Source organism: Tauraco erythrolophus, chromosome 9, assembly GCF_009769465.1.
Source record: "Tauraco erythrolophus isolate bTauEry1 chromosome 9, bTauEry1.pri, whole genome shotgun sequence".
Taxonomy (NCBI): Eukaryota; Metazoa; Chordata; class Aves; order Musophagiformes; family Musophagidae; genus Tauraco; species Tauraco erythrolophus.
Window position 1 is genome coordinate 34,558,788 of NC_141473.1, and position 54,103 is coordinate 34,612,890.

At 39.5% G+C, this 54,103-nt stretch overlaps 1 protein-coding gene across 1 annotated transcript; it reads right to left on the reverse strand.

Annotated features, from left to right (window-relative positions):
- Positions 1 to 6,039: 6,039 nt before the first annotated feature.
- On the reverse strand, positions 6,040 to 39,006 carry RTKN2 (rhotekin 2). The gene is made up of 12 exons (XM_086616733.1): positions 38,965 to 39,006; positions 34,720 to 34,919; positions 32,118 to 32,176; positions 27,635 to 27,688; positions 26,591 to 26,708; positions 24,763 to 24,963; positions 19,978 to 20,072; positions 18,339 to 18,445; positions 17,185 to 17,316; positions 10,182 to 10,347; positions 8,107 to 8,214; positions 6,040 to 6,593 (listed from the first exon to the last, which is right to left on the reverse strand). The coding sequence occupies exons 1-12, from the start codon at positions 39,004 to 39,006 to the stop codon at positions 6,040 to 6,042; spliced, it is 1,836 nt and encodes a 611-aa protein (XP_086472859.1).
- Positions 39,007 to 54,103: the final 15,097 nt, after the last annotated feature.

The window sequence follows — 54,103 nt, forward strand, 5'->3', positions numbered from 1 at the left end:
GTGAATATATAATACATATATGGAAAGATTACAATATAGCCATTTGGGTAACAGTTATATGAAGAGATCATCATATCTTACTTTACTATGATCCCTTAAAGCAAACTGCAGCAACTTAAGCTGCAGCACGATTTTCATTAAATCACTCGGCTGCATCAGCTTGCTTTGCAATTATTGATCACGCTTTGGTTTCTTCATGGACTCTTAAATAAGAGTCAAATATTCTAAAATTAAAATATCTAACAATTCCTTCTATGTTTATTACAGTTCTTTTATGATAATTGGGCCAAAAGAACACTTTACTTGAGTGGCACAGTTAGATTTAAATTACCAGCGCTACACCGAGCTCCAGCCTGTGAGGCAAACAGGAGTTCACCTTCGGCACAAGGCTGCCAATGAAAGAAAAAAAGTTAATGGATGGCAGTAGTGTTAGTGGCTTATCTACGAAGTCACCTTACAAAGCAGGCAGAATGATGTAAATCTGCTTCACGACATGTTTTCTTGCAAGAATGAGAGAAGAAACGAAACATTTAGGCACATTTGGGGTAACAAGGTGCATCTCATAACATTTCTAACTTCACATACTCACACAGAGATCTGGATACATTGGACAACTAGTTGAGCAATCAATGCTAGCTGCCAAACGGTTTTTTCTCCCTTCCTCCAGTTCAGAAAACTGAGGCCAATACTGTTTGCTACTGTCAGCACAAGCCTAGAGGGATAAATTCAGCAGGCCCAGCAGAAAGGTACCTGTAAGTTCTCTGATTTTACAGCAGCCATCACCCTTGGTTTATCAACTGGAATAAAGCTTAATGTAGTTCTAGATTGAAGAAAATTACACCAAAACTCTTACTCTAGAAACGTTTTTAATTTCACTTGCATATTTTAACAAAAATACCGTATGTTAGCAGCAAAAAAAGATTTCTGTCCTAGCATTTCACAACACATTAGTGTCCCATTCTGCATTTTTCTATCAAGGCAATCTACATTAATTACAAATCAACTCTGAACGCTAGGACAGTGTTTCCAAATATGTACAAACCATCGTAAAACAACTATTAATATAATTACCATAGAAAAAAATAAAATCATAATACTAGTAAAAATGTAAACATTTTAAGCTAATGTCTTAAAAATCACTAAAGGTACCATCTACCATTCCATGCCCAAGTGAACAGCTGAAGACATCAGGTATAACAGAAAAAGTTACTAAATTAAGTCTTTGTTCAGTCAATATTTCGAAAGCTGTTCATGTTTTGTGAAATTTATGTTCAAGTTTGGACTGGCAATTGCTTTCAAGTTGTACTTCCTAAAAGAAGAGTTCAGGTTGACTATTGTCTCCGCCAGACTTCAAGGCGGCAATCCCACTACTTAATTCTGCTTTTAAGAAGCAATTAATTCATTCCAGCAGCGAACAAGCAGGTACAATTTTCAGAGCAGGCCCGACAAATTCCTCAGAAAAGTACCTAATGATGTATGTAGTTCAGCAGCAGCAGATGCCACCAATGTCTTCGCTGTGCTGCACTGGGTAGTTTGAGCCGTTCATTCTGGGTGCGGCGTCTGAACAAATACCATTTTTCTCGGGACTCCACTGCCAGGCAGCAGCACACCGACGTGCCTGCACGAATGGGAACGTGGGGCAATGGGATGCAAGGGCTGGGAGAAGCCACAGGCTGCCTGCTGTCTTCCAAGCCTCGTCCCAGCAGAAGGCTGGCTAATGTCACCTGGGCCTTCGTGAAATATTTCCTATTTCGGCATTGTCTATAGATGCTAATCAAATGACTTTTGGTGTTTGATCACTGATGTTTTGAGTCATGCAATTAAAGCACCCTCATGATTGAATGCAACAGATGAGATGGCTTAATGGGTACCTTCTCTTTCAGTTCCCAGAAGCAGCAGTTAAATGGTTTCCACCATGTTCCATAAGGAACAGGCTGCCTTCTACCTCTCTGCCTCTAGACTCCCTCTCACCTCCACTTTGAAGGACAAAAGTTAACAGCTCCCCAGCCCCACACACTACCAATAGATGGGCTTCACCAACCACCTTGGGCCACATCCTTAAAACTGCACAGCCTGGAAAGTGAACCAGAGAAAAGTCTAAAACGCCGCTGTACCACACCGGGACATAGCTGGCTTCCTCCTATCAGAGCGCTTGGGTACAAGCAATTTACTGGTCTTAATTCCTGTTTTGAATATTCATCCTCATTATAGTCAGGAAAACTTGAGAAAAAAAAAACAAAGGAAGAGTTCCAATTTCTGAACAAGCCTACGCAATGATAAGGGATCAGTATCAGTAATAAAGTATTACAATTTGTCACTATATGGAAAAGCCAAAACCCATCAATTTTCCTCACACATATATATCTCCTAATTATACTCCTAAAATTGTGTTCTGTTTTTATTACTAATATTTATGTTCTGTTGCATAGACAAAAGCTGAGCACAAATGTATTTCCTACAACTGACTTTACTGTATAGCAAAGACCAACATTTGCTGGTAGCCTGCAGTTTTTATCAGTTATATCAACCTGCTTAACAGAAGATGCTGAGGCAACAATAAACGGCAATACAGAAGGAAAGAAAAGAGACCAAGTTAATTACAATAAATACTAAAACCTGAAGTCAACTGATGCTTCATAATAGGGATGATATGGTGGTTGTTTAAAATAACAGAAACTACATTTGGTAGCAGAAGCCTTTCAAGCCACAGGAGCCTAAATGTGCAATTAGTTTAACAAGTCTCAACACTGCCATGACGTTTCACAGGACCGTAAGAACAACATTGTTCTGAAGCAGGATGATCAGGGTAATTATTGGCCTAGTTTGCTTCGTGTTCATCAAGGCAAGAGAGTGAACCAGCTGATGTGAGTCTCATTTAAAGCTAGAAATGAAATGTCAATCAACACAGCTTCATGGAGAATAGGTCTTGAACAACAGGTTGCATTTTACTCTCTGAGTTACCCAACATAATAAGCTTGGCTTGCAGATACACCTGCACTGAGGTTTTATCCTTAAGAACTCTAAGTCCCCTAGAGAAAACCGGATGAAGATGTCATTTTCTTTAACATATCACAACTAGATCAAATCAATATAGAATGTTATGTTGAAGACAGAAAACTGATTTCAAAATGCAGTATTAATAGGGAATCAGCAAGAAGGATAGTTGTTTTCCATTGTATTCATTTTTTTAAAGGCTCTGGGAAAAAAGGGACTCAAATTCAATGGCCTATCTGTTTGCTTTCCCCCACCCCCCACCCATGTCACCGATGTAATAAAAACTTATCACCTCTCTCTACAAACCTTGCCTTGCATTCAATTTTAAAAATCAATGATCTGGAAGAAACTGTAAAAATCACTTGCAATAAATTTGCAAAGGACATGCAGACTGCTGGAGTAGTAAAGAATGAGGACAGGTCACTTACACAGAGCAATCTTGATCACTTCATGAGCAGTATTTTAATGCTGGTAAAACACACTGTATATTTCTAAGAAAAAATAAGGTAGGATAATAAGAGGTTGATGTACCGCATTCTTGAAAAAGACTCTGAAGAGGACTTGAGCCATAAAAGTCAGCATCCAAGGCAATGCTTCCACAAAAAAAGGATAATACAATTTTTGAGGAAAGAGAGGAGGGAGATATTAATCAGAGTAAGAGGACACATTATGTCTCTATATAGTCCTGATGGATCACTATTGACATGTGGCATCTAATTCACATGTCACACTTGAAAATATTTCAATACATGAGAAGTACAGGGAAGAATGCGAAGATTAATTAGTCTTGGATAACATTCATTGCCATAAGAAAGTTAAGGAATTCAGTACATCTCATCAGAGAAAAGGTTAAAAAGGACATAATCATGATTTAGAACTACACACAAGCAATTAGAAAAGCTGATACTACAGAGATCAATATAAGCAATCAAAGACATAAAAAGACCAAAATAACTTAAGGTGGAGCTAGAAATGCAAATAGAAAATCAAGTGAAAAATGTACCTGGGGTAATTAACTATTGCAACAGGTGGTATGAGTGAGTTCTCATCATTTGAAGACTTCGAATTAATATTAAATGCCTCCCTAAAATATGTATGTTGCAGTTCAAAACAAAGCCACTGAATTTAATAGAGAAACTGCTCGTTGAAATTCAATGGCCTGTTGAATTTAAAAATAAATCCTCATTATGGTGCCTTCTTGCCTTATATATTCATGAGATTTATTTTGAACTATAACAACTAAATGGAATAGGGCTACCAAGAAAAAAGTATTCTTTTTTCCTAGAGCACAGTAACATTTAAGGCTAGATTTAAAGCTAAATAAACTGCAGCTGCATTTTGGAAAATATGGGTTTTTTCCCCCCTATTTTTCCTATTTCTTGTTCAGAGGTGCACAGTCCACTTAGTTGACTGTGTAGAATTTACATAATCATGTAGTTATTCTGCAGTTTTTCTCTTCCTATTTATAAACCATTCACAAACCAGCCACTTCAGTAACAGCAGGACTTATTGTGAGAATGATTATGGTTGTTTCAGAGGGAACATGGAATGTGATTAAAAGAAGAATGAACAAGGACATTCTAGAAACGAAGGGCTCTAATCCTGCAAAGGGATTTGTAAGTGAAACCTGCCTCTCAAGCCCCATCCCAAATAGCCCATGAACTACTGAGGGAATTCAGCAGATACCTTTACAGTTGTGCAGCCAAGAGCTTAGCAGAAGACAAAAAAATAGCTAAAACAAACAAATCAGCCATGCACACAATATCTTCTGAAGAAACGGTAAAGCTCCCAAAGCTATCCGCACTTTAGGAAAAATAAATAAATTAATGAACTGTATGTATACAGTTGCTGATATTACTCTCTCTCAACACAGGTCTGAATACCAAGGCTCTAGAGGGAGATCTGCAAGCAGACCTTTGCTCTTGGGTAAGTTCCAGCATCTGAGATAAATGCATCAACCAAGGAAAGGGCTGCATCTTTAAGCTGTGGAGTCAGGAGAATAGAATCTTTTCCATATGCAATAGATGTTTTGCAGGTGCAACAGGAACCCTAATAACCCACGCTTCTTACAAAAATGTTGAACAGTTTGGTGGAAGAATATCAAAGTTCAATGTTTTCACCTGAAGTACTTATTCTCTGTTATTTCTGAAAGAATGACTGGTGACAAAAACCCTCCGTGTTTACCAGTAACACTGCCATGTTTACAAACCAGCTATCTACCAGGAACAGCTGAGAGGCTCCACAAAGGCAAAGCTATGCTACAGAGCCCCATTCATCAGAAAAAACAACCATAAAAATGAAATCCTGAACAGGTGTTCATATGCAGTACTGCTTTTAAATGTTCATGTTAGTCCAAACTAAGCAGAAGTGATGGATCACATTCTTGCTCGTGTACAGATAATCCTGGTCCATTCGATCAGCGCATGCACCAGCAAGAACACAGGAGATCCCGCACTAAATTGATAGAACTGCTTCAGGAACTCATATGGAGTTACAGAGCCCTTCAGAAGAGCACAATAACTTTTCATAGTACATTAACTTATAAGCAGTGGTTCCCAAACAGTGAGGGAGAGATAAGAATATTTTAGGTGAAGACAAGCATGGAGCCCAAGAAAATTAGCTTTGCAAGATCTATGCTGAATATGTGTGAAATTCCCACTCGACCTAGTCTGAGGAGTTGCGGATGGGCTGAGAGACTGGTAGAAGGCAATGGTAACATCCCTGCTGCAGGGACCACTGAGTTACCCTGAACACTGCCGGTTTTTCAAGGGGAAAGTACCAAACCACTCTTTTCAGAAGTAGCACCATTATTTCAGATAGAGAGAACCTCTCCCTGTTACTAGCACAATTATTTAGATGTTAGGGATATTAAGTACAGCTGAGACTGCAACTAGTAGTAATACCCTAGTTAAAAGAAAAAAAACTTCAGCCTCAATACTCACAAGCTAGATGCTAAAAATCTATTTTTACTCCAGACTTACTTAGCCTTAGTATAAGGCTAAGAAACTTAAAATTCCAGGGACTCTTCTGAGCTAATTATGGTGTCTATGGCTGCAACCATGATCTAGGGTCTAGCATTTCTGTAATGCATTTCCGCCTAGGGGTTGGTACTGGTTTGGTTTCCGACTCAGACTTGGTAACCAATGAAATGGGATTCTCATGGTCAGCTAAACTATTTTTTATACAAGGGCCAATTCTGCGAGGAGCAGCAATGGGAGTCTGCAACTGCTGCACTATCGTAGACAACTTGGAATCAAAGGAAGAACTACTAGCAGATGTGTGGTCAGGCTTCTCCCAGTTTTCCTTGCCCAAATGCTCTGTGTTCACCTGTGCTTTTGCACTGTATGGTGACTTATCGGACGGTGGAGGTGGAGCTCTTCTTTTCTTTCCTCTGCCATCATTAGGACTCACAGTATCTCTTTTTGAGCATGAATGCATGTTTTTCTGAACAACCATCTCATGAGATCCATCGAAGAGTGAAGCCCATAAGGAAGATGCAGACTCTTTTTGCTGGCCAAGCAGGAACTCGCCATCACTTTCTTCAATTTTTCTTTGTATGATATCAGCTAAGCCCTCATGTTTCACTGGAGAATCAATGCCTGTAATTTTAAGGGACAGCAATTAACTCAGATTAAAACGTTACCAATTATTTTACTGCTACCTATTTCGTTATTACTATTCAGAATACAAAACTGTTAACTATGACTCATGAAGCCTGGACTACTGCTAAGAGTATTACTGGATGAAATGGCAAAGATTACATATGCTTTCCAAGAGAGAACTGAGGTGACAGGAGGGAACTGTTTTCATGACAGCTGCCATTGAGGCAACAGGATAGGCATCGGTATTTCCTTCCAAGTAAACACAGAAAAAATACTGTACTACTAGGAAACCTATATATAGTAGATATTAAACATATTTTGTTGTATAGTGCTTTGAAAATTTAGTTTCACAGAAGGTCCGCGAAAAAGTCTCTGACTAAGTATTCTGTGCTTCCAGCCTGCAGACAATGGGACACCTTTGCATACATCATTTTTCTTTATGTGCTTTAAGACTGTCTTGCCCCATTTCTTATCTCTGATATTGAGTTTTCTATGTATACTGCAGTAATACTAGCCTCTAAAACAGCAGCAATATCTTTTCTATTGCAGGCCACACGTTAATGATTTTCAACACATTTTTAAACACAGGGGTTTACCTATTAATACTATAAATAAGCGGGAAAAAAATGGTATATTAAGAGTGAAACAGGGTTCGTGTTCTGCTCCTCACTGATGTACTTGAGTACCAGTAGAATTATGCTACAGCATTACCTTCATAAAACTTCTATAGTTGATTTACTGCCTTTCCGCTCTGCATTCATAGCTTAGATAGGACTCTCTTCAGTGCTCTGATGCACGGTAACTCAATGACCCACATGGCATTTTGAGCATCTTCACAGTTCCAATCTCAAGAAGCAAGCAGTCGGGCATTTATAGTTGCACAGTGTTTCTCAGCCAATATTGCACTGGATCCATTAAAACAAAGTGACCTACTTTTTCTAGTCTGTAAATATTATTTCTGTAATGGAACTATTAAAATAATTCTGCAGCATACCATTTTGCTCTGTAAAAACAGCAGTCTCAAATACATGCTAGATGATTTTCCAAGCATATTTTTTCAACATCATCACCAAAGACTAAACAATTAGGTAAGTTATGTTAGGTAAGCCTTCAAATATCTTTAAGAACAGCAAATTAATTTCATGCAACTAGTTAAAGACATTATTGGTTTGTAGACCAGACTGTTTTTTACCTTTTCATTTCCTGAGCTTTATACTACTCTTAAAATGAATGTTTATTTCTAGTGACAGCTTTTTGAATGTGTTCAGGGCTCCCTAGTTACAGTCCAGATTGCAGATTTTTTGGTTCAAGATATAAAAATGTATTCATTATTTGTGCTATTACAAATTCAGATTTAATATTAACTCCTTGGTATGCAATTATGTTGCTATTTCATTGTCTGAACTGCCGTTGAAAAACTCAGTGTTTCAACATCAACACCAGAAGCCATCTGAATACAGACAATGTTGTTTCTGTTACCCTGCAACTTGAAAAGACAAATCCCACTTACTCATATCATGGTAGACGGAGGTCGCTTCTTTTGTCAAGAACAAAGGTGGTTTCCGTGGTGACATAATCTCAATTTTCATAAGTTCTTCACAACAATGTTTCCACTGGCCTGAGAGAGAAAACAGAACAATGATTGGAACTTAAACACACCAGCTTGAAAAAAATCGAAGTTATTAGATTGTGTTAGGAAACTATCTCCAAAGCAATGCTAAACAGTAAGCATTTACTTTTGTTTAGCAGGAACGCTCAAGATGAATTTGCATTTTCAACTCTGTATTCCTTCTAACTCTTAGCACAAAGGTCGTAATATACTACATTTAATTTAAGCACCCCAGCAGTACTGTTATACTATGAAGGCTAAATATCATAATTTGTCTTCAAATTCCCAAATACAGTATAAATTAATCAGAAAAAAAAATCCTAAAAAAAAAAAAAAAATTAAGGTTAGGGAAGCTTCAGGAAGTTATCAGGGACAACCTCCAACATACTGTAAGCTGGATGTTATACAACTATGTTACAATGTTACAGTAAAGGAATGTTCTGTCTTTAATAGAGGATAACTTGCCTGTTATCCCTTAGCAGACAAGGAAACCTTTTTCTATTAATAGATTTTGACCTTAAGGAAAACAAGACACAGTAAAATTACTTTGTTCTTACCAATCATTCCAAGTTTTCTGGGCACATTAATTTTAAGCGAATTTTAGAACCGGGGAAGAAAAAAGGCATTTAAATGCCAAGTGACCCATTTTTTCTGAACCTGAGGAACGTGTCTCAAAAAAATCCATGGGTATTCTATTATAATGAATAAGAAGCAGTTCTTTTACCCCACTCTATGGCTAATTTAAAGAGGATGCCCTAGTTTTTGCTTGGTGTGTTTCTCTAATTGATGGAGCCTTTTCTCGTTGTAAATCAGAGTTAGAAAGGACTAGAAATATGCACTACAATACTTAGTTTCCACAACCTCAATTAACTGATTTTATTGGTGTGGTCCCTGTCTAAAGACTGATATTTCATTAACTGACCTGGTTCTGTTTTCTGACCTGGTAAAAATGACTGTCAGGAACCAACTATACCTTGTCAATGACAGCACAATAACTGACAGCAGTTCTCTACTCTTAATAAACCTGTGAGTCAAACTACTAAAGTAGAGGAAAGAGACAAAGACAAATCAATCTATATAGTTCTTACAATAAACATTTGGTGTTAAACAAGCAACACAGTGTACCACTACAATACCGTTTCACACTCTTACACCAATAAATGAGTTTCTTCTCTCATGTAAGAACAGTGTTGTTCCAGAGGTTAGCCAAAGGATTAGGGTATCCATTTATCATCTCATTTATATCATCTGTGACAAAGCCTCGGGTACAGCTTTTACCAGGTTCAAGTAAGCAGCGTGTATTTGCATGACTGGATTGGAGTGGGGCAAAGTGAGCATACTCCCCTGTGACAAGGGGTACCAAAACTTTAGAATTACCAACAGAACCAAGTAATCACTATTGCAACAAATTGCAATTTAATTCATCCGCAATACTGCTGAGCAAGGCAATCCCATATACACGTGCCTGCTTGCAAGGGTTGGCTGAATCTGCATCCTAGCCAAGGCACCACATGAATCCAGCATCCTCACCACTTTCCACTAAGGCTTCCACTCCCAAAGGTTTCTTACTTGCAGAATCTCACAAAACCAACACACCACTGGTAGGGTGCCCAGGCAGGGGTGGACTCTTCCTGCTACAGCGAAGGAAGAGATGGTGAGAATTTAGCAGTCCTTAAAAAAAAAAGTTATCTAGAATACTGCTAAAAAAGACCAAATTTTTTCAAGATTGATGGACATATTCTGCTTCTCGTTTCCTGCAAAAACCCACACTGAACACGTAGACTTTGGTTTAGTCAAATATTTGCGTTCCAACGGCTTAGACCACCACCCAATATTATCTCAAAGAACGTTTTTCTTCTCATCGTTGCAAACAAAGGCTTATGAGGCAATTCCAGCTCAAATTGTTCAAAGATCCCTTTGATGTTACATAACACCCCACTCGGAGGGCACGCTGCCAGCGCTGCCTGCTTACTTACTCAGATCATAAAAGTGCTGCCAGAAAGCCTCCATCCACTTATGGAGTTCTTCCCTACTGTCAGTAGCAAAAAGTTGCGTCACAGCCTCTCCAGACACAGGGTTGATAACAGAGAAGTTATTAGTTCTTCTCTTGGAATCCTTATCCACGGCTCGAATTCTGGTCTCCTAGGAACAACAAACTGTGGTAATGAGTTACTACTTCAGTCCCACACTGGCATCATCTCATGGGCAATGACACTGTAAGGGAGGTGTCATTTGGCTTTTGATCTAATCCAGATTAATTTCCAAATAAATAAAAAAAAGGAGCTAACGTCAAGAACTGCTTATAAAAATAAATTTGCCTGAAACTATTAAAATGGCATAAAATACAAAAATTAAAGGAAAGGAGCACAATTATCACAGTTTAGTTCTGAATTACAGAATGCACATTCTATGTTTCCGCTCCCTCTGCCTTCACCAGCTGATCTCACACAGCTCATTCTTCTCCACAGCAGTTTAGCAAATAATCTAAAATAACAGCAAGCAGCTGCTTTTCTCTGAACTCTTCAGCTGGACAACTGCATTGTTACAGATACTATTTAGGCCTCCTACTGTACTTCCGTGGGCCATTGGTTATGCAATGTATTCTAAACTTGTATCTATTTTATGTTCATCTTAGTGAATCAGGACATTCAGAGCTAATACCATAGTGACAGGAAATTTAAAAAGAAACTTATCTAGTCCACATTTAAAGGAGCACATGTAGCAGTTACCTGTATGGTGCTGCCAGAACAAATTTCCAGCATGAAAAAAACATTTTGCTCTAACATAAAAAAATCCTGTTTTGTAATTTCAAAATAGACATTGTAGTTTTGCCTTAATTAGGGAGAGCTACATAGAAACAAAAGTATATAAGAAGTCTATCACAAGTCTATCAAATTTCTTCAGCTAATGTTAGAAAGGCTCTCAGATTATGCAGCAGCACTGTTACAGCCAAGGTCTTCCCTTCTGTTTGGGGACATAGTTCAACAGATTTTATCATCTAGACTAGAACCAGTGGTATTTTCATAGTATCTAGTTCTTTGTTATGGCATTACTACAATCTAAAAAGCACTTACCCTTAACTGAATTAATTTTTGTTTTAACGTGTAAAATATTGAAAGATTTTAGTAAAAGTCTGATAACACACAACTGAAAAAATTTCCAGAACACAACTGGTCAACATTGCTGCTCATCACAACATGATGAACAAATTATTTTAATACACATTACTTTATTTACAAAAGTACAAGCAGAAACTCTGGGAATTTCTTTGCACATACAGTTCAACCTGACTGAACGAGAGATGGCCTATTACAACACTGATCTTAAAAGGATTTTTAGCATACCCAGGAGAGCAACACAACCCCAAATCCTGGTGTGATGATGAATTTCAGCACCAGGGAATCAGCTGGTACCCTACAGCTGGCCAGCTGCGGAGCTTGGCAGGACACAAGACTGTCTGACGCATGTTAAAACCACGCAGCACCCTCATGCCACATAAGGGTTTTCTCTGGTACGGGGAGTGCTCTGGGTTTTGAAGGAAGCCAACAACCACAGCCAGGGTTGTGTTCAAACGTCTCATCTGGATGGGCAGCAAATTCAACCACAAAGGTGGCCTCGGGGCATTCCTCAAAATACAGTGGGGACAGATCAATCATGCTCCTTTTTACACAATTCAAGCAAATGTCAAACATCTGCTAAAGATGTCAAATATATACCTACAGAAATTAAGTTTACACATGGGTTCCCACGGGGATAAGCCTAGTTCTGATATTCAGAAAAACAAAAGTTATTCTACAGAACATTCCCCAGATTTTAAATGCATTACTGAAGCAACCATTTGAAATACCAATAGCTGCTTGTAGCATATCTGATGGATATGCTCATTTAAATTCTTCTGTCTAAAAATAGGAGATGAAGTAATTCATCCATAAGTGCTCTATATCCCATTAACTCAGGTAACCATAGATACCAGCAAAAAAATTAAATCAAATAGATTAACATTTGACAGGTAAGAACTTCAAGCATACCATACATGCAAGTTTATTTAATGATGTTTGCTGCAGGTTTTATCCCACAACTCTGGTATTATTCAAAGGAGATAAATTTTCAAGCAACAATCTATATCTGATGCTTGAATATTTAAGGAGTGATACAAGATGCCATTACAGTAATGGGCTGATGAATTTACCAAGCTTGGGTGAATTACACCACATGCCCAGTTCCACTTAAGAAAAAAAAAAAAACACAAACCAAACACCAAACCAAACTCCCCCACTCCCAAAAACAACTAAACAATCCCCCACAAAAATACACCCAAAACCAAAAAAAACCCACCCCAAAACAACAACCAAAAAAGTGCTTTAAGGTACTGCATTATAATAATGCTCAACCTTTCGCAGTCTTAAAGACAACTGAACCAATTCTGCTACAGTTATTGTAAAGACCGGAACAATCAGGGGATTGGAATAGGAAAAACTGAGTTGACTCAAACTCAGATGACTCTTTTGGGTAAGCTGAAGTCAGTCTTTCATCCTATATGCAAAAGCTTATTTTTTTGAAGGTGGGGAAAGACTAAAGGGAAAATGATAGATTTTTTTTTTTTTAAACATAATGTAAATACGAACCTTCTCCTATACTTTCCCCCCCAAATCAAAAAAATGTCTTTGTCTGATAACAGTTCTCTGGAAAGTTAATCTTTTAAGCTAAAAAAGAAAAAAAACAAACCCAAAAATAAGCAAAAAGAAAGAAAAAGGGAGGGGGGGAGAGAGAGAACTTTTTATTGCTGAGGTGCAACACTTTCCTGCTAAGCTCATCCTGATACACTGAGGAGCATGGGTTATAAAGATCATTTTAAGATATCAAAACAAATTACAGTTCTTGAGAAAAATATTGAATAGCCCAAGATCCAGGTCTGTGTATCTATTTTAAGATTAAACAAACCAAATCACATACAACAACCTTCCTTCATGTTTTCAGTACCAAAAAATAAACCAAAAATAACAACACAACACTAGAAACAAAACATAGCCTGTTCATGTGTTGGTTTCTGCTGTAATATTAACAATTTCCATGGGGTTTGTTTAGGAAAGCAGGGAAATATGGTTAAATTTAAAATTATGGCTTTCAAACACGTTAACACACAAGACCAAATTACCAGATCAGCTATGAATATTTCCTCTTTTCAACTTTATTGTTTTGTGAACTTGTATTAACATAACATCCATGTGGTCACTGGATGGTAAGTATGATGTGTAAGTATAATATGAAAGAGTAAAATTTTAACGTTATTTTAGCTGTCTTTGGTGCAGTGCAGCAGCTAAAAGCCAGGAGAAGGAGACAGCATTATATGACCAGCCAGCATTCCGTGGAGCACCAGGGAGCAATAAAGCATAGTTTCCAAACCACTCAATTTGAGCATGTGTGTTATAAGGTCAACCCTGAGGGATCTAGGTATTATATCTGCTCCCCCTGCCCACACCCACAACCCTCTTTCACACAATTGCAGGACTAAACTGAGCAATGCCATGTGAGATACCAGTCATTTGGAGGCACTTAACTAGTCTGTGCTTTTCCAAAATATTTTCACATGTGTGAAAGCTTGTCTAAGCCAACCAGTGGGACGACAAAGACCTCACTACAGAGAACACAGGTATTTTCAGGGCTGCTCTCATTTCACCACTGCGAGTTCCCTGATGCACACGCAGAATATTGCTCATATTGCTCGCTCCCTAAATGTTCACATGGTCAAGAACTCACGTTGATATCCTTCTGCTCCAGTCCAAGGGTGAACTCCCTGGTACCCTAGAAGTACTGCATGGTTCCCTTGAAGTTATGCTGCTGCATCCATCACTACATTTTCCAACAAATTTCTATACCTGCAATAGCCCAGAAGAGATGTTCCAACGAGAACTGTCATTCGAGGTAACAGTCTGCAGAAACGTCAGCCTGATTTTGTCCTTTTGCTTCTGGCACACAGTTCAGCAACCAATCTATGAACCCCGAGCCCATGGCTGCCAGCACTTGTTGCTCCTCATCCTGTTCACCTCAACAATTACCATGAGCACGGAGATAGATCTGGGTCTGCTGCACTGCGTGGCACCAGAGCAAAGATTGCACTGGCAAAACATGACAGGAAGGAAATCATGGGCCTACGTTAATTCAAAGCGACGTCCCAGAATTCCTCAAGCTTCAGGCACGCATGGCACAAGAAGAGTTTTATAATCTATGACCAGGACACAAAAGGATATGTATTCCAAATACTGAGCAACTAACATGAACCACTGGCACATGCACCAATTTGCTAAGCTGTAAGGTGTAGGCAAGGCCTTTATTATTCATTTCAAACTAAAGAAAACTCAAAAAAAAAATCAGGAACTGGCCCATAAGGAATATTTCTTGTTCAAATTGGATTCCAGCAAATTTTCTTTGCTACAGAAAATATCATTTCTCTTTTCCTACTTAGTTGTGCAATATAATATGTTATAATCACATTTAGCTGGAACAATAATAGTAGCACTTGCATAATAGGAACTGCAGAACCATTCTTGCTCAACAGCAGCAGCAGTGAAGTCATCTGAAGTTGAAGTAATGACTTTGCTGGTCTTAATGGCTTCTTCAAGTCTCGATTCAAAGGGAATGGGAAATAAGGCTATCAGTGTGAATATTTTCCAGAGAGTTTCTCATAAATCCAGACGATTTCATTACTTTTCAGAAAGTATCTTTCAATTACATGTAAAGGATCAGCTTCACATTACAAATGAAAATGCCACATATGCAACCAGAAAAGATTTTAGTTAGAATGTCTAGAGTTGATGTTCAATCTCAACTTTCATTCTGAAATTGCTGTTTCTATAACAACACGTAGCAGACAAGCCCATATGATTAGTTTGCTTTCATTTAATCTGTAAGAGAAATTTCATAACAAAGGAATCAAAAAATATCTGCAGGCAGTAAGTTATTTTCAAGAGAGACTGTTTAAGTAGTAAAGTATCCAAATATGTTTTAAATTGTTGTTTGTTTTTTTTTTCTGGTTTTAATTTAAATTGAAGAAGGATTCACAGACATATTCTCCAGCAGTCTGACATTTTTGTAAAATGGTGTAAGGTACATAATTTAAGTACCTTCTACATGTTAGCTTTAAGGATACTCTCCAAAGATATAGACAGTCTCCCAGCAAAGGCTTATTACACTGGATTTCAGGTTCTAAGTGTATTGCTAACTTGGAGGAGTAGATTACTGTAGTAGACGATGGTTATTTTAAAAGGAAAAGTAAAACTAGGATATAGACCAAAACAGAGACCTCGAAGGAAAGATTTGAGGTAGCCCGATAGATAATTTTCAAAAATATCACTGTCACGTTTTAGAATATGAATTTAGTGATTCTATAATTTACTAAAGTTTACCATTTCTTTACTGTTATTGTGAACAGCTGGAAAACAGAATTATGGCAAAGGCTGACTAGTGCAATTAAAAGTGACTGAAGAGGTACGCAAGTAAACCTGCTTAAATATATATCACAGTCTAAACATTTACTTAATGTAAATGCATGAACAATTGGAAGAAAAAACGGCTTATTTAAAAGATAAGGCATTAGCAGAAAGGTGGTTTTAATTAAGGAATCTATTTAAATCTTAGAATTTCTTTTTTAATGTGCTAACACAAACAGGTCACATTGTTATACCTAGTTTAAATGCTTTGTTTATATACAAGTCTCCTGCTAAATGAGAATGCATTATATTTTCCATACACTTTAAAGCCACCAAAAGCTGGTACTGCTGTTGAAGCAGCAGTTCTTTATCACCGTATGTCCCTACACATCCCTAACTGTAGCCTAGCCCCTGCCTTGTACCACACAAGTATTTGTGTAGCCACGTAGTGAACCCTTATTAAAGGGAACCACAGTTGAAGCCAACTCTTGCTCCTTCCCCCAAAATGAGCTAATTTCAACCCACATGAGTTACCTTGTCCAATCCATCAGTCAGCTGCCCTAATGCCTGCCCTGGCATAAAGCAGCACAGCAGCCTGTACAAGCGACTGGACGGAAGGAATGTTTCTTTCAGAATTAGTGTTGGCATCAAGCGTTCAAGTGGTAGAGCAGTAGAATCCAGATCGACCTGTGCTTAACAGTTTCCAAACATGTCTACTTATGCAAGACAAATCCAGCTATGTCAATTGCAAATAACATTAAATTCCTCTGCTTATCTTTATGTGATATTAACTCTTGATGACTGCACCAAAACCAGTTTTTAAAGCATCTGTTCACCCTAATGCTTGCCATCCTAGAAGGTCCTTCCAATAACATTCCTAAATTGAACACTTAATTATTACTTCAAATTAAATACTTTATGTTTTTTTAGCCAATTAGTAACATTTTAACTTCACTTTTTTTACTCAGCCTTTCCAATCAGGGTATGAAAAGCAGCAATAACGTCACCCTAGAGAGCAGAACTTCCAAAGTCATTGTGCCCTGTACAAAACCAGTATTAAGAAAAGCAGCTTAATTTAAGGCACTAAAATATTTTGAACAATTTTCCAGCTCTCCTAATTAACACTGTGGCCAAATAACACACAACAAAAAAGCTTTTGTTAAAATTCCACCTTGCTGAGGGCAAAAGTCTACTAGAGTATTGCTAAGGGACTGTAAGCAATACATCTCCAAGGGCTGTCTTACAGAACCGTCGTATAACAAGTTACCACTTTTCCTAAAGAAAAACATCCTCCTTTTTACCTCTGTGTTAACCAGTCTAATGCAATAGAAGGAACTTAGGTCCACAGCTAAGAAATGTAATGTTTTTGCTAAAAAATTAAGCGACTGCAAATTTCACTGAAGCAGATCCCACCCACGTGCATACCAGCACCTTGGAGCCCAAATGACTGGATGTATGTCTTAAAAAAAAAAAAAACAAACAACTTCCCCCAAAATAAATAAAACCCTCAAAACAACAACAAGAAAAAAAAAAGTCATAAAACCAATTTTACCTTGTTGATGGAAACTGTCAATGCTGCCTCCAGTTTAGCCTCAATTTCTTCTGGCGAGTAATAACAAAAGAGCTTGCCACCTCTTAGTACACAATACAGCCTCCTCCAGCTAGTTAGATTTCCTATCATTTGCTAAAGGGAAGAAATAGTCAGAAATTGCCAAACATAACTTACAAATTAAGAGTATAATACGAGCTATACACAGATCAGCCCTATGTGATCAAAACTTAGCCATATTGAATTCTCTCCTAAAACAAAGAGTTTCTGTTGCAGAACACTTCAGAGTCACTGATTTTTGAAATACTAGCAATACTTTAAATGCCTTTTGGTGGTTTACAGTTTTTGCAGATTTATTGCCATGTGACACAATACAGAACCTGCTGGTTCACACACAATGAAACCTAGAACTGGCGTCTAAGAAAGAAATCACCTTTATTAGCTACGGTAATTACACAATAAGAGAAATAAAAAGAGTATCTCACTTTGGAAACGCACAGTACATTCAACAAATGTCAAAGACATTTGTCTAGAGTTTCCACTTTCTCAAATGAATTTTCTGAACAGCCTTCATAAATGCATCATAGTTTCACAACCAGTTTAAAGCCTCTAATTCAGCACTCCTGACAAATGACCCAGCCCCTCTGGCCCTCTGCTATCACCTCTCATTTGCCTGGTTGTGCAATGAATGAAAATAGAGAAGTTAGCGGAGTTCATATGAATCATTTTTGAAGGGATGAGTTTAAATATGGCTCAGTTCACCAGTCAGATTCACCATGCTGTGATACGAGCTCTTGTGCAGGCACAATGAGAGGAATGTACAAGGATGAGAGCCACAGGATTATCAGGACTGCTGCCATCAAGTACCAGTCTAAACCAATTCTGAAACAACAACTATACTTGATCTTCATGTAACAGCCTAAAGAATTTTACTGATAAGCATGCCAAGGAAATGTTTATTTCTTCACGCTTAGACACTGAAGATACTGTTTGTAAACACAGCTGTGAGATAGAATTTTCCCCTTGCTGTAGGTAGAACAGGTGAAAAATAATAGTTCTCAAGAAACCACTTCAGGTAAAAGCAAATGTTTTAACAATTGACTCTTAGCAACAGCTATTAACAAAAGAGGATGTAAACACAAGCAAGGTCGTCTTACCTGCTGATTAAGAAATCCTGCCATCATATCCCTAGTCATGCAGGAAGGCTGAGCAACTAAACGGCAACACATGTTTCCATACAGGGGGAGCCAAAAAGAGGATTCCTCTGGGGCAAAAGAGCAGACAAAAAAAACCCCACAAACACTTCATTCGGAACATTTGCATTAAATAGATAGTTTAGCTTTGTACATCTATTTTTACATTAACATCATGAATGTAAATAAGCAATTTTTTTGTATTTAAAGAAAGAGATCTCATCTTGTAGAATTAGACTAAAACTGATTTTAGTCTTCAAGTAATTTTCTTTAATTAAAAAACAAAAAATCCAAAAGAATTTCAAGTAAAAATTGAGATACTGTTCTGCAAGAACAAGTTCTTACATAAAACATAGCTCTAAATCCCATTTACAGTTAGAAACGTTTTAAAAGATAAGTACACTGGCCATCTCATCTAAGTAAGATCCCTGAGCCCATCCCATGGTGGCACACAGCTACATTTATGCATGAGCACTTTGCTTCAGATCATTTTATTAAGGCTTAGAATTTGTATCTACTTCTGTCTTCAGCACTAGAAGCACATTTAGGATTCCAAGGAGTTTCTAATGAATTGCAATATCCCTCCTGCTCAGCTGTGCTATGTAATCTCTCTCTTCTGGAACGAGAAGTAGCTAATACAACGTTCCATTGACAGGACTCTGTCTTTGGTCATGTTTTAGAAATGCTCGTAATGAACCAAAATATCCAGGCATGTCATTTCTCACCAGACTAAGTTGTGCAAATTAACAACAGAAAAAGGAACTTGAAGAAGAAAGAGTGTACAGTACTAATAAAGAAAGGCTTACAAATATCAAAGATACTCAGATATTCATACAACCCTTCAAGAAACAAATGCCCCATAAATCTTCAAATCTGTACTTACTCAGTATTAATGAAGTGTAAAGAATGAAATTCTCTTTGAGGTCACATTTACCCAAGTAAAAGATAAGCTACAGTGAAATATTGTGAAAGTCCCATGTCTCATGTTAACAATTAGAGGATGGCTTATAGGAGGGGTGATCCTTTCAGAAAAATAATGGACAAAGTATCAAAAACTGTACTCCTGCCAGTTAAAACATTACCTTGCAGCATAATCATAGTCCCTGTGTTATCATCTAGGTTGACTGCTGCCAACTTGTGCTGTCCCAGAGCTGAAGTACAGCAACCAACGCAAATTGCAAGCACACATGCTAACATCCCCTGTTAAATCTGGGCCTGAAACAACCTAGCTGAACTGAAACTATTTTTCTATTTTCCTTCTGACTAGAGGAAAGAGTTGTTCTTCATTCTGATACCCTTCCTTGGTTGTGAGGAAGGGGAAATAACTTGTATATAGCTACAGCTCACATAAGACTGAGATGCAAATGACAGAAGAAACTCCCAAAAGAATTAAAGTTTCATCTGGACTTGAAATTTTACTCAACTTATAGTTTATTCAGCTGTGTATAGATGCCTGTTTTAGAGCTGTTAAATATTTTATTAAAGTTGTTCTATATTAAGTATCAAGAAAAATAATCTCTTTAAGCTCTTTAGTTTACAAGAGAGAGAAATGCAAAACGTTACTGGGTTTTTATTTCCTTAAATTGGTACCATATGTACTTACCATTTCCTGTAATGGTAAGGTTGTGGGTCCTGAAACTGTCCTCAGCACTCTCCAGACCCAAAGTGGTAAATGCTAGCAAACTGTACTTTGCTCCACTAAATGTGAAAGAAAAGGCACGTTTAAGACACTTCTGCTTCACGTTGCTCAGGCAGTAATTAAATGAAGCCTAGATTTGCCTGAGAGAACACATTTGGGTGCAAGGGAATGCCGAGGTTCAAGGCAGCACCACAGATTGCCACCCTCAACCTCTTCACACAGAATTCCCCTATCTCTGGTTTTCCTTGTAAACCAACACTGTCCCCCAGTCTGTTCATCCGCTCCCTATATGCTTATCTCCTGCCTCCACCCTGTGCGTACCCCAGTTCCCTCCCAGCCCACAACTTCCAGGTCCTGCTGTCCAGGCCGACACCAGGAGGTCCCATCAGGCAGCTCTTTCCATAGCCACCTCTCTTGGACCTGCCAACCGGGAGACTTCTCATGTGGCTACTGCCTACAAGCTGGGCTCACACGTACTGCTGCGCCAGCAGCTGCCGAACCCGAGCGTAAAGGCTGTGCCATCCAACCTCTCTACATCCTGAGGATGCTGAAAGCATCTCTCTCCTCTAGTCAGACACCAAGTAACTCTTAGTAGTTCTACAGCTTTTATTCCTAGGCCTAAATCAACTAGATTTGGCAATAGGTTCAAAAACTGCTATAGTTACTAGAACTGATGACATAAACTTTATCTGAAAATACAGGTTAAAAATTAAAAGGCTTTATACTGCTCCTCCACGTTGCTCTGCTCTTTTGCTTTGCCTGTGTAGTCTATACTTTATAAAACAGTTGTTTATATATGTGTTTTTTAATAATATCTAATAGCTTGATTCCTTGCATGCAGAAATCCTACAGTCAGTTTTGTAGCATAAAGGACTCTCTCACTTATTGTGCTTACAGGTTTCAGAATGTTATATCTTTGTTTTGGATTTTGCCTAGGGAAAAAAAAATATCACATTTACAATTCAGCACAGTGCACATGGAATGCAATTCTTGGAATAAACTAGTATAAATTTGGTACATGTTTAACCTTTTCTCCCAAATACTCTTCAGAGTAACACATTTACACTCCAGCAATCCAGTAAGAATTCCACCTGGATAATGGCAGTTTAAACAAAGTTCACAAGAAACAAACCCCTCAAAAATCACTAACTACTCTCCCTAACAGGATCTAGCATAAGATCCTTAAAATATCCTCAGTACAGCATAAGATAGCTTAGTGCTGTAAAAGGTGAGAAGCCACGACTGAACTAACATTACTACAACATAGTTTTCTATCATAATATTTTTCAAATGTTATTTTTCCTAATAGCACAGCAGGAACATATGGGTTTAAAATCTTTGGCTCCTCAGCAGAACAAGGCAGATGCCTACCTAGCCCTAACACTAATGAAAGAGGAGGAAAAGTGGCAAGTTTGTGAGCAGGGAGCTCTGTTACACATCTATCTCAAGGAAATAAAAAGAAAATTAAATATGATATAACATTCTAGGCAAAAAATCACTGCTGTGAAACGTTTCAAAAGGGCAATCTAAACAAAAATCATCAGCGTTTGTATATATCCCCTTCTAGACTGTTCCCTAACAAGATGTTCTCCACTGATTATGTTTTGCCATGCAGTTGAGCAATACATTACCATTCTATTTAAACTGTACCAAAAAGTTCAGTTTCTTCTCACAGATAAAAATACTGTGCTGATTTTAAAGTTTTTTTTTTCTAAAGCATGACTAATTACCACAATAACCTTGCCAAAAAAAATAGCTACTTCACTTTTAAAACACGCTTTACAGTAACATTTTCGTTCTAAAATATAACAGTCATTCCTTTCAGCCAGCTGCAAAATAATTTAGAAAAGTTTTATCTGCAAATATTTTTCAAATTTAAGTGGCTAATCAGGATTGTTGACTACATTTTCCCTCTACGTTTCACAGAATTAGCTAACTGCCTTAAAAGGCAGTTTCTTTGTAGAACAAAGAATAATCTGCCTGCTGCATCTCATTCAGTACTTTGCATATCTATAGTATTTTTCCATGTAACAACTTTACAAAAAAAAAAAAAATCATATCATCTCTACAACATGCCTGTGGCAAAGGCTCTTTGTTAAATCTGTTTACTGATCAAGAGACAGAGGCACCAAAGTTGCCACACAGACACTGGCGTGGGAAGGTGTAACTATATCACCCTTTCTATCTCTGCATATTAATTAACACAACTCAGATTCCAGAATCTGTTCCTGCATATTAATTCCAACTTCAGAAATCCTAATCTTAGTTCACTCACCCAGATATACAGAGTGGAGGATTTTTGAGTCAGGAAAAAAAAAAAAATCTAATATGTTCACCTCTCAAGCAAATCTTAAATAATAGAAGGTAAAAACGAATACAACATTTAACTGTAAAAGTGAAGCCATTAGATTAGATTATGTACTTTTAGCAAAATATCACTATGAATTTGCCAGTTCAAACATAGGAAACCAAAGCCATGCCTCCAGCCTAGTGGAAGACAATACATAAAAGGCAAAAACAACAAGTCCATCTGTAGGCCAGTTCTGCAAGGGAATAAACATGCACTTCAGGGAGTCTCTCCAACAATTTATCCAAAGAGCAACCTAGTACTCTGGAATTCAACAGTATAACTACACTAAATATTTACCCTCTACAATAAATGTAAAAAAAACAAGAAAAAAAATTAAGCTAGAATAATTAAGCAGGCAAAAGACTCTATAGAAATGAAAGGAGAGATAATTAAGAGGAGAGAAAATACCAGTGTAACTGAAATTAACCAACCTAAGCAACCATGCAAAGCACTTTGTCACTAAGCTTTTGCAAGAAGTTGCAAGGCTGATGGTTTCCTCACTAACCAGGGAGATTTCTAAGCCAGGAAGTTTGACACAGAGGGATCAGAGAGTTTTTGGAAAATGGAGAACTTCGTCCCATGTGTGCTCTGAAAAGAAAAAAGCCTGTACAGACGAAATCTACAGAGAAAAGGTGTCCATATAACACGAAAAGTTTCCCTTTTTGTTGCAGTTTAATTTCACCTGATGGACTGGTAAAATTCTCTGCGAATACTTGAAAGATCTCTTGTAAAATTGCAATCTCTTCCCCTCTATAAGGGCTACATACCAAGGTCTTACTAACATAAATCCTAAGGGGAGTCTATAAAAAAAATAAAATTGACAACTTACTTTCTGCCTGTAGTAACCCATTTCTTTCCAAGAATCTTTTCTAATCACCTAGCAAAGCCATCATTAAACACATCATTGTTCGTTTAACTCTGTTAAGAAAGTAACAGTCACTGTGAGATGATTATTTACAGCAGAAACAGCAAGCTTCAAGATGGAGGAAAACAAAATACAACTACAATTGATAAACCAAAAGCAAAACTCAAGGGAGGAGGCGGTTGCTTAGATTGTCTACTGATGCTTTTTTCCTCAAGAGACAGACAATCTATATTCAAGTGAGTATGACCAGCAAATAACAAGCTAGTGGTTATATCTGAAGCAAACTGCATCTAATGATAGCGTGCCATCACCCAACTGGAGCTTGTGCAAAGCCCAGCCACCTGAGATGATGCAGACTGAAAGATACCTTGTCATTAGGTGGAACACACTGGAAAGTTAGTGATAAAATTTCCTTTGCTCTTGGCTGTGTATTTTAGATTGAAACAGTAGTATCAGTACACAGTAATATCAGTTTGACAAAGATAGAATATGCTTGAGTGTTTCCTTTTAACATCCAGGCAAATAGCTATATGAAACTAGACTAAGACTATGCTCAACACCAGGCGAAAATTAGACATCGATTCCCTACTGTTCGGTCACAGGAAAAAAAAAAGTAATACCTCGAAAAAATTACTTTCTTTAAAAAAAAAAAAAAAAAGAAAAATCAATATTATTAGTATTTACAACTTAGGTACTTGGCCTGCTTAAATCACAACGAAATTAAAGTAGCTGGGAAATATTAGTAGGCAGTTAACTTCATTAAAAAATGCATGAAAGACTTAAGGTCGTTTTTAAAAGGAAACAGGTAAATTACCAGGAACAGCATTTATTTCTACCAACACTGAAAACTAGTAAGTCATTTTAAAATGTTCTGTGCTAAAGTCAATTAAGAAAACTCCTGTTAAGTAGTCGGTAACTGTAAAGTGCCTTTGACGGCCCACAGTTTTACTGCAAAGCCCCCATGTGCACAGCGCGCACCCCGGGCACAACAAACAGCTTGCTCAGCTTCCCGAGGGCAGAGGGTACTGGAGACGTTTCTCCTGTACACATACCACACTTCTTTATTTCACACAACTCGTAACTTTTAGGCATGTCTACCTGTCTGTCCAGTATGAACAAAATTGGCTAGGTGCAAAATAATATGGGAGAGGTGGTAAAAGGGAAAGGGGAGGAGAGGTAGATGGACAGAGGGACACAGACAGACTGATCATACAAGCTTGATTTCCTCCAGAGATCAAACTGAAAATACTATAGAGTCTGCAAACAACAGTGGATTTACCAGCTAGCTGGCTGTAGAGCAGAAAGATAAAGCCTGCTCCTGTGTTTCAAGATCAGAACCAGGCCCTGAGGCTGAGCGACATGGTTGGAATTCACACCTACTTTCTCATTTCCTATTTAAAATGTAAATTTTTTTTCACTCAAATAAGTACAGCAATAATCACTTTCTTGGCAATTTTCCAAAAAAATTACAATATATTTAGCTTATTTCTATTTTAAAAATTATAAAACCAGAATATCAATATATATGGCTTACTGGATGACCGGGTCAGCGGGCAAAAGGGATTCAGTGCTGTCTTCTTCCAGTGCAGCTTTGAGTTTCTTCCCTGTGGCTTTGCTGAGGGATGTTTTAAGCTTCTTTGCTAGTTTCTTAGGAGTGTTTGTTACATATAAAGACTCCTCTGTACAGCAGCTATACACTTCAACCTTCACCTGGAAATCTGGTCTTGCTTCATCACTAAAGGGGGGGGGGAGGAGAACATTTCAGAGCATTTGTTAATAAACTGAGTATGCTGCCAAGGAACACGGCTGCTACTATACATATTAAATAACATATATTTCTGATCAAGGGAAGGGATGCCATCAGATTCAGGCGAAGCCATACATTAGTATGGAATTAAAGACTAGAGTACACAGCAGTAACTTAGCGTTGAAGTCATGAGATGCATGTTATAATTAACCATAAACAATTGCAAACAGGAAATTCAACGTTTAGGTTAAAAACTTAAAAAAAACCAAACAAAAAACACATCATGTTATGGAAATACACAGGCAAGACATTCAAACACACTTAAACCTGCCCTCTACTGTTACACAAAAATCACATGACTGAAAACCTATCCTCGCTATGGTCCTAAATCAGATTGAACTGTGTTGAAAGTATCTTAGTCGTACCCCATCCCCTTCATGTTTCTTAAAAAAATCTTATCTCACAACCAACAAAATTTGTCATTCAGAACTTAACTACCTACTGCTGCGTTCTTCTGTCTGCAGCCTATGCTTTCTGTTTTCAGTTCTACCCATTCTCATGTTTTCACGCTTAGTCATCAAACCAGAAGCCTAACCTCATCTTTCAGGTACAAATCATGTCATTACACACATGCCCATAAAGAAATCATCCCAAAGGCTTTTATAAAAAGTCTTTCTTTACCTCAGGGGATACAAGGCAAGTTAAAGTGCCTTTTCTGCTTTCATTGCAGTATTTCACAGAAAATTATAACGGTCAAGTCTCTCATCTTTGAAGAAGTAGATTTAAATCTTTGCCCCCACTCTTAACTTAAACAGGTGTTTAAGAGAGTTTAAAATCTGATTTAAAGATCCACTCTTTCTTAACCAGTCAGTTTTCAGGATCTTGATTTAAAGCTTTCAGTAATTCTAGCTTTCCTGTCAGTCCTCCTCAGGAGACTGAATCTAAATTGCCAATACAAAAAACAAAGCAAGGAAAAAAAAAAAGTTAAGTGCCTCTCAGGACTCTTAAAAATTCTAAAGCAACAAAAAAGTACATGAGAACATCTTTCTACTCTTTTCCAGGTTACCTTTAAAGATAAGTGAATAATTTCCTGTCTAGTATTCTTCAACTATAAGGACTGTGGCTGTGGCACATGCTCATATATGCATAATAGAACATAAGGTGTGGAAAAGAAGGTCTGATTTTAAGAGAACTGTGGCTTAGGGGAATATCAAAAGAGACTGTAGCCTGCTGTACAGAATGGTACTTAAAACACTGGATGCAATGTTCATGCCTATACTTTTATAATGCTTTCAGGTTTTAGTATTAATTTAATTCTGCCTTTGACGTACAAGTTTGTTTATCTCTTTCAATAAATAAAAATGTTTCAGCATGGCAAAAAAGAAAAGAAGTACAGTTTAAGTAGCACATCTACAACCAGCATCATTAAGTACACAAAACCCAACCTTCCAGAGGTGGGAATCCACCATCCACTAAAATTAACAGGACCTCTACTGTTTCCTTTGCCCACAGAAAAACTTAGAGGACTTCAGCCCATCTTATTCATAATCATATTCAGTTTCAAAAGAAAACGGCAATATTTGTACTTCATTCAATACAAACAAATTATACTTACAATATGGTTACATTTTCAAAACAGATATCTGTTATTGCTTTATCCACAATAGCCACCTCTGTATCAAAAACCTCAGCTCCCATTCTGAACAAACAGAAAACTGCATAGCGCTGTGATTCTGCAGAGAGCCAAAGAAATGTTTTATTAGCCATATTACACATCACAATACTAAATGCTTCCAGTAAACAAAAGTAGAAGAAATGGTAATTCAGACCTCTAAGGAATTGCCCTCAAATTCTTCCCACCATAAATTTCGTATCACAGGATTTTATGATAATTGAACTATCAAAGCTGCTGTATAGTTAGAACGACATTCACAGAGGGAAAAATGGCTGCCTCTGCTCAACTTTTTTATCTTCTTGTAATCAAGGGGAGTTCGTGCTGGCAACTTCCAAAATGTTAGTGAAAATACAATTTTGTTTAATAAAATCGATTTTAAGAAAAAAACTCCAAACATTTGATCCAAAGCCTGTATCATTTTCTGAATGTACTATATAGGATTAGACTATTTTGCCACGCTTAGCCCCTCTGACCCTATTGAAAATCAAAGTGAAATCAACGCCAGGTGACAGCTGGAACAGATTTAGGGTTAATCTCCATGACACGGCAAAACGCATGTACTTGAAGACTATCCAATAATCCACTCAACACCAACAGACAACTTCCATTTAAATTTCTCACTGGAAACAGCCTCCACTATACTCTCTGAAGCGTAGACAAGACATAGAACAACATGTTTAATCAGAATTTTCTCAGCTATCCATCTAATAACACCACTTCTCTGTTGCTTCCTTTGGAATTTCTCCTCAAGACGACTTTTTAGAGACTAGGGTTTAAAAATAGAGAACCACAGGACTTTGAAGTAACTCAACTTGCTACAGTCAACAACTTCAAGTTAGGAGTAACTACGCAAGAAACACAGTAAAACATGGACCTACTGAAAGGTCAGAAAAGGGATTGAAATGAGTATGGACCTCCCCATCCAGTTTAAATTTACAGGCGTAAGCAATTGCTTATCACAGTAGTTCATTACATCTTACATACTTTCTTTATTGTTGAAGTGATCAGAGCCTTTCCACATTAATGGTATCCGAATACCTAAAGGGAAAAAAAAAAAAAAGGTAGGGAAATTAAGGTATAGTCAATACTGTAGATCTGTGATCAAAATAAATTACAAAAAGTTTCTTCTTTCTTTTCCTGGTGTTCCGGAGATAACAGGACCTTCTACCCAAAGAACAGCATAACTATTTCAATTCTATTATTCATGTCAAAAGAAAATTCACCAATTAGTTCAATTTGAAGTTTCATTTTCTATTAAAAATTATGCTAGGATAAAGAATATTTTACATCTCATTTGAAAGTACCTGAAATACCATTTCAGAGTGGCTGTGCAACATAGTTCTGAGAGGTATTCTCAGAACTCAGAGGTTCTGATCCTGTTATTACGCACAGATGTAAACTGAAACTCTGCTTGCCTTGTGCTGTAAACCACTCACCCAACTGCAAGAAAAAAAACTTCCTGTTTTAATGGAAAGACTGGGATACTTATACTGCAAACACTTAGGTCTTGTTTTGCTAACCACAGAGAAAATATCACTTGTAATCATATTCCCAGTTAGAATTGTCTTAGTTTAGACAATTTAGAAAACAGTTTAGAAATCTTTTTTTTTTATAACTCAGAAATAGCCTCCTACATCAGAACCATAGCAGAGAAGCAATTACAGAACCCTTCTTTTAAGTTACGCCTGTCATTTTAATATTAGGAAAGTATTTTCTTCAACAAATTATCTACTCAATCCAACACAGTAATGACTGATGTTTTCCTCCAGTTTCAAGGACTCATGTTCATACATAACGTTTCTTATTGGTCCCTTGTTAAAAGACAAATGCAGTGGGGGCTTTATAAATCCAAAGTTGGTTTCTTAAGTACAAGACAGTGTTGTTTAAAAGTATATGCAATATATTAAGTGACACACGATGGCAGCAGTGAACAGCACTAGCTCAATTGTCTTTTGATAAAAATCTTCAATACTGTTATAAAGGAGCATTGCTGACCCCAATGTCGGTCTTCACATGAGGCTGATGGAAACATCCACATATAGCATGCTAAGATGCAAATCAGTAGAGGTATTTAGGCAACAGATTTTCATGTATTCCTACAGGGGTTTACCCACAAAACTTCTTGTTGATTTAAGTGAAACTGCATACAGTCACTCTGTTTCCTAAGTTATATTAAACGAAAAAGTTAAATTTAAGTTAATTTTGATTATATTACAGGATATTTTATTATACATGCTATTTCAGTCTTACAACTTGCAAATTCATCTGGTTTTAAGTGTTCATGAAAACTAATGAATTTTCAACAGTGAACTGCTAGTATACAGCTTTAGACTGCCACAACTTCCTAAAAATCAATATGTCACCACGTTCTGAAACTGCCTTTTACTTCTAAAGATGCGATTGCATAGTAAGCATTTATAAAAATAGATTTTTAAAACAAGGAAACAGAGGTAGTTTCATTAAAACAGTTACAGAAGTCTCTCTCAAACTTTAAATATATATACATACAAATATTTCTCTGTCAGAGACAAAGCACAGAATGTTTTCTTTCTAAAAGCCAAAGCTCTTAAATTTACATAAATATGTGAAAATAGTTAAAATGAAAGCCTTTTTACAACTTTAATCATAGTGAACTCTGCATGACAATTTTAATGCACTCAATAGTTCTTCTTAACAATTGGAGTACTAGATTAAAGATTACTTCTGTATGCCACTTTCAATATCATGCTAGCTGAAAAATTTACACCTTAGTCAGAAAATCATCAAGACATAGATAGTCAATCGCTAGAACAAGTTTAACATGATACTTGTAAATCAGTTTTCAATTCATTCTTGGATTGAAAGAGCAGCCATTTATCAAAAACACAGATCAATTTTCACACACCTTAATTTCAGTTACCATTAGCTGTAAATCCGTGTGGATTTAAATTGGCTACATTCAAGCACTACAATTAATCAGATTTAAAGCCAATGATTCCTTTCAAAAATTACTTTAAATAAATCATGATCATGCTTTTTGATCAACATTTAATGTATTGTCTTCTGACAAAATAACTGATAGGTAAGACAACATAAATTACGTAATTTATTCACACACATGGGGGATAAATAAGGACAAATAGCAGTGTGAAAATCTGTGGATTAAGGAATGCACTCCCCGCACAGTATCTGACATACAATTGCTTTCTGTAGGAGTACATTCCTCAGTACTCCTGCATAGCTGTTCCTGAACTTTTGGTGTTGGCCGCATGATCACACTTTTTTTTGGTAACAGTCTAAGTTTCTGGCATGTACTAACCATAAGATATGCTAATATATTTATAAGTGGATGGATCACTTCCCCCTAAAAAATCCATTCTATATCTTCAATTCTTAAATTACATGCCCTGTCATATTACCTGGGCTACCTACCACTCACTCCTCATTTCCAACCTCTCCCAGACAATTCAGTCATGACATCTCCTGATTCACGCTGCTTGTATTTGCAACTGCATTCTCAACAAGGCAGACACAGGCACACGCACGTGTGCCTTCCAAACATGCAGGGCAACTACAGTTGCAAATCCACTGAAGGTCAGCATACGAGAGAAGAATGCTCAATTTTCTACCCAAGGATTGGGAAAGACAGGGAAAGAATAACAAGACATTACAGATGCGAACACACTGCAGCTGTGGAAGCAGACAGGACTTGATTTGGCATGTTACGTGGACACAGGGTAACGAGTCAGAGGATAATGAAAGGAGGAACCAGGGAGACATTTATTGTCATCCCAGGATCTGCCAATCATGTATCTTGCCCAAGAGGCTCCTGCCTTTGCCAAGCACAAACAAGCCTGTCCCGACAACTGCTTCTCAGGCACCCCAGTTCTCTGCTTCTCAGGCACGCACAGTGGAAAATAAGGAGTTAACAACAGATGATCCATACAAGGCATAAATCTCTCAGCAGAGGCCAAGAAGAACCATTAGGCTTTCCTGCTGTAAACTGGACCTGGTCAGGTTTCCCGACACGAGTACCTGAAGAGGGGTGAGGCATGGCAGTGTCCCAACTCACAGAACTGAGTTCATACAGAGTTAGTTGATGCCTCTTCCTCTTCTCCTCAATCTATGCCATACTTCTGAGGATCAGAAACTCTAGTTTGAGGATCAGAAACTCCAGTTTGAGAACCACTGTTACTTCTTCCCATAAGTAAATACCCCATAATATTTGACACTGTTTCCAAAAACATCACTGCAGTACATTGGATTAAATTCTTCCTAGATGCAGACTTCTACAGCTCCTTTTTTAGAAAGCCAAAGTTTACTCCATGTAAGTAGGTATGCACCAATGTCTTAGAGTAACTAGGGAGAAAAAAGTATTATTAATTGTATAGTAACAGGACAGAATCATTAACAGATTGCACATAATAGTAAGTGGTGTATTTCACCCTTCCAGTCTCTTGTCCTATTAAAAGAAACTAGCTAGATGTTTCGTGTCCTAAACAAATTTTTCATACTAAAAATAGAGTCCTTACACAATTTTGATGTTCTAAAGATAAAAAGGCGTATTCTACGATCCTAAAGTCTTCACTGCCAATAACTATAAATCCGAAGAAAGGTGCAACCACAGCACAGACAGACAAACAGATGCTTTCATCCAAATACCATAAGGGGGAAAGACACATTCTGCAAACAGCTGTGCTGGCAGAAAACGTTATTGAAGCATGTGCTCATCACTCTTCTTCGACTAGTAGTTACCTTTCTCAAAGATATGTCAAAACATGCAGAATTAACTTTAACGCTGTAAGTAGTAAACCCTTCTACACTATTTTATTTTTAATGAAGCAGGTCAGGGAGCACAAACAGATCTGTTAGCAAAGCTAGCAGAACAGCCACAACGAACAACCAGAGGCATGCTGAACGTAGTAACATCCACTATTGGCACAGACAAACAAAATGATAAATTCATAGTGCTGAAGTCTGAGAACAGGCTAAGAAACAGCATACCAGTCTACTGGAAATCAGTGTTAAATATTCTTGTTACTAGTTTATGTGGAAGCCATACCACTATACCTGTACCGTAGTAATGTACTCTGCATTAACTAAACAATATTTGCATACTAGTTACAATTCTGCCCTCGATTTGTTAGACACACCCTCTATGATCACATTAAAGTTTGTCTTTGTGGGGAGGAAAAAAACATTACCAGTACATTTGCACTTATTTAGCTTTGAAATGCATACACTGTTTAGTGACAGACAGAAAAAATATTACCCGCTGTGAAAGCCCCTGAAAGTAATAAGGAAAAAATAGGTAGGATCTTCAAAAGCACATGTATGACTTAAAAGCATAAATCCTCTTGAAGCACAAGAGGATTTATGCCCCTGAACCACATACACATTTTTAAAAATACCATCTTGTTTGTATAATTTGTATTACAAGTTACTGCCCAGCCAATTAGCTCCTACAATTGACTACCCAGCCACTTACCTGATAGAGCAACCTTTGCTCTGCACGCCACCCGGTCTTTTGTTCCATTTCCTGAAGATCTGTAAAAAAGAAGAAAAGAAAACGAGGTTTGAGATCTGTGCATTTAGACTTCTAAAAGTCAACACTTGATACATTAAAAAGTATCAGGCTTTCATATCATAGCTCATTTCAAATGCTTTTGTTTAAAGTTGAATTTGGTATCTCTGGTTTAAGATATGAGTCATTAGATTCTCGAGGATAATCTGGAAGGAAGGTACACCATCAGTTTTCTTAATTCCCTAGAAGATTTTACTCCAGAGCTTATTTAACCAGGGTATGAAAAGACTAGTAGATTCATCTCCCTTGTCTTTTCCAGCTCCAACAAAATCAAATACATTATCAACTTTTTTCCCTTCTGTACACATCAATGAACAAGCAACTTAATTTATCAGTTCTATTATTGGTTAGAGAATTGCCACCTCCTCTATTAATAAAGACCAAGTACAAAACGTAGCATTGTTAATATTGTGATGTTACACGCGGGCAGACAGTTTGCTAAGTAGCCAGTGTAGATGGCAAGGCCAACCTGAAATTGAATCAAAACAATCTGTAGACAACGAGTACCAATAGAGTGCTCTCCTTATATCTGCCACCGCTCCTAACTCCTAACCAAGTAAGGTGAAATGAAATTTTCTAGCTGCTACCAACATCCTGCATTCCACAGGCAGATATGGGATCTTCAGAACTCACAGATTACAGACCCACGTAACAAGAAACAGGGACAAAATTCACTTGAATATTATCGCTCAGACATCAGCATCTTACTCAGATTAAGCTTTAAGCAAATTCCGGGCTTGAGCAAATACTGAAAAAAGAACTGCAAATGCACTATCATCTCTCAAAGATACCCTCTAAATGGTAGAGAAATACCTCTACAGCGTGCATTTCTTCGAATGATCTCCACTGATAATTCAAAGGACCCCCTAAGACAGAACTCTAAGCAATGCATGACAGACACAAATTAAGTAAACAATACAGCTAACTAGGATTGTGAGAAAACAACACAGGTGTTCAGACACATCTCCAAGTATCTCTGCCCTGTTCTGACCATGTGCCATCACCATTCTGTGGTCACTGACATCAAAGACCAGGAGTTGAGAACATCAGCATATAAACATACCTGCTATTATTCCATTGTTAAAAATATAAATAAAAGATGAATCACTAAGGTCTTCATCTTAATAGGAAAAAGCAACACAACTGCAATAATTACAGAATACCACAAGTTGTAAGTTCCAGCTTTCAAGATCAGTTTTCATGATAATAGTTAATGTAGTCAGAAAATGCAATTCTTTCCTTCAATAAATTTCTCCTATAAGACCACATTTCTAAAAGCAAAAAGTAGCAGGACAGTTCCTATAGATACAATTAGCTGGAGCTAAGCATGTAAGCATCTTCCAGTACCTCAAGGGGGCCTACAGGAAAGATGGGGAGAGGCTGTTCAGGAGGGCCTGTTGTGATAGGACAAGGGGTAATGGTTTTAAAATAGAGGGAGGTAGATTCAGGTTGGATATTAGGAAAAAATTTTTTACCATGAGAGTTGTAGAACACTGGAACAGGTTGCCCAGAGAGGTGGTGGATGCTCCATCCCTGGAGACGTTCAAGGCCAGGTTGGATGAGGCCCTGAGCAACCTGATCTAGTTGGAGATATCCCTGTTTCTTGCAGGGGGGTTGGACTAGATGACCTTTGAAGGTCCCTTCCAGCCCTAACCATTCTATGATTCTATGATTCTATGTACTCGAAGAGTTTCTATGCTAAATTGTAATGAAATATTACATTGAAGTAAAATCGGAAAGCAATGCTGTCTCTGCACCACGATTCTCAACATCGCACTCAAACATATTCCATTAGGCAAATAATTATAACATTATTCAAATAAACCACGTATACTTCAGCTCATTCAAGAGTTATAACGTGAGAATATTTTCAACTAAACTGATTTTTCTTCATATATATTGTATTTTTGTTACTACTTTGCTGTAGTTTACAAAAGTGGCCAGCAGAGGGTATCACCTAACCATGATGATTCCATCATTAAAGGGGCCTTAATAACAATAGGAAGAACGAAAAGTAGAAATAGGTTATTCTGACTTGGATACTTTTGTTTTGCTCCTTCAGACTTGGTTAGGGGCATTTGGTATGCTACAGGTAATCAAGAAAATATGTCTATTATGTTACCTGATATTCGGATGCTGAATTCTAGTTTAATGTCGATAACAGTATCTACACAGAAAAATGCAACTCGTATTTAATTTCTTAAAGTAAAAAGACAATACTGGAATGGTCTTATAAAGTAATGTTTCAAGCAGCAGTAACATATGTTTGTATGGAACAAGACAGAAGGAAGGCCAGGTTAGATGAGGCTTTGGGCAACCTGGTGTAGTGGAGGATTTCTCTGCCCATGGCAGGGGGGTTGGAACTAGATGATCTTTAAGGTCCCTTCCAAGCCGAACCATTCTATGATTCTATGATTCTAAGGGTTTAAATTCACTTTGCTAGACAGCCTGCTAAGAATTCACGTAAGCAAAAGCCTGCTTCGTAACACCGTGAGCTGTTACTCACCGTTCTTCGGCTCTACACGAGACTAGCTCTTCTTTTTGGTTCTGTAGCTCTGTCCTGTATGCAAGTATACGAGCATTGCAAACCATCAGGTTTTTAACCGCTTGCAAGAGTTGGTCTTTTTGTGTGCTCACTGCAAGTAGCTTACAGATGCCTTCCCGCATGCGGATTTCAAAGTCAATCTTCTCTTGGATGCTGCATTCCTAGATATGAAAAAAAAACCAAAGGACTAAACACAAATCCAACTAACAATATCATGAATTTTTAACAAGCTCTATTTTGTCACAGTTGGGATAGAAAACCCTAGGTTTTAATTACATGCAGCCATTAACAATGGTCACTAAACGTAAAATCATGGTTCTCTCTTCAGGAACAAGAGTGAAACACAGGATGCAACAGATTCACTATACATTCAAATTCCAAATCAGGTAGTAACATTAACTCACAGTAGCATCTAAAAGTTACTAAAAACATAGGTGCCTCAATGTGTCATTCATAGGATGGTCCCTTCATATGGTTATTGAGAGGCCTAACTGAATAAAGCTTATAAATTAACGTTCTACTTTTTACAGTCATCCCTACTAAAATAAACTTTAAACTCAGGAAAATATCTGAAATATTTTAAACCTGAAATTAGTTCTTGTTACCTCGTTGGCCATCTTGGGAAGGGTTAAAAAATGTGTTTTTTTCACTTCTGGTTGATATAAAATTCAGATAACATCAGAAGCGAAGAAGGAAAATATCCCAATACTTGACTGTTTCAGGCCATGCACTGAAAGTCAGACAGCTGTGGTAGCTTCAACACTACTCAAGGACCATGCCTTGTACATGCCATGCACAGCCATGCACACTTTTCATTCAAAAGTATGAAATAAGATAGACTTGCCTGACAAACCACTAGAATTCTGCATCATTGTGTTTTTGAAGGAGTGGAGTTTTTTTAAGGTATTATAAAAAACTTCTGGGAAGTCAACTTTTTCCTATCTACTTTCAGAGAAAACAAACATTTATAGTGTGCATTAGTCCTCACTTGCGACTTCAAAAAGGCCAATCCACACCAAGCCAGCAGATCACTAAGGTGAAGGATCACAGGTAGTTTGCTCTCTCCCAAAGGTGTGCTGGATGCCACTGATGACTCTGATAAACATTTCCTTGTTATGTGGCCATCCCCAGCCAAACCAAATATTTCTCACACATAAAAAACAGAGTGTTGTCACTGTATTGCAGGGTTGTGTTGGAAATACATTGCAAGTAAGTGATGAGTGAAGCTTTTTCAACGCTGAGCAAGAGCATCCCAAGTACCTCTGGAATTAAAAGCATTGTGTCAGTTTTCAGTTTTGTAGCACATCTGAACTCAAAACAAGTGCTTTGGGGATGGATCTATAAGCTGCTGACTGAAACTCATGGTACAATAATTGAAATTTACAAGTTCAGTATTTCAGCTGCTAGAAAAGTACCGGCAACTGCCCTCCCTCGAGCCTTTGATCAGGATATAAATAAGAGGGAGCTAATTTTCCCACAACTCAAGTACCTGAGACACCCAGAACCCATGAAAGGGGTAATGCAGATGATTTTTTTCTTTACTTGGAACTCACTCTGTCATCAGCTGCCTTTGACATGAGGAAGTGACCCTTTATAGCAGTTGTAAGAGGCAGGTGGAAGCTCACTATATAGTCACCATCTATTCCCTCCGAACTTCACAGGAGTGGGTTTTATTGGTTTTTAAGACATGATGCTGTAATATAAAGATAAATAATGTTTCAGCTGCTCACAGAGCGTTTTTCCTTCTAAACCACCCCCTTTGTTACCCTAAAGTAGCTAAGTCCATAAGCCACACTCAGTACCAGCACAGCACCACGCTCAAGCTGTAATACTCTACTACATGGCATCTTACACAGAGCTGATTCCCAGCCCCCTCCAAACACTATTATAAAAACCCAGAGGCTCTCAGATCCCTTCAGCAGTATAAGCCTCTTGTTCCATTTCTCACCTCTTCTGTTACAGACAGCAACTTCATTTGTGTTAAAACGGGACCTAGAGCCATACAGAAGCTTCTTCTGTCCTACATCAAGAGCCAGCAAGTCGCTAAGCCCACGGACACTGACATAGTTTCTCATTTTCCTCATATAAAGGAGGTGAGCTCCCCCACAAGACGATCAAGATGCCAGGTTTGTGTAATCAGGCAAAGCAGGACAAACACATGTTCTGCTGAATTTGTCAGTGTTTAAGACAGTTAAGTCACATGGTAAGAACACGGATTATGACTAGACATCACCATGAAGGAGGATACTAATAAAGTACAGAAGACTCTCCGGAAACTAAGAACTCTCAATCTGAGACCCCATGAGAAATGTCTGGGACACGCACAGGTTACCATGACATCAGTCCTCTGGCACCAGTGGGTTGTTTGGTGGCGAATAGCTCCCAAAGCTCACACCAGAGATGTTTTCCGTAGAAGTTTAGCTGGTATTCTCTACAGGCCAGATACAAAGGCCTGGGACTCAGTATTGGCACCAACAGATTACTCCAGTTTCTCCCTCACGGATTCGTTATCCATATTTTCAACCCCAAGCAGTGCACCAACACCTCCACATGCCCAGGACCTGCTTCTCTATCCATGCTTTTTCTCAGCTCTCATCCCAGAAAGAAAGAAGCAAATAGCTTTCATCAATCTTCTTTCATTCTGAGTCAAATTTTACCTGGCGATGAAAAGCTAAGCAAGGCCCACAGCTGCCCCTAAGAAATAATTACTCATTCTTTGAGCCTAAACTAATACATCAGCTGCTACAAAGCTGAATTTCATCTCACAAGAGTGAAATAGTACCTCCTCCAAACATTTCCCAGGGTAACAGGCCTCTGTGCTGACGCAGCACAGACTGCAGCTCCTCTCCAGGTCTATCACCTGGTACAGAACTGTGGTGAGCAAATATGCTCTCCTAGTTTGGAGCATCTGCGTGCATCAGCACTGCAACTTTCGGAACTAGACAAAGAATTTAGTCCATGCTCCATCTCAGTCAGGATCACACAAATTATTCTGGCCCAGCATTAAATGGTTGTTGGGCCACAGCCTGAATAACTGCACCATATAAATCTCATCTGAAGGAGTTACTTAGCAGCCCGATTCAGAATATATGAAGTTCTTCTTGTCTACCAACAAAAACTGGTCAGCTTTTTCTTTTTTTTCAGTTCCTTCTAAAATTACGAGCACACCATCTGGACTTGGAGGAATGACACAGCACTGTTTTGCCATATGTTGTCTACTAATGCACCGTTTCCCTTGCGGTCTCCATCCTTCCCCTACCAGTGGCAGCATACGCCAGCCAAGATTACTAACAGCTGCTGAGATTTTCAGCCCCACACTCAGCAACTGCCTAAGCAACACTCTCAGTCTTTGTATTCCCTACCTAAGTATACCTAGAATATACAAAATTTTAAAGGATTTCTAGTTTTACATAGGTGACGGAGTCACCTGTGTAAAAAAAAAAAAAAAAAAACCAACAACGCTAGAAAAACGACATGGATACTGCTGAAGGCAGGACAACCTGAGATTTTATTTTATTGATATCTTAAATACAGGCTTTCAGAATCTTTTCCAAGGCACACTTTTGATTTATTACTACAGAGGCTTAAATGTAAACCCTATTGATCTACTATATCTATTTAAAATAAGCAAGTAGTCAGCAAGTATTCTTCCAAAACAGAGGCTGTGAAGTCAAGCCTAGCTTGGGCGCTTTTCTAGCTGGACACAGGAATGAGTATTTGTTGTGACTGACAGCAATAGCTTTACAGACACAGCTGAGTTCAACTAATTCAGATTTTTAAGTGATTCGAGGTTTAAAAGGAAAAAACCCAAACTCATTAATAGGAAAATCAATGGCTAAAACATTGAAGAGCTGGAAAGGATCAGCTCCGAGATCCGCAGCCCTGCGGAGGGCGAGCAGGGAGCTCAGCCCACCGAAGCAGCGTCACCTCGGCGGCTGCCCCGGCCCCCGCACACCTCCGCCGGAGGGCGGCTGGACCCGGCCCGGCCCGGTCACGCAAAGCAGGCGGCCGCAGGTGCCGTTCCCCGTCTCCCCAGGCAGCCCGCGGCCGCAGCGGACACGCCGAGCTCGGGGACCCGCCAAGGGCCGCCATCCGCCCGCAGCGGGAGCGGGTGCCGGTCGGCCGGAGCCGTTAACGGGCCACGCCGCGCCGCGGGCAGGGACCTCCCCGCCGCCGCTCCCGCCCCCCCACCCGCCCGCAGCTCACCGACTCCTCACCGCCGGGGCCCGGCACGCACCACCGCCGCATCCTCCTCTTCCTCCTCCTCACCGGCGCCGCCGTTCAAACCTCCCGCCCCCCGCAACGGCCGCCGCGGCCCCGCCCACCGCCCGCCCCTCCGGCGGCGCGGGGCCGTCCGCGCTGTGCGGCGTCCGCGGGCTGCGGCGGGCCGGGGCTGCGCAGCCGGGCGTGACACGGGGCGATAACCACGAACGGGGCCCAGGTCAGCGGTGTGATGGTGCAGCTGCACCTGCAGAAATGCGTCGATCGCGCCGTGTTATTTAGCCGGAGCAGTGCTGAGTGATGAATTTCAAGGCAGTACCTTTCCGGGCCCCCGGTTTCTTTGTTCCTCGTTAATTTACTTTTCTGAGATGGGCCGACGCCACTTCCTTCTGATGAATGTTCTTTAAAGGAGCTGGAAGGGGAGGCTCGGAGCCGCTTCCCTGACGGCTGCTCAGTCCGCAGCCACCGCCGCTCTGAAGCCAGCCGTGAATTTTTAACCACCTTCTTGGTTTTCTGCAGTTCATTTCATGATGCAGCTCTCATACCATGGTACTTAAAAAGCTGTGCCACTAGCCCGTTTTGTGAAAAGTATATTATACTTTTATATATTAAAATAAAAGCACATTAATTATTCGTCGGATTGACTGGAGAGGAATGGGAGCCACCTCCCTCTCCTGCTGCCAGTTTTGCAGCTCTAGTTGTCTTCAGCAGATGCAACAAATGAGCCAAAATAGTGTCTCCCATCCGTCCCTCGTCCCCGATTTCTTGGCTTTCCTCTCTGGATTCCACCTCGGCGTGTGGTGGTCACAAGCACAGATCCTCATTGCTTCACACATGGTTGTCAACATTTGAGAGAAGTAAAATGTGCTGGAACGAGTGAGATACACAGTGTTGCTAACAGCTTTCTACAGAAGACAGAAGTCTCCTGGCTAACATATGCTTATTTAAAAGATAAGAAAATGCACTTAGAAGGGAAAATTCGAAAAGCCCCATAGCTTCTTCAGGATTTCACATAGGTGCTCGGCAGCTGTTTGCCTCCTGACATTTACAACCAGGACACAAACACAGGGGGCTAGCCTTCAAGGAAAATCGTGACCTTCCAGACTTAAGGTATTTATTCCTTGGTGGAAGGCAGAGAACAGGGAGCTCTGCTTCCCTCCAAAGTGTTTGAGTCTCACCTCGAGGCAGAGATGGCAGCGGCAGCTGTTCAGCGGTTCCTGTCTCCATCATGGGCCACGTTCCTGAGGGTAAGGAGGCATTCAGATATTCATGAAATAGCTTCATACCATCCTGAAGTCTTCTGTGTACCACTGGCAAGATGCGTGCCACAAGTGGGAAGCCCTACCCTAGGTGATATATTTATAGACACTATGTTTTTTTCCTTTTTTTACATACTCCCCCTTGTTCTTTAGCTACTGTGAGTTTCACAAAAGAAGTCTTTCTGCACTACATTCAGTGGAGAAATCCCATCAGGGAGCCAAAAGACTTTCGCTTAATCAAGGTACAACCTGTAAAAGCTGCATATGGACAGCCAAGATATCTAAGAGTGGGTTTAAGGGAGATTGAAAGGAAAGTCTCCATGTAATTCTGGTGCTTCATGCTTCCAAACGGGAGCCTCACATTCCCGTCTCAGCTACAGAGTTCAGGATTTCAGACACATCAAGAGAGACCCATCAAAAGAGGGGAGAACATGAGATGTCATATCAGAGTGCCCTTTTGCTCCACAGCAAGGCATATCTCTTAAGGTGTGGTCTGGCCTCTCCTGAATCAGTCAGGGATGGGACTTGAGCCTGAAAAATCTCCAGTAATCTTCTGGCCTCAGAGGAAAACTAGAAACAGGAACATATCATGGAAAGACCAGTCGTGGAATTCAAACTAAACAAGTGAAAAGTCTCAAGTTACCTGAACTGCATTATTGTTGAATCAATGCTTGACCAAAGTGAGAAAGAGTTCCAGTATCAACACGTATCAATGGCTAAAACCCTTCAATGAGTTTTATGTGAACTATGGCAGCAGCTGGAAATTATAGCCTTACCATAAACAAATAAGGAAAGAATCACTGTGATTCTGCCTTACCAAAATTTGTTCATCATCTCACAAGATGGTGTGCTACCACAAAAAAACTAATGCAACTAATGTGTAAAAAGACACACTGAAACACATCCATCCAGCATCCTCCCAAGCAGTTCCAGCACTCCAGGTTAGACTCTAGAGCAAACCCACTGGTTCAAGATTTCCAGAAACACTCCCTGTGAGAATTTCGAGACCAACTGTCTCAGATGTGCATATAAAAGGTTTTGTCAAAAGCCAGGGTGGCTACATGGATGTCATAAAAATCGCTGCAAAAGGATAAGTTATGCCTCAACCTATTTAAGGCAATCAGCATCTCTAAAGCCATTTTGCTGGTGGTGCAGACAGCTTCCAGGAATCTGTGGCAGCTTTCCAAGAATTTTAGATGCTAATTAGCATGGGTTTGCAGTACAGTCTGTTCAGCAAATCCTAGCCTTAATAAGTCCCAAAATGTGACTACTAATAGCATAAAGAGCCTGTGCCTGCAGCCCTTACACGTTCCTACTGACATTGACTTGAATTGGAACCCTTAAGAAACCAGCAGGAGTTAAATGTGTAGGACAGCCTTAATTAACATGAGTAGTATCTTCTCAAGCTCAGTGTGTATCAGCTCTTGAGCTGGTTCAAATGCCCAGTTTTCCACTACATTAGAAAGATGATACTGCAAAATCTGGCTTCTCACACTCGAGCACCTGCTTCTGCTTTGGTCCTCCTTTGCAGTCGGTTCCTAGAGACCTTATGTTTTTTATTTAGAAATTCAAGCTTCATTTGATTTAATTCAGTTTATTTGTCAGATGCTTAGTTGAAAAATGAAACATTTCACCAAACCTTTAGTCTTTTCTCTTAAGGGAATATGAGAGTGAGGCTTTAAATGCCATTTCTGCATGTGTTGTATGAGGTGAGATGTTCTCTGCACACTCCAAGCCTAACTCCAGCTACGCTGTCCTGCTGTGGCAGCACACATACTAACTCGAAATGGAGAAGGCTTTATGCCATCTGTATTATTCTGAGATTTGGGATTCAGCTAGCAACTATTCTGTTCCCTAATTTAAGAGTAATCCCAGCAGACAGCAACAATAAAAAAGGAAGCACTGTAGCCCTGTTTTCTTCTCCAGACAAGCCTCCACTGAAGGGCAAAGAAACCCAAGGCACAACCTACAAAGCAAGGAAAATCCTGCACAGTCTCTGCTGCACTAGTGCAGGGAAGCCAGAAGCAAGTAGGGTGAATTAAATAAGGGATCTATATCCTAACTTTTGAAGTTTCTTAACTGAAACAGTTTTTTCAGGTTAATCCTCACACCATCCTTTTATTTGCCACTCTATTTGCATTGCAAAGCGCTTGGCTTCCTTCTAGTATTAGGGAAGCTGGATAGCAGAGGAAAGATCATTGTCTATCTAAATCACTGTTCTGCTGGAGTGTTACATCAGCATATTATTTTAAATGTTAGGCCCATCATTTTGGTTTAGCAGGTACAAAATGTCTACACCTACTCTTGACAGCACTGCAATATTTTTCTTAATTTCTTAGTTCCCACAGCTTGCTACACCTACTCCTTGAATATCATCAGAGTGTGCCAGTAGAAATCTACTCAATTCCTATTCAGATTTATCCTAAATGGAAATATATGAAGATTTGTACTGGACGCACAGAAAACAATTTACAAGGCTTTTTATAACTGACTTCTACGGATTTAATTCTATACTGAAAAGCAAACTGTTGCCATTGATTGCCACTGATTTTGACTACCATGACATATGACCAGTAGAGATTAGTTAAATGGGCAGAGACTCTGGAATTTATGGTGTTTACCTGAATGCTTACTGAAGCCGTGGCTAAGTTAAAAGGCAAAATTATTAGCCTCGGTAGCTCATTTCTTCATTTCAGCCTGCTGGGGTCAGTTGAAGTCTTTCCATTTGCTTAGCTGGGCAGAAGGTCAACACGTCATCCTACAAAACAAATTAAATATGCGGAACTACCTTACTGTCATGTGCTTCAGTTTTGACTGTATAAGGTGAAAATTAATAATCTGGTCAACAACAGTGAGCTGAAGCCTGACCTTATCAAGAGATAAATTTTTAGGCTCTATTTTACCAAACTGAGCAGCCTGAAGAAGGTATCTTCTCTAATGTAGTCACGGAGTCAGTCAATGAAGACATCATCCTAAAACATGCAGGTGCTTGAATTAGCTAAGATGCATAATCCTTTCTCTTCTCTGATGATTAGACACAGAGGCCAGACTATCTTAGAGTAAACTCTTATTATTTCAGATGTTCTCAGATTAGTTTTACCCTGAGAACTTGCTCATCTTCTGCTCAAGGTTTTTTAATATCCTGCAGTCCTCCTCCAACTGCTTTAGTGGTCCAAATGGCACTGGGGCCACATCTCTGTGCAATGCTTTCCTACATCTGTTCATGGTGTGATGGCACCATCAACAAAGCATTGGTACCACGTGCTTCAATTAACTATTTTGTTGATTGTTGTATATTCCTGTAGGATTTCTAAAAGAAACTGTAAAAGGCTGAAAAAGTGCAAGAATTGTTTTTCCTTTTTCCAGATAAGAGTCCAGAAACTGGTTCTTCCCAGTGCTCCTGATGTCAATCTCATCTTGAAATGCCTCCAGATTAAACGCCTGTTGCCTCTTTAAATTACCATATATAAGACAAATGTGCTGAAAATACATTTTGTAACAGAAATAGAAAGTTACAAAAAATCTATCCCCATGTGAATTTGGAAAACAATTTCTGAGATCAAACTTGAAAACTTTAAAAATCAAATTAAAGACTGCATGACTTTAAAACGCATTTTGATAATCCTCTATGTCTTAAAGTTGCTCATGCTCAAGGCAAGTTACGAAGTGTGGTTAACTGAGGTAGATCAGTCACATGTATTTGAGGCCAATTCACATGTGGTCCCCACCTAAGTACAGGATCAACCCCAGCATAAGTATCCTGTTGGACAAGGATCCTCATAGGTGATTGATACCTTCACTAGAAGCCTTCCTCCAGCTGGGAAGACATTTTATGTGGACACACAGTGTCTAACAAAGCATGAGTTTTGCAGCCTTTCTCTAAGTTTAGAAATGTATACGGTCTCTCTTTACTATGTGTCTTCCTATCTCCACAGCAGCTGAAGGAATGAAATTATCTTTATTTCCTTTCAAGATCAAAGTTGGTTGAAATTGGCTACTTAGATCCATTGCTAATAGTGGCACATTTACACACAGAGAAAAATTATGGTCATACAAAAGTGATACTGCTGTGTAAAACCAAAGAGGCCCTTTCAGCTGCCCAATATTAAAAGAATGCTCAGTATGGAAAGGATTTCTTAGAGGTTCTACACTGTCACTCCCATATCATACCTTTATACCAGGATTTCTCTGTTGGCTATGTGGTCCTGCTTTGACTTCTTGTGCATTTGCTGCAGATGGTGTTTGGTAAATAAAATATCTGTCTGAATAGTTGTATCCAAGTGTTTGCTGGGCAGCCGGCTGGTGAAGACACCATTTTGTCTCACGGGAGAATCTAACTAGGCACTGTATGTTCTGGTTTTAGAGTCAAGTCTGTTACAATTTTTCCTAATTGATCTTGCACTGGCAAGTGAAAAGTCACTGGATGATTTAAATGGATTGCCATTTTGAATTTGAAAGAGAGAGTAAATGCACTGAGAATATCACAAATCTAAAGGTTTTATATGAGAAAATAACAACAGAAAATCACCTTCCTTTTGATAGCCAAAGGATTATCATCCATCACTGGGAGAGCAGATGTAAGCCCACTTCCAATAGCAAACTCCCAGGAAAAAGGAGAAATTCTCCAGTTAGCTCGCAGGACGGGCATCAGATTTGTTGTCTCAAGGTGGATACGATGGATACAAGCTGAGTATTTGCAGATGGTCTCTTTTTTTTCCCCATACGATTTTGAATATCTCTGCAGAACATGATACTTGGCAAACTTCTCTGCCTGAAGTGAGTTTGTAGTCTGGCCTGATTTTTTTTTTTTTCCAAGCACTGGAGCGTAGGCATCTAGGGAGAGAAAAATGGCAGAACAATGTGGTCTTGAGGCTGAACAACATAAGCTGCCCTCTGGGCAGCCACAAGCCTTCAGGTTCCCCCTGCATTGCAGCTTTGCTAAGGAAGTAAATAGTGACTGTCCCTTACAAAGGCACGTTTTGAGGTGGCAGCTGTCGTCCCAAGTAACTGAGGCACAATAGCCCATGTCTGGTCAGACTAGTGAATCAAACACTATTGTTTTGCATTTCACACACTTTTCTGGATTGTTTTGATCCTGTCTCAGGGAGGATATTCAAAGGGGCATGGGTAGGAATCTATAGTTTATTGCAGACTCTCACTTGGCCTCAGGAAATGCTTCTCATCAGTAAGCAATTAGTTTGTCTCAATAGTTTTCCCAGTTACACTTAGGGCTGTAACCATCTATAGCTCTATAGTTCTTCCTGCCTTGTCACAAAGCTATGTTTTTTCTTCAGTTTTCTAAGTCCTGAGTTGGGTACCAGCTGCACAAACAGGCATTTGTCATACGGATCAGGCCAAGAAAGAAAGCGAGTCAAAACAAGAGGATTAAGGCAAATGTTATTTCATGAAAATAACACAGTAAAACCCAAAGAATATCTCATTACTATCAATATACATTTTAAAAGCAACGTAATAACCATTTGTGGTTGGAAATTTCTATCGGTGGTTTTAAGCCTCTGGTCCTTAAGGAAAACCTGGCTTGCAGTTCCATCCTGTTTCTCACAAAAATAGATACTGAAAAACTATTGAGCAATTCATCCACTCAAGTGCTTAAAGAAATACATCCATAGGGATAAAAAGATTTAAATTTTTAGAACTGCCAGTTGATTTTCCATTCTGAGCATCCCTAGTCCCTGTGTCTCCACCAAACTTCCCCCTAAATCCAAACTCTGCTGTGGTTTTCTCCTGCCAGGAGTGACCAGAGGCAAGGCAGTGCCCTTCCCTCTCCCCCTCAGAGTGCAATATGAAATGCACTGTGAAGTAACTTGCCTCCACAAAACCTCAAAAGAGCCATAATGCAACAAAAAGCATTTGCCATGGCACAGACGATTCTGGGACCCCACACAGGGATGTAAGGCTGTTCCTGGGAATAAGCCCAGCGTCAGAGACTACATCTTCTATCCAGGCGATGACTTTTTGCTGAAATCACTGCAGTGTTAGATCAAAATTGTCCATTCACATGTAAGAGAGACTCGAATATCTTTTTTCCTAAAGTAGAAAGATCTATGGAGAGAAACTTGCTGCAAAGGACGCTATGCCCTGTGAACACCCCACAGCCGAGGGGACGGGCAGCAATACCTTCTTCAAGATCACCATGGTTTTACTGCAGGAAGCCAGTCCAGCTATTTTTTCTTGTTATTCCAGTTCCCCTTGAAGTCAAACTACGGGGAGGGGATGACATTGGGCTATACCTGTGTTCTCCTCAGTGAGAGATGGAAACATTTCTTGCTAATGATAGTATTTTTTGCCTAATAAGACGACTCATTTTTACTCACCATTATGAAAAAGCAAGGGGTTGAGTAGCAAATATGAGTAACTACATTTTACCCGAGGTTGGTTTGTCAGAGATTTCTATCATCCTTCTAACTGTTTCATGGCCTGTTAAATGAGCTGAGATAACACTTCATGTCACTGTTAGCATTTTAAATTATAAATAATGGTGACAATAAATAGCATCTCATGTTTTTACAGACCATTTAATCTGGAAGAATAAAAATAACTAGTTCTGCCTGGATGCATGGATGACTTACACACATGCACATATTTACTTGCTTATTTTAAAAACCAATTTGAGTTCTAGGAAGCTATTTCTAGCACTTGATTCTAACTGTGTGTTTGTACAGTGTCATCAAAATATAATCAGGCTGTTTAAAGAAAACCCAACACACAGCAAGTAAATTTTTCGTAACAGGTTCTTTAAGCCATAACACAGATCCAGAAGGGAAGTTATCCAAGTCTGATCTGGGACACAGAGAATCACCTTTTAAAGATAATTCCCAAATACATTTGTGCAAACAGCATTTCTGCACTAAGGCCTGCAATACGCAGTTTCAACCAACAAGTTACAATCTCTGCTTTCTCTTACTCTTTCCCTGTTTGGGAATGTCTTCCCTGACCCCGTCCATCGACAGTCTGCAACACTGAGTCATCCTACTTACATATACAGGCATTAGATTTTTGTGAGGGAAAACGCAAGCAAAAGCTAGTCACTACCTAACACGAAGACCATTTTTTACTTCATTTATTTCATAGTGTAGATACTCTACACTCTACAGTCTCAATTTTTTAAATATACCCCTGCTCTGTCATACAGTCTTTTCCAAACCTGTATCAACTTCCATCTTTAAAACACCGGCCCAGGAGGGAGCTTTGAAAGTCACGAGTGGGTTGTCACTCCTCAGCTGCCCTTTGTGTTGCTCAAAGTCTCTCCCCAAACGTACATCTTCCATGCTTTTAGTGAGGGACATGTTCTTCCACACACATATGTGTGTTGTTACATCTGCCTGCTACACATGCTGCTGCTGCATTGATTTAAACAGGCGATTGGCACCAGTGGGCACTGAAACACCCAGAACTTCGCTGGCAGTTTTCACGCAGGCAGTACACACACTACTAATCTCAACAGATTTTTCTCATCACCACCTCAGTTGCACAAATTTTTAGGCATTCCTTCTAAATTATCTCACTACATGTCATCACTGTGTTGGGGGAGAACAACTACATCTTTGATCATTTTAGGTGTAATAACTTTTATATGCAATTGGCACCATATTGGTTTACATGCTGCCAGCTGAATTTTACTGGCAGGCATCTTGATAGTTGGCTAGAAAGTTGTCCACAGCAAACAGGCTTCTCCAGGCTACGTCTGTGAGGGTTCAGATTTTTGTAAGGGAACTAAATTTACTGATCTAGTCAATTAGCCTGAGTTTAGGATAAAATGTTTCAGCAGAGAAAAGGAAGCCGACAATGTGCCCTAACACAAATCCTGGGTAGCACAACAGCTTTCACGTCAGCCTTAGAGAGAAACTAAGGGGACAATTTCACATGCCAGAAAGGTTCACCTGAGTTTAACATATGGATTAGTCAGTCTGGAGATGGAAGCAAACCCTATTTGGATGGGATCAGTTGGGGCTCTGTTTCTGCTGCCTGAGGGAGGATCTTTGGCTGCAAATTATATAAAGTTAACAGTCATCAGGGGGCAAGAAATTTGAGGAAAAGACAGACTGCATCACGCTACAATACTTCCTTTTCTTTGGTGATGTCATGGTTTAACTCCACTCAGCAGCCAAGCATCACCCAGCCACTTGCTCACTCCTCCTCGGTGGGATGGGGGAGAGAATCAGAAGAGTAAAAGTGAGAAAACACATAGGTTGAGATAAAGACAGTTTAACAGGGAAAGCAAAAGCCATGCATGCACACAAAGCAAAACAAGGAATTCGTTCACTATTTCCCATTAGCAGGCAGGTGTTTAGTCAGCCCCAGGAAAGCTGGGCTCCAACATGCCTAATGGTTACTTGGGAAGACAAAACACCATCCCTCCAATCTTTCCCCAGCTTTATGTGCTGAGCATGATGGCACATGGTGTGGAATATCCCTTTGGTCAGTTGGAGTCAGCTGTCCCAGCTGTGTCTCGTCTCAACTTCTTGGGCATCCCCAGGCTCCTCGCTGGTGGGGTGGGGTGAGGAGCAGAAAAGGCCTTGACTCCATGTAAGCACTGCTCAGCAGTAACAAAAACATCCCTGCGTTATCAACACTGTTTTCAGCACAAATCCAAAACATAGCCCCATACTATGAAGAAAATTAACTCTATCCCAGCCAAAACCAGCACAGGTGAAGACATGTTCTTCCAGTTTCCAGCCTTGTATGGAGCTAGAAGTGTCTAGTCCCACAGCCTTCAAGACCTACTGCCTGAAAGACAGAAGGGTATGTGAAAACATCTGTTTTGGGGAATATTTTTCCATATCAGCTGTTACTTATCTTTCAAATTATAAGTGTTCTTATGTTTTCATCGCAGATGTGGCAGTAGCAGGAATACAATATTTCCCAAGGACTACGCATTTTAGTTATTTAATATATCCAAGGATACATATCTGTTAAAATTGGCTACAGCATGGTGTTGTCTATTTATTTGCTACCTGCATATATCTTTAGTTCATTGCACTTTTTAGCTCCTGTGAATGAGAACATGTCATCAACTTCAGAGCCTTCTTTTGAAAAGAATCTATGCATAAAACCATTAGCTGAACCGGCTCACATGCTCACAGTCAGTGCCTTCAAAGTGGCAAGTATTAAAGATGATCCATCACCTTGCTCTGAGTGCTGCAGATTTAGCAATTGCAAAGGGTAGCATTCCTTATAACAACAAAAATAAAATTGTCCTTTCAAGGACAATGAACTCATGCCTCATTTTGCACTACGCAAGACATCATTTTAACATAGGCCATATGGCACAAAATACCAGATGTAAATAAAGGCCCATTTCTGCAGTGAGCCAGCACCTAACACTCCCACAATATGTACCATTCAGTTGAGAGCAAGGCTGCAACGAGGGGCAAATGATGCCTTGCCTTCATGCTGGCCCCACGTGCTCAGGTGAAATTCACCCTCTGTCTCTAACAAATTTCTGTCCTTGACACATGCAGCCTGTTGCAGAAGAGGCAAAGGACTTCAGAACGGCTGTGTAGCCATGTAGCTCTTCTTGCTCAGTTTGAGCTGTTGCTTGAATGCAACATGAAGACTGAACATTGCCAGTGAAGCTAAAACACCAGAGAGAGAAAGGCTCTTTCATCTCACTAGCACTTAGGAACGAGTAAGTGCTCTGTAATTTCCTTCTAAGTTCGTCCCTCTATTGTAGGTCATGTCCTCCATCTTTTCATCATATAGGAAGCCTGTTGGCTTAAGTGAGCCCCTCTCCAGTTACTTTGAAACCCCATTAATTTCCCCCATTCAGTGTCCTGCCCAATTGCAGGAATCTCCAGCCTACCAGTCATTCCCCCAGGAGAGCAACAGTTGATCCCCCAGACCTTTACACATAATGCAAACTAAAAAATTAACTGCTTGTACGAATATCAGAAAAGAGGAGAAAAGAGGAGAGAGCATGAAGGAATAGAAGCAAATTGTCCTTAAACATCTAATAAAATCAAGGTACTTTCAGATGGCATTAAAGACACAGGTCTGAACCATCTTCTGTGTTCCTATGTGATATTTGGTGTCTGTCCTAGTAGGACCAGGTAGAGGCTTTGCCTGTTTGGTTCAGCGTTGGTTGTTGGCCTGTTCTGCTTGGTTTTCATGTTTTGTTGGTTTAGCTTATATTTTAAAGACAGTTTCCTGACAACTCTGATGTGAGCTGCTATCACATGGCCTTCAGTGGATCATTTATTCATAAAAGAGATGACACATAGTTCTGCCATACCCTTCTGCAGAAATGCAGTTTTCTCTTCCTCAGCATGTTCCCTATAGAAAGGGTACATCTTTGAAATAGATGCCCCAGCATCACATTCCCACCCCATAGGAGAATTCCTCACTTGATATTTGTAAGCAGATATAAACATTCCGACATTGTCTTCCATGGCACAAGGGATCTTTAAACAGAGGTAAAAAGTGATCCACCCCTGAACATGGCCACTTGCTGCGCTTTCCCTGTGACGCTGACATGTCTATTCAGAACCAAGTGCAAACCCCAGGAGAAGGGAATACCTTAGCTTTAAAGGCAACTGGCTCTCACCTCCTTGACAAAAGATATTGCTGCAAAAAGCAGAGTCCTCTCTGCCCCCAGCACAGATGTCAGGGATGCAACAAAACAGGGGAAGGGAAAGCACAGCCTCACTGCTTCCCGCAGGGCTTGGGACTGCTCTCCCTATGCTTGGATATGGCAGAGGACTGAATTTGCCACCATAGCTTAACACTGCTCTTTTTATTTCTCTGTTTATGTAAATTAAAAACTTTTAAAACCCCAGTGCATAGGATTAGGCACCAAAGCAAACTAATTAGTTATAGATGGCAACTCTCCATCCTTTTATGGCCTTTTTGGGCACTTTTTTCAGCTGGGAAATCAGTGTAATTTATTTCACACGTAACTCCTCAAACATGGAAGGCTTGCAGTATGAACTTTTAAAAGTGATGTTCCTTACCATCCAGTGTCCGTTACAGAAAGAACGTTATCAGAATGAAATAGCTTGAAATTCTGCTTTGATGGTGTGCTTTGTACTTTTCTATCCTTTGGAGAAAATCTCTATATTTTAATAAGTCCCAATGAGGGAAAGGCTTTGCTGTAGGGAGAAATCTTTATTTAAAGATATCCTGACGTGGTTTTTTTTGCTTTCAGTCTCTTTTTTTGAGTGGGGCAGCTTCTTCCAAAAACAAATGATCCCCTTTCTGCAGCAGATTGCCTCTCATTTCAGAAGAGCTCCAGGAACAGCAATTGCCGTACACCTCTCTGCTCTGTTCTGTCTTCTTTCAGCACATAAACCTGGTAGCTAATCCCACAATTCATACCTGAACTGGAACTCACTTGCTACACAGAGCTGGCTTAAGCAAGGCCAGTTTGTTGCAGCCATATAAAACATCCTGTTGCCAGGTGGAGGGCCGTGCTAGGTTTGTCCCTCACTGCCACCAGTGATGTCCTGACCCTGTTCAGTTGCTGGTACTTGTTCCCAAGTACCAGACCTGAAGGTCCCAATGCTGTTGACAGAGTTGCTGCTACACTGCGGAAGATTTCCAAAGGCTGCCAGTGTGAGGACCAGAAGTGAAACAGCTTTGTTAAAAGGCTTCACCTCATTCTCATGCACATTATAACTTAGACTTTCATCCCATGAGGAAAACGCATTGGAAACTTGGCACGTTCCCGTCCATGAGGGCTTGATCCACAGAGTTACATTGCCCTGGGACTTCTGCTTGCTCTGTCTGCCGCAGGAGCAGCCTCCGGCACAGGGGCAGGTTCAGGCACAGGGCTGCAATCGGAGCAGCCTGCACTGCCCGTTGCACCATGTGTGACATAGCCCAGGTAAGACTGCCCCTGACTTCATATAGGAATGGAGGCCCCACAAGGGAAGTGACTTGCAACAAAGAAGACAGAGCATCGAGAACGCAGACAGGAACAGCCTGGAAATGCTTATTTGTAGTTTGCCAGCTGTAGCTTTGGGGACCATATAACTTTTCCCCTTCAAAATGTGCACAGTAAAGAGTATCCCAGTTGGAAGGGAAGTCCCCCCAACTCTTCCTCTCTTGAGAGGTGTTAGTTTTTTTTGGGTTTTTTTTAATCTTCCTAACTAACTGAAGTAACGTTTTTGAGGAAAAATCAGGATGGCTGAAGCGCAAGCCAGACCCACTGCCGACACTCCTCCCCACCTCATTCTTCTCCTGTCTTTTGGAAAATATGTCCACAGCCATCTCACACCTGACAACTCTCACCAGGTATGGGCTAAACAGTGCAAATCAACCCATAAGAGAACATTTTGTTCTCTTTTTTACTCAGAAGAGCATGCTACAGTATGGGTAAAGAAGAGGAAAGCTAAACAACTGGAGTCAGCTCCAACGAGGGGTTACCTATGGGAACACAATGAGTTTGGAGAGTCTGCAGAAAGGCTGGAAGCTGACTGCAAACTTGACGGCATAAGCTGCTGCAGGACCAAGAGCACTCTCACAGCATGCTGTCTCTCTTGTTGCTGTGACAACAAAACTCATTTGAAAACACAGACTTTGACATTTTTTTTAATTCAAAAAATGGCAGATTGACTTTGAGTGATCAGATCTAAGCCCCCCTAAAGAGGAGAAGGCAACAACTAACCAGCACCAAACAGCTACACAAACACAATATCTACATTCCTGTTGTCCTCCTTCCCACTCATTCTCTTTGCAAGCAGAGTGCTACTCAACCAGAAATGCACCACAGCAAGTCTCTTTTCTACTAGGCAAGTGTGAGTGCCCGTGGCAGTAAAATAAACTTTGTTATATGTTTGATGTATCTTGAAAATATCTGTATGCAAAGCTAATACAAATCCCAGTCTAAGACACCACTACCGTAAAAGTCACTAAAATACTTCTTTCGAGTTTCTAAGATCTTTCCTTGGGTTTTACTACTCATTTGTTACTTCCTCTCAATAAACAGAGAGAGGAGATGGTGAATATTAAATGCACGTAAGTTTCACCAGCTCAAATTATCATGTGCATTTGTGGTTCATGCTCAAACACCAAGAAAAACACGGCACCTCCTGGCACACAAATTAACTGAGCTGAACAGGCACACCTATTTCGGGCATTGCTTTTACAGCAGAACAGGGGGACTGTGCTACCTGCCAGAGCCAAACTCACAATCCCACCTGTATGCAGTGGCAAGGGATGTGCATCTATCTTTATATACCCACATATAGTCCAGTAAAACTTCCCCAATGGAAACTCCGTACAAGATTCACATCTCATATAAAACGGCCAGATCAGACAATGAAGATCTGGGTGGGGTGTGCTGGCATGAAGGGGAGAGACAAAAATTTCTGACACTCCTTTTTGAAGCAAACCAGTAAACAAACAAGGGAAACCAGAGGCTGCCGAATGCAGCCAAAGGAATCGTAGTGAATCCAGTTCTATGCCACATGAAAAAGGCCCCCGTAAACATTTCAGCATCACGAGCCTGAAGGGGAAAGTGGCTGCAAGTAAAACTAAAACCGACTCACCTATTTTCCTTGTCTAGGGTGAGAAAAAAAAACCCAACAAAACAAACAGAAGATAAAGAACTAGGGTAGCTCTTGAAAAACAAACTGATTTTATGAAATTCCCTTTTCTAGCCACCTTCAGGAAAATAGAATTATCAGCCAAACAAGACTTACTTTGCTTTTGAAATATGATTCTTAAGCTTGTAAGAACTCTCAAAACACGAGAAGTTCAGCTAATCAGTTTCCACCCAAAATCAGAACCTACAGGACCCAGTACAGCAGATACAGATCACTACCTGAAAAAAAAAATATTCCCACTTTCCTTGCAGCACCAGGCAGGTTGGTACCTGCTGGTTTCATTCAAATGACTTTTATCCT

What these genes read in the sequence shown, in the direction of transcription:
- RTKN2 (XM_086616733.1), bottom strand. Translation starts at nt 39,006, where the DNA reads ATGCGGCGGTGGTGCGTGCCGGGCCCCGGCGGTGAGGAGTCG. An exon ending in CCTTACCATTACAGGAAATG is followed by an intron (nt 18,446 to 19,977) that starts GTAAGTACATAT and finishes CTTTTGCCCCAG; the next exon opens with AGGAATCCTCTTTTTGGCTC. An exon ending in CAGGATTTCTTAATCAGCAG is followed by an intron (nt 17,317 to 18,338) that starts GTAAGACGACCT and finishes TCTTCCCTTTAG; the next exon opens with CAAATGATAGGAAATCTAAC.